At 53.3% G+C, this 70,119-nt stretch overlaps 2 protein-coding genes across 2 annotated transcripts; one reads left to right on the forward strand and one right to left on the reverse strand.

Moving 5' to 3' along the window:
* Positions 1-14,676: 14,676 nt before the first annotated feature.
* LOC134057267 (serine/threonine-protein kinase pim-1-like) lies at positions 14,677-33,981 on the forward strand. Its single transcript, XM_062514264.1, has 6 exons — positions 14,677-14,759; positions 31,468-32,101; positions 32,188-32,238; positions 32,434-32,800; positions 33,439-33,618; positions 33,875-33,981. The coding sequence occupies exons 1-6, from the start codon at positions 14,677-14,679 to the stop codon at positions 33,979-33,981; spliced, it is 1,422 nt and encodes a 473-aa protein (XP_062370248.1).
* Positions 33,982-56,279: 22,298 nt separating this feature from the next.
* Positions 56,280-58,773, reverse strand: LOC134057353 (olfactory receptor 14J1-like; the record flags this gene model as incomplete). The annotated part of the gene is made up of 1 exon (XM_062514342.1): positions 56,280-58,773. A coding segment is annotated over one exon (777 nt), but the record flags the coding sequence as incomplete, so codon positions are not given.
* Positions 58,774-70,119: the final 11,346 nt, after the last annotated feature.

The following is a 70,119-nucleotide window of genomic DNA, read 5'->3' on the forward strand; positions in this document are numbered from 1 at the left end:
ATGGCCCTCCCATTGCTCCCAGATTTCCTTCTCCACTTGTTCTCTGATAATTTCACATCAGTCTTAGTTGTGTTTTCATTTGTAATAGAATCACCCTTTCTAATGTCTTTTTCTAAAACTGTTTCTGAATGGAAATCCCTTGTGCATGGTGGACATATCTGATACTGGTTTGACATTGCACAGAGCTGAGGGAAGAATTCTGATGTTTATTAAATTATAACATTGATACACTTCTTATGTTGGCCTATGAAGAGAAGCGTTCCTGTGCCTCTGAGTCTCAGCAGTTCCTGAGCCCCAAAGGACACAAACCTGATGAGCTGTGGTGCCCACTGCACTGGTGGCTCTTGCACCTCCCTCCATAGGCACAGCAGAGCTCCCTTGTCCCACAAAGTCCCTGGCAATGCAGGCATGAAGGAAACAGGACAGGCTGTGGGGATCAGGGGCAGGGCACGGCCAGGGATTTGGGGTGGTTGTGAGCCCAGGGCAGGAGCCGGCCCTTGGCCTTGCTGAAGCTCATCCAATTGTCCTGGGCCCATGGCTCCAGCCTGGCCAGATCCCTGTGCAGAGCTTGCTGCCCTGCAGCACAGCCACACTCCCAGCCAGCTTGGGCTCCCCTGGACACTGACTCAGGGTGCCCTCCATGGCCTGGTCCACATCAGCAAGGAACACATTGAACTGCCCTGGCCCCAGTCCTGAGCCCTGGGGACACCCCTGCATGTGGCTCCATTGCCCAGCACTCCTTGGGCTGCACTTGTGTTTGCCATGGAGCTGGGCCTGCCTTGGCTTCTGTTTGCTGACCCCAAATGAACATCCCTCTGTGTCTGGGGCAGCTCCTTCTCCAAGGAAAGCAGCTGGGACTTGGTGCCAAGGAGCTGAAAGCTGCAGGCACAGCCTGGACTGGAGGAAGCTCAGATTTGCACTGGGCTGCTCTGAGTGCCAGGGCTTGGATGAGGGAAATGGTGGGGTGGGGGTAGGGACAGAGTGTGATTGATTGTCAGCCATAAAGGGTCTTGTTGTTCATATGTGTTCAGAATGCATGAGGAGGTGCTGGGGATCAATATCAGCTGGAGATTGGCAATATCCATCTATAACCTGGAAAAGAATAAAAGGGAAAACCATATATTCTTGCTCATTGTTTTTAAATGACATGTTACAAATTCAGTGAAAGCTTAGACAAGTTCTGCCTTATGCTCAGGTTTCTGGAAGTAGCTCTGATTCAAGTACCTGAACCCCAAATTGCCTTTGCTCACAAGTTCCTTCTAATGGCAAATTATGTCTAGTATAAAATGAATTATATATTTTGAATGGACTCAAGATTAACAGACAAGAGACTTTAAATCAAATACTTAGTGCAAAGGATAAACGAAAGAAGTACAGGTAGATACAAACGCAGTGCACAATAAAGTTACCTATATTACAGCCAGTGAAGAAATTGCAGAGATCAGGAGTCAATGTAACTTACCACTGAACTGATGAGGGAGTGCACATGGAGCCCTTTCACTCAGCTTCCAGAAAAGGAACCACAAAGATTCATCATTCAGACTTGGGAGTGAAGCCCTACCTGTTTCCAGGGACTATGCAGAAGAGTTTTGTATGGTGAAAGTTTTGTGTATATTTTATAGTTTTTTAAACTGAAGTGTGTGTCACTCAGAAATTCAAGGCTTATCTCCCTCCCTTCATTCTGCTCTCAAGGCAGGATGTTCATGGACAGCTGGGAATTCCACCTCCCTGGCACCAGAGATAACTCAGCACAGGACAGATGTCCAGCCTGGGTTATCTCAGCAATTGCTGAGAGGGGGAAGATGCCCTGAGTGATGGCCCAGCTGATGGACAGAACAGATGAGCTGTGCTGTGCCACAGGGGAAGTCCTGCTGCAGGAACCTCATGGAACCAGGGGGCCGTTGTGACATTGTGATGGCTCCTGGAACCAAGGAGAGAGACCATGGTGACACCAATGAACCTCCTGGAACCAGGGAGAGAGACCATGGTGACACCAATGAACCTCATGGAACCAAGGGGCCTTTGTGACACTGCAAGGCCTCAGGGAAACAAGGAGTTCAAAGGTCTCAAACATTCTTCCCAGGTTTCTTCCTTGGGGAAGGGGGAACCTCCTTGGTGGCACCTTGGGCTGGCACACACCTGAGGAGTGACTCTGTTTTTAATGGAGAAAGTTAGGAATTCTAGATTCTTCTAAAAAAAGTAAAGGAAAATCCTGTCTCTGTCTGAGTGCAGCCAGTTCTCCAAGCAAAGCAGATCCCAGATGAGGGAGGACAGACAGGATGGAGTTGGGGAATATGGAGCAAGGTTATCCACACCGGGTCAGACCTCAAGTCACAGCTCCTCTGAGCAGGTCAGACCTACTGAGGAGAGACCCTGGATCAATATCAGTCACAGAGTGCTGCAGTCAACTCTGCTCTAAACAGAGCAGTACTAAAAACCATTCATTCAAAATAGGAATGGATATTTCTTAAAAGCTCTTTGAAATATTTCTCCCTAAGTGGAATTGAAATCCTTCCTGATGAACTGCACCAGACCAGAGGGAAATCAATGCAGACCCGTGGTTTGTCAGGACTTGCTTGATCCAAATGAGCCCCGTGGTGCTTTTGGTGCTGAACCCATGAACCTCAGGGCCTGACAGGAGATTGCAGTTATCTTTCCAAGAGTGAGAGTCAGAAGAAAAACCCAAAGTGTCTCAAAGTATTAATGGGTTCCACTGAGGTCCATCCCTAACAGGATTCTCTTTGACTCCTTTCTAGGAGAGAATTGTGGGCCACGAATGTCCAAAAACATCTGAGAGACTGAGAGATGAAAGGACAAAGGAAAGCACCTCAAAAATTGAAGTACCTTAAAGATCCCATGAGCCCCACTGAGTGTTGTTACTGAGAAAGGCTCTCAAGAGACTAATTAAACCAGAGAATGGGAGGCCATGATTGCACAAAGCTCTCACAGACTCCAAGGCAAAAGCAAAACCCAAAGTCCATGGAAAAACCTGCAGTCCCTCGGAGCATGAAGGAGCCCCCAGGGCCATTCCTGACCAAGGCTCCCCAGGGACTGGTCCCAGCAGATCCCTGAGGCCACTGGCATGTGGGGGGATGCTGAGGGCAGGACAAGGGCTGACAGTGCCCAGCCTTGCTGGGGCTGTGCCAGGAGGCCCCAGGGGCTCAGGACAAGGTGTCTGCTCACAGCCCTTGGTGGCACAGACCCTGCTGTGCCCCAGGCCACCAAGACTTGGCTTCTCTTTGTCCCCTCCTGTCATCACTGCCTCCAATTTCCTGCTCTGACTGCAACCTGGGCACACTTTCTCAGTTGTGTCCCTCAGTGGGAACCATTAAAAGTAAAAGAAACTTTGGACTTTGATTGTGACTTGGAGCTCTTGAGAGGTTTCCTAACAAACCACAGCTCTGCCTTGATTTCCCTCTGGTCTGGTGCAGTTCATGAGGAAAGCTTCAACTTCAGTTATGGACAAATATTACAAGAAGAACTTCTAAGAAATGTAACCACATTCCTATTTTAAATGGTGTCCTTTTTATTACTGTTCTCTATAGAGCAGAGGTGATTGCAGCATTCAGTGACCGATACTGATCCAGGGTCACTCCTCAGGAGATCTGGCAAAGGGGTTTTCCTCTTTTCTTGAAGCAATCTTCTAATTTCCCCCACTGCAATCAGACACACTCCTCAGGTGTGTGCCAGCCCAAGGTGCCACCAAAACCACTGCAGAGCTGCCCTGGGCCAGCTGTGAGGGTGGATCATCATCCCAACCTGCACTGGGCACTGCCAGGGGCTGTGGCCATGGACACTGCACTGACCCCACTGCTGGGTTTGGGTGCCATGGAAACCATGAGAAGTTCAATTTACCTTGGAAACGCTGGGGAGGACTGGAACACACTGGGGAACACTGGGAATGCTGAGGGGGAATCTGGGTGGACTGGGATGGACTGTGGGCGTACACAGAGACACACTGGGACATAATGGGACATACTGGGACTGATACTGGGCAATACTGGAGCAAATTTTGAATACTTTGAGCAATTCTGGGGTATACTGGGACAAGCTGGGGACACTCTGAATAGTGTGGGGATGACGTGGGTGTACTATGGATGACACTGGGGAGAACTGGAAGAGAATACAAATGAACTCAGGTGTATTGGGAGGGCCTGGAGAGGTGCTGGGGTTGTATTGAACTGTACTGGGGATGAACTGGGCTGTACTGGGAGAGACTGGAGGGGTTCAATGGGCTGCTCCCACCCCCGCCCATCACTGCCGCCAACCAATCAGCGCCGGGGATCGGGGACTGGGGGCGGGGCCTGGTGACAGCGCCAGCTTTTCCTTTTTGCCTATAACTCCCATCATGCACCGCGGCCCGATAGAGCCCCATTGGAGCTGGGACTACAACGTCCATCATGCCCCGCGCTCCACAGAACTCCGCTATCTGCCCCCTCCCCCCATGTACCATAAGCGTCCCCCACACTCTCCAGGATCCCGAAGTGCCCCCTCACCATCCTCTCAGAAGCCCCCAAAAGCGGCTCCGGATTCCCTGATTGCTCCCAGCGCCACAGATTCCCGTTACAACCACTTCTGGGAATTAATCTCCTGTCACCTCTCGCGGCCCCATAGCCCCATACAACGCAGTTTCACGTTTAAAACACCCGCCGTGTTCCGCGCCCTACAGGGCCCCGTTAGACCTCCCTAAGCTCCCCCCAAATGCTCCCGAACCGTACACGTTCCCCCCTGAACACCTCAAGTCACAGCTCGGACTCAAAAGTGTCCCCCAGGAGCCTTCCCGGACCCCAAATGCCCCGTCCGAGACACTTCCGGGACTACAGCTCCCGTCATGCACCGCGCCCGACAGAGAGACATTGCAGCTGCGCCTTCAACCCCCGTGATGCTCCGCGGCTCCATTGAACAGTATTCTACCCGCGCCTACAACTCCCATCATGGCCCGCGCCCCAGAGAGCCCCGTTCGAGCCCCCCAAGTGCCCGCCCGGACCCCGAAGGGCTCCACATTCCCCTCCCTGACCTCCAAGTTTTCCCCCCTGGATCCCCAAGAGCTGCCCCGGACGCCGAGGTGTCCGTCAGAATCCCTCAGTGCCCTGCCCAGTGCCCACCCGGCTCCCTGAAGTGTCCTCCAGACCCTCAAGTTCTCTCGAAATTCCCTCCACAGACCCAAATCATCCCCAAATGTGCCCCAAAAAAGTTTCCATAGATCCCAAATTGGCATAAAAAGGATTACAAAAGGACTGATAAAAAGACTAGCATAAAGAAGGAGAAATCAACAGCCAATAATTTAAAGGATTTGTGTTGCTTCGATCCAATGACTTGTAACTTCTCTGGTTTCTAAAAAATTGATAGATTTTAATATAAAAGCTAAAATTAGATAATTAAAAATAATGTTTCTTTTTAGAAGTACAAAAATAAATTTATTTACTAAATTTAATTATTTTTCATTTATTAAATGAAAAACTGCTAATATTTCCTTTTATAAGGAAAATATATTTATAATTTTATTGCTTACTTTAATTGTAATTATAAGAATAAATTTATAGGGATTTTTTTTATTTTTCAGGATGTCAGTCCCGGGTGGGCAATGTCAGACATGGTGAGGTTGGGGTGAGGAGCAGGTTGTCCAAACAGGGTCAGCCCTGAAAGGGATCATTCTTCTCTGTGCCCAGACCTCCTAAGGAGACATTCAGCATCAACATCACTTGGGGAATGCTTCTGTCACCTCTTCTCGGAACTGAAAACCAAAAATAATATGCCCTTGAGTAAAACCAAAAATCATGAGGTGCACTTTGAAATCTCCCTCCTTAACAGAACTCCAAAGTGACTGCAAGGAGCTGCACAAGCCCTGGAGACTTGAAGACAATGGAAGGAAGACAAAGAGCTCCCAAGGCCTTTGTGTATTTTAATGATGCCCAGATTTGGGGATTTGGGGCTGACGGCAGGAGCCTGAGGCACTGAGAGAAGGTTGAAGAAGCTGCTGCAGGAGTCAGCAGCAAAACTGCAAGTGCCTTGGAGCATCAGTGGCCGCCATGAGTGAGGGCAGGGAGTGCCCAAGGCTCCCCAGGGCCTGGGGAGAGCAGATCCTTGAGGGCAGGATTGCAGGAGCCAAAGGCTGTGAGCAGGGAACTGCAATGCTGAGCAAGGCCTGGGCTGGCTGGAGGAAGCAGAAAGGCCAAGGCTGAGCCCAGGCCTGGGACAGCAGGGCCTGTCCCTCACGGGTGGCTCGGGGCTGTTGCTGGGGCAGTGGGATGGCAGGGGCAGCAAGGACAAATGGCATCAGCCTGCAAGCCCTGCCAGCCTCCTCAGGGAGGGCCGAGGCAGAAGCAAAGTGCGGCCCCTGCCAGGAAAGTTCCTTCTGTGGGGCCTGCAGAGGCCCTGCCCGAGCCCAGGGGACAAAGGCCTGGGTGCCTCTGGCCCTGCCAGCCCTGCCCAGCCCTCGGCCATCTCTCCTGCAGCCTGTGCCCCCTCTGTGTGCTGCATAGCGAGGAGGTTGTGGAGCTGAAGCCTTGGGGCTCCCTGGCAGTGAACAGAACTGGGGTTCCTTTTTCTCCCCAGCTCTGCCTTGAGGCACCGACCCTGTAGCTCCAGAGAAGTCATGGAGGAAAGATGTCACGGCAAACATGGCAATACAGAGTACTTTATTTTGTGTAACCGCGTATATAATACAGCTCTGGGACTATATAGTCTGAAATTTGCACTACAAATGCAAATACTGAGATGAAAGTGTTAGAGACAAAGGTTTTCCTGTTAACAAATACACAAAAATATATTACATGTGCCAGAAGAAAAAAAAATACACAGGACACAGAGTGGGCATTAATGAGTAACATTGTAAGAGCTAGAAAGGAGAATGAGAGTTTCTTGCTTCTGAAAGCATGAACAATGATTTTTCTCAGACCATCCTTGAGCTCCTGTTTCCTCGGGCTGTAGATGAGGGGGTTCAGAGCTGGAGGCACCACCGAGTACAGATCTGACAGGAACAGATCCAGGGATGAGAATGAGATTGAAGGGGTCTTTAGGTGAGCAAATGTCCCAGTGCTGAGGAACAGGGAGAGCACAGCCAGGTGAGGGAGGCATGTGGAAAAGGCTTAGTGCCGTCCCTGCTCAGAGGGGATCCTCAGCATGAAACCTGAAGATCCGCACATAGGAGAAAACACCACAGAAAACACCCAGATGCTAAACAGACAACAACAGCAAGAAGAACAAGTTCCCTGAGGTAGGAGTGTGAGCAGGAGAGTTTGAGGATCTGTGGGATTTCACAGAAGAACTGGCCCAGGGCATTGCCATGGCACAGGGGCAGGGAAAATGTATTGGCTGTGTGCAGCAGAGCATTGAGAAAGGCACTGGCCCAGGCAGCTGCTGCCATGCGGGCACAAGCTCTGCTGCCCAGGAGGGTCCCGTAGTGCAGGGGTTTGCAGATGGACACGTAGCGGTCGTAGCACATGATGGTCAGGAGGGAATACTCTGCTGAGATGAAGAAGGCAAAGAAAAACAGCTGAGCAGCACATGCAGAGTAGGAGATGTTGTTGGTGTGCCAGAGGGAATTGTGCATGGCTTTGGGGACAGTGGTGCAGATGGAGCCCAGGTCAGTGAGAGCCAGGTTGAGCAGGAAGAAGAACATGGGGGTGTGCAGGTGGTGGCCGCAGGCTACGGCGCTGATGATGAGGCCGTTGGCCAGGAGGGCAGCCAGGGAGATGCCCAGGAAGAGGCAGAAGTGCAGGAGCTGCAGCTGCCGCGTGTCTGCCAATGCCAGCAGGAGGAAGTGCCTGATGGAGCTGCTGTTGGACATTTCTGCACTCTGGGTATTGTGGGCTGTTCAAAGAAGTTATTGACAAGCTTGGAGCAGTATCTCTCATTCAATCCTATGGAATAATTTCTGGAATCCAGTCAAAACTACTTATCTTCCTATGGGGAAACCTCACTACACATTTTTATTTTTAAGTTTAGGTTTTTGCTGCTGAGTTACTGCATCATCTTCAGCATCTCTCTCAGTCTGAACACTAGGGAGCCCAGAGGGAAAACAGAGCTCCCTGTACCCCAGTGCAGTCAGACCTAACTGTCCCACACAGGTGCCATTTCCTGATTACACCTTCCTCTATTTCAGCGTGAACATAAGCATTCTTGAAAAATAAAGTGGACTTTTTGAAGACTCCAGTTCAATAATCATTTTCTCTGAATCATCCTGTCTTTCCTTGTGCATCTGGACATGGAGGGATATCCAGCTTTAGTCTGGCTCTCTGCTGCCTGGAGTTGTTCCTACTGGGAGCTGTTTGTCTCTATCCAAGGCTTGTCCCTGCCAGTGCTGCCAGAGCCCAGCCCAGCCCTGGGGGCTCAGCTCTGCCCTGCAGACCCCTCCCAGCACAGGGCACTGCCCAGGGGCATCTCCCTGGCAGCAGGGCCTGAAGGGCAGCTCAGATAAACTGAGATGCTGCAAGCCAAGGTGCTGCTGCTGCTGTCTGTAGGCAGAGCAGGCTGAGGAGGAGGCACTTTGTGAGGCAGATCTGAGGCACATCTGCTGATGCCCCGTGGGACAGTGCAGGTGTCCCAGGGACACAGACACACCTGACAGCCCCTTTGCCTTGCCTTGAGGAGAGAGCTGAGAGCAGCCCTGGCCATGCAGCAGCATCTCCAGAGCAGGAGGAATCTGCCCTGATGGGGGTGGCTCCTTCCACCTCCAACTTCTGCCCACAGTCCATGGGGAGCTGCCAGGCAGGCTGAGAGCTGTCCCTGGCAGGTGGCACATGCCCTGGGCTGGCCAAGAGCCTTGAGGGCTGCAGAACAGGCACTCCAGCTCTAGGTCATATTCCCCCAAGTGTTTTTCCAGGTGGAGGTTCAGATATGCAGCCCCAGGCCCTCTACAAACACAAGCTGCCCGCTGCCTCTTCACCTGCCTGGAGTCCTGCCTGCGTTCATGGCAGCAAAACCAGGCTGTTCCTGGCCACAGACCAGAGCTCTGCTCCTGCAGGATGCTCTTGCCAGCACTTTACAGGATTCTGCTCTGCACGCAGCACTTTTCCTTCCCCCTCTCAACAGGCTTTGGCACACAGAGCACAACCTGGCTGGCTCTGCCATCAGCACACCCCAATCACAGGTGGAGGAAGAAGAAGCAGGGGCTGTTTTGCAGCCATGCCCAAGAGAGACTGGAAGGGTGCCCTCCCTCTGGTCTCACTTGCTTGGCTTTCTGACTGGGTCTGGGGCAGGGGCTGTGATTCCTCATTTGTGGGGACCAGAACCGCACTCAGGATCCCAGCACTGCCTGACAGCGCTCTGGACACTGGCACGGTCACGCGTCCGAGTCTCGGGCACTGTGCTGCTGCTTCATTTGTCCTTTGGCACACCCAACGCTCCTTGAGAAGCCCTGATGGTCTCTGGTTCTGCCCTCTTCCTGACCTGGGCAGGGATGGAGCATTGCTGTGCTTTCAGGAAGCTGGTGTTGAAACCTTGCAGCACTCCAGTCTCCTTTGCCCTGTGTGGATGCTTGTCATGGAATCCGTCCCAGTTGGGTTCAGAGCATACTCAGGTGGAGTGGCTCTTCTAAAACCCAGGGCCTCCAAGAGTGCTCAGCAAGACCTTTAACTCCACAGTGTTGTGGAACTGGACCTTTAGCACAGAGATATTTCCAGCCTGATCTGTCCTTGTTCCTCTGCATCTCTGCACAAAACACAGCGTGGAAGAGAACGGCAGGAAGAGCCCATGTGTCCCAGGGCTCCGGATTTGCGGCGCTTGAGCTCCACAGAGATGCAGGCAAAGTGAAGAAGCCAAACTCTTTATTGATGGAGGGGGAAGCAAAGGGAGGAGCTGGAGGGGACAAAAGGGATGGGTACAGTGTGAGGGCTGGAGTGAGGGAGCAGTGAAAAGGGAGAGATAGTGGAGGGACGATGAGAGGATGGGCAGTGTCTGAAGGCTGGAGGGAGAGAGCTATGTACAAGCAGGGAGAGGGCTGAAGCCACATGAACTTCAACAGGCTCAGCTGTGCCTGGAGCTCCAGCTGGTCTCTTCTGGTCTCAAGGTTGCCTCATCTTCCATGGCATCTGGAGAGCTTAAAGGGATGCTGGTTCTTCTGAGCCAGCAGATGAGCATGGTTCTGCAGCTCTTCAATTGAGTGTATCTTGAATTCCTACATTTGTCTGTGAAGGGCTGTCGTCTATCATCAGGGCTTGAAAGACTGGAAGACAGAGGAAAGGAGCCATGGTCAGAGCCCGGATCTGTGGGAATCCAAGGAGACCTTCCTGCTAGGGCCATCCCACCTAGCTTATTCCATGGCCAATACAGAGGAGGGGCCAAGGGGATCAGCTGCAAGGTGTTGGCCACGAATACTCCCACCCATGTCCCTGAAATCTCTGTGTGCTCCATCCACGCCACCGTTCATCCACACAGGGAGTGAAACCCTCCACAGCCGGGCCAGGGATTGCAGCTCCCTGCCCAGGGATTGCAGCTCCCCCCACCAGCCCCTCTGACAGCCCGCTGCCCTCACTCACCCTCCCTGAGCGCCTGGGGCTCTTCCTTCTGCCCCCTCAAGCTCTGCCTGGCGAGCCCTGGGAACACAGAGCCTGTCACTGCCCCAGTGGCACAGCTCCCTGCCAGCGGCGCTGCCAGCCCTGTGGCCACTGGCCCTCCTGGCCCGGCAGGGCTCAGCCCGGGCCCTCGCCACCTCCTGACACCCAAGGAAGGGCACGGCTGGAGAGGGCGGCAGCAGCCCCGAGGGCAGCCGGGGCTCCACGGCGCCGGGCCCGGATGGCGCTGCCGGGGCAGCAGCCGGGGCCGGGGCCGAGCCGTGGTGGGTGGGGAGGGACCCCAGGCTCACCGATGAACCTGATGGCCGCCTCTCGCAGGGGCTCCTGGGGGCTCTTCAGGTACGGCAGGGCCAGGCGCAGGTGCTGGGCCGCTCGGCTCCTGTCCTCTGCCAGCTGGGGAGAGCGGCGGCAGGCAGGGAAGGGTCGGGGCGGGCTCTGCCCCTTTGGCAGGCGCTGCCCTGAGGCGCCCGGCCCCGGCCTCCCCTGCCCGCCCAGCCCTGAGGCGCGGCCGGCAGCCGCTGGCGCCGGGCTCTGCAGGGGCAGAGGGCCGGGTGCTGCCCGGGGAGCCGCGGTGCCCACCCGCCCCGCGGCCCCGCTGGGCCGGGGCTCCGTCGGCACCCGGCTCGGGGCCACGGGAGCCTGGAGCAGAGCCCGTGCGGCCCCTGGGTGCAGCACTGGGCACGGCCACAGCTGCCAGCCCCACACAGCGAGCACCGCGCTCAGGGGGCTTCTCCAGCCTGAGCCTGGGGCTTCCAGGCCGTCCTTACCAGGCACTCGGCCAACTTCCACAGCTGCTCCTTCTTCAGCAGCTGCTCCAGATTCCTCTTCTTCAGGAATTTGGTCGCACAATGCAGCGTTGCCCGAGAGGCCTGGAGAGCAGCAAAGATGTGGAGATGGCAGCGCAGTTCAGGGCACAGGACCCGTGTCCCTGTGCCAAGGCCTGGAGGAGGCTGCAGCCCGGGAGGTGCCAGGGCAGGAGGCAGCCGAGCCCCCTCCCAGGGATGCACCAGCAGCCCACGAGTCCTCACCTCTGCCACACGCCGATTTTCATCATGACAGTGCAATAAAAGTGGGAGTAGGCTCTGGCACACAGTTGACTTAAGGGGCTTTTTTCCCTCGTCTACTACCAATTCCATCACCTTGCAGAATAGGTCTAGGGAGAGCAGCTGCACGTGGCTGTTGTCCTGGAGGAAAGGAAAAAACCTCAGCACCAACTACTGCAGCCCCTGAACAACAGCCCAAATAATCCACAGGGCACCAAGTTTCTGGGCAGCAGCCAGTGCCCGTGGCTGAGGACACTGAGCCTTACGTTGTCAAAGAGGGCCAGGAGTGCCTGGGCCAGCTTCAGGGCGGTGGTGCTGGATATCAGGATGTCTTTGTCCTGGAGCACATTGGTGAACACGTGGAGGCTCATGCCAACCACCTCTCCATCTGCATCACCCAGCAGCTCCAAAAGGCTTTGAGACAGGCTACACATTTTTAGGGCCTGTGTGGAACACAAGGTTGTGCTGTGAAGCCAAAAACGACAGCACCACCAACACTGCCCTGGCACTGCAACCCCAACTGCAGGGCCCAGAGGCCAAAGGCCTGTCCCAAAGAACTCAGGGAGGTGAGGCAGGAGAGCTGGGAGCATCTGCCTCAGCTCCTGAAGCCCAGCCAGCCCAAGGGGCTGCTTTCCCCAGCACAGCTTCAGCCGCTGTCCCCTTCTCACCATCGAGGGATCCTTGCTGAGCACCACAAGGCCTCGGAGCGCCAGGCGACGCCTCTCCCTGCACTTGCTCTGCACATGCCTTGACATGATCTCAAGGATGCTGTCAGCACAGTGAGTCAAATCCAAGCAGTCCAGGACCTGGAAGGCACAGGGCAGTGACAGGGGACCCAGCCAGCAGGAGCCCAGATCCGCACAGGGCTGGGGCCAGACAGCAGCACAGGGCACGGGCACCGTCCCAGGCAGCTGTGGCGATGACCACAGAGAGCTGGGAGGCAGCTCAGAGAGGCAGCGCTGGCCATCGGGCTCACCTCCACAAGGAATGCCAGGAAAGACAGATCCCAGCGTGGCTCTTCTCTGCTGAGCCAGCCAAGCAGGCGGCGTGCAATCCCAGAACACACGGAGAGGGAGGCACGGCGCATCTGCCTGATGGGGGAAAAGGCACCAAGACACTGAGGTGGGCAGGCAAACCTCTCTCAGGACTGAGTCACAGAGATCCAGTCTTTGCCCAGCATCCCTGGAGCGGATGTGGGCATTTTGGGAGGCTGCTCCTTCTGGGCACCTCCTCTCCCAGCCTTTTCCAGTCTGCTTGGCTGTCCCTTGGTGACAAATCCCTCTGGCCCATGAGCACAGGGACTGTGTGGGGCACCCCGGGCACAGAGCACAAATGTCGGGGACAGAGGGGAGATGGGGGTCTCACCTGGCCAGCAGACCCACGGCATAGTGCTGGGTGTCAGCACAGAGCAGCGTGTCCCAGCCACGCTTGCGCTCCATGGCCATCACCTCAGGGTCATAGTGCAGACAGAAGAGCAGAGCCTTCATGGCCTGCACCGCAAACCTGTGTGCAGAGCAAAGTCCAGGTCACCCTGGGAGCACTGGTGCTGGCCACAAGGGCATGGGAAGGACAGGGGGACTGGGACCTGTTGGGCTGGCTGGGAAGGCGATGTTCCTCCCGGCACGCTGTCCAGAAGTTATCAACTTCCTCTGGCATCTGCTGTGTGGTGATGACAACGTGGAAGAGCAGAGCCACAAACAGGCGGGAGGAATAAAGGATCATTGCCTTCTGGCACTGAGGCACAATTAGCCAGATCACCAGAGTAGCCTGCAAAAGAAGCAGCCCGAGACAGCGCTCAGTGCTGAGCTGTCCATGGGGCAGGGCCCGAGGGGAGACGCAGGGGGAGCAGCGGGCCCAGTGCCCCCTGAGCCTGTCCCTAGCCCAGGTTTCAGCCCAGTGCCTGAGGCACGGAGAGGATGGAGAGCTGCTGGAGAGGCGAGTGGAGAGCGAGCAGAGGCCAGTTCCAGAAACTCACAGCCAGGGCAAACACGTCTTTGTTGTCTCCATCAGAGGTGCTCATGCTGTGCAGAGGCCAATCCTCCATCACACAGAGCAGTGTGGGCAGCACCTTCTCCACTGTTGGTCCTGACGAGCCTATGGCTCTCCACATCCTTGCAGCAGCTCTGTGGGATCACAGCTCTGTGTCAGGGGGTCTCAGTCACAGGACCATGCCCTGTACAGCTGTGGGGCCCAGGTGACAGAGCCCCAATGCCCTGAGGGGGAGGGAGGGAGCATGGCAGCAGGCTGAGGAAACAGAGGGGCCTGAGGGTCCTGGAGCTCTGTGCCTGTCTGGCAGACCCCACTGGACAGGCTGTACAGGGCCATGGGCCCTAAAGGCTGTTGAGCCCTGAGCTCTCAAGGCACGTGGACCCTGTACCTGTCACACGTTGGGGCACAGCGCAGGAGGGTCAGCACCACGTCAGCAGGGTGTTCTCCAGCCAGCCTCCAAATGTCAGTGCGCAGCCTGACACCCACAGTGGCATGGGACACGAGACTCTGGTGGATGCTTTTCACCATGGCTGGCACCTGGAGGGGGTGGGGAAGACTTGGAGCACTGTCCATGGGAGACACTCCCCAGCTTCCCCTAAGAAGTGCTTCCCTCCCCGCCACACTGTGCTGGCCTCAAAGACTGAGGGGGCCCAGTGACCATGGCGTGAGTGGGCATGCACTCCTGTGAGGCCTCAAGCCCTGGCCTCAGGCTGCTTACGTTTGGCTGGGAAGAAACACAGGGCTCCTTGAAATAGTCCCCAATGAGTTCCTGACTCAGAGTGGGAGTGGTGTCAGTATTTGTGATGCCCTCTGTCTCCGAAGTGTCGGCCATGTCCTCAGTCTCTGCCATGTCAGCCTTTGCCCTGCCATCATTCATTGCAGTGTCAGAGCCCTCTGAGCACTCAGGTGAATTTGGGCTGACATCTGGCTCTGCCTGGAGCTCGGTCAGCCTGGAGTCAGGCTCAGCTGTGCCCTCTGTAGCTGTGGTTCTGGTCTTCCTACGTCGAATGCATAGGAACTTCTGGAACCTCTGCAGGAGAACAAAGGACAGGGAAGAGAGGCAAGTTCAATGCAATGCTCCAAGCGCTGTGCTGGGCTGAGCAGTGACAGCAGGCCCAGCCCAGGTGGGGATGGCTGCAGGTACCTTCAGTGTTGTGCGGAAGCGGCCGCGGGTGGGTTCCTGCTCTTGTGTCCGGTCCGTGGCTGCACCTGGGTAAGAGCGAGTGCAGACAGAGCTGAGGGGCTGCGGGAGAGGCCAGAGGACACAGCCCAGCCCTGCGCTCCCCAGGCAGGGACAGCCCCGGGATGCCCCAGGGGATGGAGCACGGCTGCTGCGGGGTGTCTGCCCAGCCCCTCTTCTGTCCTGTCCCTGGCCATGTCCACAGTGGGTGGGATGGGATGGGGTGGGATGGGATGGGATGGGATGGGATGGGATGGGATGGGATGGGATGGGATGGGATGGGATGGGATGGGATGGGATGGGATGGGATGGGATGGGATGGGATGGGATGGGATGGGATGGGGCCCAGCAGGCAGCAGCCATTAGCCCTGTGGCCCAGCTGTGCCACTCACCATCCTGCATTGGCTGGAACTGCTCCAGCTCCTCAGGTGGTTGTTCTGGGGATACTCCAGGGCCTTTCTCTTTTTTCCCTCTGCAAACATTGAACAGGCTGAGAAATCTGCCCGCCATGTCAGAGTCTGGCCTCAAGGGCACCTTCTAGAGAGATGCCTTGGGAAAGCTGTGAGGCAACAAGTCGTGCAGTTGTGCCTTGAAGACACCCACGACAGAGTTGCCTCAGGAAGGCTGCAGGACAGCAAGTCCTGCACTCTGCTCTTGAGGGCTCCTGACACAAGGACAGGAGACTCCTCGTAAGCAATTCTGGTCACCAAGTCCCGCGGTCCGGCCGCGAGTGCACCTGCAAAAGAGAAGCCTCGGGAAGGCCACGGGCCACCAAGTCCCACGGCCTTGCCACGAGGTCACCTGCAGGAATAACGCCTCAGAAAAGCTCCGGGTCAGACACGAACGAGTGCGCTGTGTGGGGGCTCCTCACAGCACCGCTCCGGCGCGTCCTGTCCCGTCGCCTGCTCCGAGCGCTGTGGTGTGGCTGTGTCACTGCCAGCTCCTATGTCAGCACAGGTCACAAAGGGTCCTTTGACACCGTGTCCCATTCCATGCCATGGTGACCGTGCTGCTCTGTGTCATAAAGGCCCTTGCACACACTGTCACCTGCCCTGGGGACACCCTCAGCCCACCCAAAGTGGCCCAGGTTGGAAGAAATCCCTCGCCCCAAGTTTTAAGGCAGCCTGACATGATGTTTATGAGCAGCTCTAACCACCAGCAAACACTGCCCTGCTCTGCGGGCTCAGGGCAGCAGAAGGAGCCCCCAGGGCTGCTGACACAGCCGTAGCTGGAAGGGCACGGGGCCTTCCAGAGAAGCTGGCACAGCCTCCTTGGGGCACGTCCCAACTGCTGGCCATCCTAAACCTGGGGGTCCAAAAGGTCCCTCTTGTTCAGCTCTTGTGGCCTAAAGCTTCAGCTGCTTTAGCTCCTGGGGCTAAGCTGCTCATGCTGAATGTGACAACTCAGAGAGAAGAATACAGTTCATCCAAATCCTTCTGGGACACTGAGAGGGGAGGCTGTGCAAACAGGAGCATGGTTTGCTGTCACCTCTTTGCCCTTCATGCCCTTCAGCACTTTGAAAGCTCAGCCAAGAGCTTTGTCCAAGGGTGCAATGAAGCAGCTGTTCCTGCTCCCAGCTCTGGCTCTTTCCTGTCTCTGACCTTGACTGGTTTTGTCCCTCTTGCTGTGCCCTCTGTTCCCCCTGTGCTCAGTGGCTGCTCCCCAGGACTGTGGAACTGGCACAGATCAAGGGCTCCAGCCCCTCCTTTCTCTGCCCTTGCAGCTGCCTGGTCACAGCAGCCTTTTCCATCTGGAAGCTCCCCATGGAGAGGCAGTCCCCACCTCTGTTCCCTGCACGACCTCCAGGAGCCCAGGGCTGCCATCTCCAGTCCCTGCTGGCACTGAGGGCTCCCAGGTGCCCCAGGCTGCTGTGACACCACTGCACACGGGAGGGAACAGTGCCGGGGCTGTGCTCAAAGTCAGGTCCATGTGCTGCTGCTGCTGCTGCTGCTGCTGCTGTGGGTGTCGTTTGTCCAGCCGTGCCCCAGAGTCAGGGATCAGATGCAGGCACTGCTGCTGCTCCCTCGGGATCAGCCACAGTTTGGGTGTTGCTGTCAGTGCCAGCAGAAGCGGTGGCTGGAGCAGAGGGTGCTGACAGTGCCCCAAGCCCCGGGGCCAGAGGGGTCCCTGGGCTGGGGCTGGGAGCTGGGAGGGAGCTGCCCTTTGTTCTCCCTCTGCCCCACACAGAGCTGGGCCGGGCACAAGGGGGGCAGCCCAGCAAACAGGGAGCCTGCGAGTCCCTTCCAGCCCTGTCTGCTCAGAGCTTGGGCCTTGGAGCTGCAGGTGGACAAAGGCAGCTGCTCCTGGTCCCTCGCTGTGTCCCCGTGCTCAGCAGTGCTGCTCCATCAGTCTGTGCCCAGCAAGGGGGAAAAGCCTCAGCCCTGCAGGGCCAGGAGCTGCCGGGCTCTGCCTGAGCAGCTCAGCCAGCGGGAAGGAGCTGCTCCACACGGGAACCAGGAGCAAAGGACTGCAGCACCTCGTTCTTGGGCAGAGCCCCGATTCTCTGGGGGAATAGCAGAGCTGTTCTCATGCACTGCTGTGCCAGAGCTGCAGGTGCTGTGCCTGCAAACACAGGGCTTGAGATCTGCACAAGAATTCTGCAACTCGTGACTGGATCAGGATGTCACCAGTGCTAAACTCCAGTTTAGTCCAAAGCAACCACTTTACACCTCTGCTGCTCTCTGCTACATTTTTTCTTCAGAGTATCCAGACAAAAGTAAACAGAGGAGGAGCCTACATTTTCATTGTTTATCCGAAATGCATCTCATTTTGCTGTACATTCCTTTCTTAGGATGTGTTCTCTGTTTAAAAAAAGAATAAAGGGAAAAAATGAACAAACAAATAGTGAAGAAGAGGAGAAAAAACCACAATGTGTAGTAAAAAAATCTTCTGTAACTTTGGATTAATTGGTAACTGATCATTTTAAAAGACAACTAAATTATTTGCTTTGTGAAAGTTCTGATGACATGGATCCATCTTACTGACCTCACATAATTTTTAAATGATTTTGGGATTTGATTGTAATATTAAGACATCTTAAATTGTGGTTGAAGAAAGAGGAAATTGAAAAATGGATTGTGTATGATTGTGTCTTGAGGGTAAAAAAACCTTGCAGTTTGAAACTTCACCCTAAAGTATTGAAAATTAAAGTTATAACTCCAAATGGATTGGGTGACAGCAGCTTTTCCTATAGGATGTGCAGCATCAGAAAGACTTCATCAGTGAGGTTGTGGGTGCTTTTATCTTTGTCCTGTGCCACTCTGGGATGTCATGAAACGGGACTTCACCTGTGACCAGCCACACTCTCCCTCTGACACTGCAGATCCTTGGACCTTGTGTCCCCAAAGCAGAGCTGGGAAAAAAATCCCCTGGCCACTGATTTACAAGGTGAGCTGTGCCAAAGTAAGAGCTCTGTGGGAAATCTCTGCCCATCCCTATCCTTTAAATATATCCATACAAGGGGGTGTGCATGGATGTGTCTGGTATCGAAAGGAAGGGGTGTGCAAGCAACGTGACTGACTTTTTCCCTCTCCGTGTTTACTCCATACCCATGGGTAAAAAGGCATTATGGAAACCCTGCAACAGTCAGACCCTTCTGTCCATGGGTACAGAGACATCCCAGAGCCCCTGGCACAGACAGACCCTTCTGTGCATGGATACAGAGACATCCCAGAGCCCCTGGCACAGACAGACCTTTCTGTCCATGGATACAGAGACATCCCAGAGCCCCTGGCACAGTCAGACCCTTCTGTCCAGGGATACAGAGACATCCCAGAGCCCCTGGCACAGTCAGACCCTTCTGTCCCTGGGAGCACAATGGGGGTGGATGGGCAGTGAGTCCTGGACAGGAGCCAGACCTTTGTCCAGCCCTGCCAGGCCCTGCCAAGGCTCAGTGCTGGCTCCTCTGGAATGGGAAAGCCCTTCAGCCTTGTCCCTGCCCAGAGGGGCAGTGCTGGCCTGGCAGCACAGGCTGTTTTCCCCACAGGCTGCATGAGATGAGAACACAACACTTGCAAACACTGAGTGCAAGCCACAGCTCTGGGTGCTCCCCATGCACCTCAGCCCTGGTTCCACTGTCTGCCCCAAGCTTCAGGGCATGCAGTGGGAGCCCGGCTGGGCTCTGCCCAGGGGCCATCCTGCAGTGACAGCTCCAAACAGGGAGCATTCAGGTGCCACAGACAGCCAAGGCAGGGGTGGAGGGGAGCTGGTCCAGCCCAGACTGCACTGCTGTGTGCTGTGCTCTGGGGCTGGGGCTCCCTGCACAGGGGACTGCACTGCTGTGCCAGAGGACACAAGCTTCAGCTTCAGCCTAACTGAGCTGGGTGGGTGGGCTGGGAAGAGTGGGGAGGCTCAAGGGGATGCACAGAGTTCATCCTGCGGGAAGGACGAGGAGAAGGGAGTGGCAACTCAGCAGTGAGGAGAGCTGAGAGCAGGAGAGCAGCTCTGAAGGACACTAAAATCTCACTGGACCTCTGAGACATTGCTGCTCTTCAGCCAGTGAAAGAATGAGTCCCTAATCCTGGAACTCAGTCTTCCTCGTGCTGAGGGGCGTCAAGGAAGGCAACAATGTGATGGAGACTGTGATGGGCTGGGAATTCACTGGGGGAAAGGAGGGAGCACTTGTGAATTAAAAGGCAGGTGGGGGAGAGAACTGTTCAGAGAAGGACTGAGCTACAGCTTGAGCAGGCTGAAAAATATCATTTGGGGTCATCCCAGATTGATTTCTTTTCAGAAGTTATTGAACAAATTTACTTTTTGGAGGATGTCATGTTTTCCCTTGGAGGTGTACACTCTGCAAACTTGAGCTGCGTTGCTGAAATGCTCAAGCAAGTCTCTGCTGCAGGTCACTCCATTTCTCCTTTGGCTGATGCCAGCCTGGTGCTGAGCTGCAGCAGAGCCCTGGCAGAGCCCAGAGCAGCCTCAGCATCCACAGGGCCCGGCTGCAAGGAGAGAAACCAGAAATTGCCCGTCAGCTGAAGGCTCCTGTGCCCCTTGTCCCAGCTGCCACGGTGCCCAGGCCATGCTGGCCGTGCCCAGAGCAGTGCCCATCACTGCTGCCTTGGGCAGCAGAGCAGGAGGGCAGGACATGTGCCCAGCCTGCAGCCAGCCATGGCACATCCACCTCCTCAGCAGCTGCCACAGCAGGATGCTCCTGTGCTCGCTGCCATCTCCCAAAAGCTCTCATCCCACCGTGACAAGAAGTTGGGGACCCACCTCATGCCATCGCTGCTGGAAGAAAAGCTGGTCCCAAGGGATGTCCTCAGCCTTCTCCAAGGGCACGGCCCATCCACGCCGCAGCTGGTCCCGAGCACTTCCTGATCCACACTGGAGCCCACCTGGAACACTTCTTTTAGAGAAAGAATCAACAAATTAATGAAAATAGATTACAGTCCAGAAGGGGAGAAAAGAAAAATGGTAAAAAATCTCATCTCTGTCAGGGGCTTGAGGAAGGCCCAACCCTAGATGCCAGGGAAAAACCCACCCACGGGTGAGAGAAGCCCATGCTTTCTCCCTTTTCCCCTGCACTGGCCCCAAAAGTCATGGTGATCCCAAAGCAAGCAAGGGCAGTGGAGCAGCCCAAGCCCTTCCTTGCCTGCCAAGGAAAGCAGCCATGCCCAGTTCTGGAGTCCCACCTCACTCCCACCATGGGGCTTTGTTTGTGTCGTGCTGGCTGCCCCAGCCCGGGGCACGGTGGGTGCTGGGGGCTGTTGGCAGGGCCAGGAGCTGACTCCCATTTCGTACCCACCCCAGCCCATCCTCCTGGCCCTGCCAAAAAGCAGCTTGGCAGATGACAGAAGAATCAGTTTTATCCTCCCCAGCAAAGGGGGAACCTTTGCTTCCTGGCCAGGCTGTGCAATGCCCAAATCTGGGAGCATCCCCCTGGGTCTGGACTCATCTGTAAATTCGCCGTGGAGCCTGGCTTTGAAGAAGGTGCCAGAATCCAAGTCCATCTTCAGCTTGCCAGTGGCCAGGTGGAGGAAGAGGTTGTCATCCTTGATGTCATCCTCACTGTCTCCAGCAGCAGCAGCCCCACCTGCTACAGCTTCTCCAGGGGCTCCTTCTCCTTCCCTGGGGTGAGACCAGGCTCTCAGTGTTCTGCCCAGGGCCCAACTGTCAGTGAACCAGGACAAGCCAGAGCAGCTCAGATGGTGGCCACCAGTGCTGGGCAGAGCAGCTCAAGGTCTGTGTGTTCCCACCTGATGACCCCTGTACAGTGACACAGGCAGGACAAAAAAGTCTGGGCTTCTTTGCTTCTGATTGCCAAGGCCTGTGTGCAACTGGAACTTACCAGAGCCCTGCATCCAAGTGTGCCTGTGGCTCTCTCCCTTCTTCTATGGCAGGTGAATTTGCTGCATCCAAGGGTCACAAAACAGGTCTTCTAATGAGGGCCTTTCCATGTGGAGCATGGATAAGCACCATCTGATCAGATCTTGGCACTCTGGACAGAGAAAGCAGAAACCACCGGTCAGTTGGAGGAGGCTCCAGTCTGCTTTGCCCCACTGTTCTCATGCTCAGGCTGTGCTGCATGTGCTGAGAGCTGGGCCTAAACCTTCTCTCCTGGTTTGAAAGACACGTGTTTGCTACGGAAAACAGAAGCTTCCCTTTGGAATGAAAAAAACCAAATGTGATTCTTCCGATTATTATAATTTTGGAATTAAGAGAGCTCTCAGGCAAAGATATGGGGGTAGGAATAACAGTTCTTTACTTGTATATCTAACACGACAAACAAGAACAACAACAGCTATGAAATTACCCACAAACAGAACAGTAACTCAGTCCCAGTGTTTTTTGGCTGCAGGCACCTTTTCCCTGAGCTGCAGTTCCCGGTGCTGGGGGCGGGCGGGTCCCGCAGAGCTGCAGGAGGGCTGGGGGTGATGGCAGAGATGTCCCAGGGGGAGAGAGAGATGGAGAGAGCTCTCCGCTCACGGTGTGGGTCCCAGTGCTCAGCAGAGTGCTGGATGGTGGTAGTTCACAGTGAGAAGGCAGCAGGGCAGGGTCCGATGGTGGTTTCCCGACGCTGGGATGGCGGAGATGGAGGAGAGGCGGCGATCGTCCTTCTCGTCCGAACTCCGCGGGAGAAATGGGCCAAGGCCCAGCCTTCCTCTTCCTCTTCTGGCTGTTTGAATCTCGCGGGGTTTGTCTCTTCCCTCCCGTCCCCTCCCCCTTGTCACCAGGGCCCAGTCAACAGGTATCTTAGCATGACAATGGGGAAAATTCCACAGAGGGAAAAGGGAAAGAAACCAACCCCCAACATTATCCACCCCGAATTTTCCCCTACCATCATGCCAAATCAAATTAAAATCTTCAAATTATAGACATCCATACATTTACAGATATAGGCACAGTATTGTAGGTAGTTCACCCTAAAACAAGGTCTCCTTGGGGTATGCATCGGGTCTCTCCATCCCTTTGCATCACTGACCAGGTACAACCTGGCCCTTGAGCAAAAACCACCCCACGAATTGGATTGGCTTTGCTGGAGGCAGAGTTCACCCAAACAGTTTTTCCTAGCATACCTCTCATATGCACCACTGGAACCTTGTCCCCATCTGGTGTTCTCAAGGGCTCAGACTGGGCAGGGCCTGCTCGATTAGTGGAACCTCGGGTGTTCGCTAACCATGTGGCCTTTGGTAGATTAATCTCCCAGTTCTTGAAAGTCCCCCCACCCAGTGCCTTCAAGGTGGTTTTAAGCAGCCCATTGCACCGTTCCACTTTCCCAGCCGCTGGTGCGTGATAAGGAATGTGGTACACCCACTCGATGCCGTGTTCTCTGGCCCAGGTGTTTATGAGGCTGTTCTTGAAATGAGTCCCATTGTCTGACTCAATTCTCTCAGGGGTACCATGTCTCCAAAGGACTTGTTTTTCCAGGCCCAGGATGGTGTTGCGGGCAGTGGCATGAGGCACAGGGTAGGTCTCCAACCATCCAGTGGTGGCTTCCACCATGGTCAGCACGTAGCGCTTGCCTTGGCGTGTCTGAGGCAGTGTGATGTAGTCAATCTGCCAGGCCTCCCCATACTTCTATTTGGACCACTGCCCCCCATACCAGAGGGGCTTCACTCGCTTGGCTTGCTTGATGGCAGCACACGTCTCACAGTCATGGATAACCTGGGAAATGCTGTCCATGGTGAGATCCACCCCTCGGTCTCGTGCCCACTTATAGGTAGCATCTCTGCCTTGGTGACCTGAGGCATCGTGGGCCCATCGAGCCAGGAACAACTCTCCCTTGTGTTGCCAGTCTAAGTCTATCTGTGACACCTCTATCCTTGCAGCCTGATCTACTTGCTCATTGTGTTGGTGCTCCTCATTAGCCCGACTCTTGGGGACATGGGCATCTACATGACGGACCTTTACGGGTAGCTTCTCTACCCGACTGGCAATGTCTTTCCACTCATCAGCAGCCCAGATTGGTTTTTCCCTACCTTGCCAGTTAGCTTTTTTCCATCTTTCCAGCCAGCCCCACAGAGCATTGGCTACCATCCATGAATCAGTGTAAAGGTAGAGCTTTGGCCACTTCTCTCTTTCAGCAATGTCCAGGGCCAGCTGAACGGCTTTGAGTTCAGCAAGTTGACTTGATCCACCTTCTCCTTCAGTAGCTTGTGCAACTTGTCCTGTGGGGCTCCATACGGCTGCTTTCCACTTCCGGTTCATCCCCACGATGCGACAGGAACCGTCAGTGAAAAGAGCGTAGCGAGTTTCATCTGCTGGCAGTTGGTTGTATGGCGGGGCTTCATCAGCCCGGGTCACTTGTTCTTGCTCCTCTTCATTGGCAAGACCAAAATTTTCACCTTCTGGCCAGTTTGTAATTATTTCCAAAATCCCAGGGCGATTTGGGTTTCCGATACGGGCGCGCTGCGTGATGAGGGCAATCCACTTGCTCCATGTGGCATCGGTGGCGTGGTGGGTAGAGGGGACCTTCCCTTTAAACATCCACCCCAGCACTGGTAGTCGGGGTGCCAGGAGGAGCTGTGCTTCTGTGCCAATCACCTCTGAGGCAGCTTGAACTCCTTCAGAAGCAGCCAAGATCTCCTTCTCTGTTGGGGTGTAGTTGGCTTCAGACCCTCTGGAACTTCGGCTCTGGAATCCCAGAGGTTGGCCTCGGGTCTCACCAGGTACCTTCTGCCAAAGGCTCCAGGACAAGCCCTTGTTCCCGGCTGCAGAGTAGAGCACATTCTTCACCTCTGGTCCCGTCCTGACTGGGCCGAGGGCTACAGCATGAGCGATCTCCTGCTTGATGTGGGCAAAGGCTTGCTGCTGCTCAGGGCCCCAGTGGAATTCGTTCTTCTTCCGGGTGACCAGGTAGAGAGGGCTGACGATCTGGCTCTACTCAGGAATGTGCATTCTCCAAAAGCCTATGGCACCTAGGAAAGCTTGTGTTTCCTTCTTGTTGGTTGGTGGAGACATCGCGGTGATCTTATTGATGACCTCAGTGGGGATTTGGTGCCGCCCGTCCTGCCACTTTACTCCCAGGAACTGGATCTCTCGGGCAGGACCTTTGACTTTGCTCCTCTTGATGGCAAAACTGGCTCCCAGCAGAATCTGGATGATCTTCTCTCCTTTCTCAAATACTTCCATTGCCGTGTTCCCCCACACAATGATGTCATGGATGTATTGCAGATGTTCTGGAGCTTCACCCTTTTCCAGTGCAGCCTGGATCAGTCCATGGCAGATGGTGGGGCTGTGTTTCCACCCCTGGGGCAGTCGGTTCCAGGTGTACTGCACGCCCCTCCAGGTGAAAGCAAACTGAGGCCTGCACTCTGCTGCCAGAGGAATGGAGAAAAATGCATTGGCAATGTCAATGGTGGCGTACCACTTTGCTGCCTTGGACTCCAGCTCATACTGGAGTTCCAGCATGTCCGGCACGGCAGCGCTCAGCGGTGGAGTCACTTCATTCAATGCACGATAGTCCACAGTCAATCTCCATTCTCCGTCAGACTTGCGCACAGGCCAGATGGGGCTGTTGAATGGTGAGTGGGTTTTACTGACCACCCCTTGGCCCTCCAGCTCACGGATCATCTTGTGGAAGGGGATCACGGCATCTCCATTTGTCCTGTACTGCCGGTGGTGCACTGTCGAGGTGGCAATTGGCACTTGCTGCTCCTTCACCTTCAGGAGTCCCACTGCAGATGGGCTCTCTGACAGTCCAAGCAAGGTGTTCAATTGTTGAATGTTTTCTGCCTCTACAGCAGCTATTCCAAAAGCCCACCTGAGTCCCTTTGGCTCTTTGTAATAGCCATTCCTGAGGAAGTCTATGCCTGGAACACACGGTGCCTCTGGGCCAGTCACAACTGGATGCTTCTGCCACTCTTTCCCAGTCAGGCTCACCTCAGCCTCCAGCAAAGTCAATTCCTGTGATCCCCCTGTCACCCCAGCAATAGAAACAGGCTCTTCTCCCACATGTTCTGATGGTATTAGGGTGCACTGTGAACCAGTGTCAGCTAATGCCCTATGTTTTTGTGGCTGTGATGTGCCAGGCCATCGGATCCACACCGTCCAAAAGACCCAGTTTTCCCGTGCCTCTCCCTGGCTAGAGGCAGGGCCCCTCTAGCACTGGTTATTATTTCCTTCCTGGGCATACATGTTGGAGGTTCCCTCAAGGGGATCGGACGAATCATCCTCCCTTCTGTAATACCCTGCATCTTGGTTATGGGAAGTTGAGGCTACCTTCACTTTAGTGCAGCTCCTTTGGTTAGTGTTTCCCTCCCTGAGTTGACGCACCCGCGCTGCCAGGGCAGAAGTGGGTTTCCCATCCCACCTCCTCATGTCTTCCCCATGGTCACGCAGAAAGAACCACAGGTCAGCTCGTGGGGTGTATCCTCTCTCCCTAGCTGGGGGACATTGGGTTCTAACTCTGGCATCTGTGACTCGCACTGGTGCTGCATTGACCTTCCTCATCTCCCCCCTCACCCCTCTTATCTCCTCCTTGAACTCCTCTCTGAGTCCCCTAATCACGGCAGAGACCTGAGCCTGCATTGGGCCGTTCATTATACTCTCAAAATTTCTGAGCTTATCGGCAACAGAACCCACTGTCTCGTGGTTGGTGTCAGCGTTAATGGCTGCAATGAATGTGGTGTATTGAGATGGCCCCAGGTGTGCCAGATTCCACAACATCTGCCCTGTGCACCTGACCTTGTCGGGGTCATTGTCATGTTGTCCACCCCTCCCAAAGTGTACTTCCAGTATTGCCACTTCTCTCAGCTGTTGGATCCCCTCCTCAGCGGTTTTCCAGCGCATTCTATGGTGGTGCTCCTGCATTGTCTCTCTATGGACAAACCTCTCTCTTACACTCATTAAAAGCCGCTCCCAGAGGGAAAGGGGGCCTCGTTCCCTTCAAATATGTGATCCACACCTGAGTCCTGGGTTAGGGGTCCCAAATTCCTTGCCTCAGTACCATCCAGCTGCACACCTGTACCCATAAGGTCCCAGACCCGCAGGAACCACGTTGTAAAAGCCTCACGGCCCCTTCGTACAACATCTTTACACAGATTACAGAGACTCTCGTATGACAGGGACTCCATGACGATCTCAACCTCTGGCTCCCCTGATGGTTGTGAGGGCCCTGCTTTCTGATCCTTATTATCCAGGTGCTTTGTTTTCACCTTAGACTTTCTATTTTCCACAGGGGCAACTGCTGCTGGCTGTGAGTGCCCTTGCAGTTCAGCTGGAACCTGGTGAGATGTAACATTTGTGGGTTCCACTGCTGCACCATCAGGTTCTCCCTCTTTAAGGCAGAGGGAGAGTTTTTGAAGAGCTGGGGAAAGGTACTCCTTCAGCATTTGGCCCATCTCCTTCACTAGAAACCCCACCCACTCTGGATGGTTCCTTTCTGAGGTGAGCTCTGGGGCAGAGTCAGGCTCAGGGGCAACATCCTTAGTCTCTGGGGCAGGGGCAGGGTCAGGGTCAGGCTCTGGGGTAGAATCCCTATTTCTTGGGGGACGTATCAGGGTTGTCATCCAAGTCAATCTCCCCTCATCTCGGAATGTTAAATAGAACAGGTTTACAAGGCCTATTAGCAATGTCAGCCACTGTATGATATCATTACTGCTTAGAAGAGATTTGAACCCCTCAAAAGCTGGTGGAGCAGACCCAAAAAACTGTGTAAGGGGTTGGGACAAAATTTTCCCTGGTGTCATATCCTCACAGTATGTACCATTATTAAAGTAGCCCCAAAAACATACAATTAGAGTGTGATAGCTCCGAATCCATGTGCCCACCTTCCAGAGGAAGTTAAAAATCCATGAATTTCTCACGTTATCAGCCCACAAAAGGAACTGGATAATAGTTACAGCAGCCTGAGTTATAGGACCCATGTTCAGGTAAGGGATTGCAAATGGGAGAGATAAAGCTGTGGCCACATGAAGCCTAACCACGGTAAGCTGGACAACATGATGCCACCTAACACAAAAATGAGGTAACTCAAGAACTGTTATTCCTTTTTCACCCTTTCCTCTCAATGCCCTCGGGCCCCACATTGCGTGGCCTAAATCTGTCCTGGTTTGAAAGACAGGTGTTTGCCAAGGAAAGCAGAAGCTTCCCTTTGGAATGAAAAAAAAATGTGATCCTTCCTTCCTTCTGATTATTATAATTTAGGAATTAAGAGAGCTCTCAGGCAAAGATATGGGGGTAGGAATAACAGTTCTTTACTAGTATATCTAACAAGACAAACAAGAACAACAACAGCTATGAAATTACCCACAAACAGAACAGTAACTCAGTCCCAGTGTTTTTTGGCTGCAGGCACCTTTTCCCTGAGCTGCAGTTCCCGGTGCTGGGGGCGGGCGGGTCCCGCAGAGCTGCAGGAGGGCTGGGGGTGATGGCAGCGCTGTCCCAGGGGGAGAGAGAGATGGAGAGAGAGCCCTCTGATCACAGTGTGGGTCCCAGTGCTCAGCAGAGTGCTGGATGGTGGGAGTTCACAGCGAGAAGACAGCCGGGCAGGGTCCGATGGTGGTTTCCCGATGCTGGGATGGCAGGGATGGGATAGAGGTGGCGATCGTCCTTCTCGTCCGAACTCCGTGGGGAAAATGGGGCTGAGGCCCAGCCTTCTGCTTCCTCTTCTGGCTGTTTGAATCTCACGGGGTTTCCCTCTTCTCTCCCCTCCCCCCTCCCCCTTGTCACCAGGGCCCAGTCAACAGGTATCTTAGCATGACCATGGGGAAAATTCCACAGAGGGAAAAAGGGAGAGAACCAACCCCCAACATGTATCTTTTTTCAGCATCTTTAAAGCCAAGGGAATACAAACTAACAGGCCTTGTAGGACCACCAGGGCCTCATTGCCATATGTGTACTGACAGCCCTGAGATGGAGAACCCCCATTCCACCTGAAAAGAATCTGTAGAGTAAATAGGGCCCAGGGCTTGATAAGCTGTTACTTCAGATATCAGCAATTGCAGTGCTTCCTCCTGAGAAAGAGCCCAATCCCATTTCACCCCTTCCCTCAGCAAGTCATGAAGAGGCCTGGCAGTTTTTGAAAAATCAGGAATGGGTTTTCTCCAGAACACTAATAATGTCTAAATTTTATGGCTGCTGGCAGGAAAATGTGACTGTGAACCTGGTGTCTGCTGAGAAGGGGTTGTATAGGGAGGAAAGGGAATGGGCCCAGAGTCAGTGGAACTGTGCTGGTCGCTTGGGTTCTCAAGAACTCTGTCTACTGTGTCTACAGGGGTTATAGCTGCAATGGTGTTTTGAAGGAGAATTGCTGTAGATTAATTGACTCTGGAAGACCACAAATCAAGGGGGTCATAATTTCAGGCATTACAGGTAATTGCATAGGTGATTCATAGACAACAGTTAATTTTCTTTCATGTATCATTTGCAAGCAGGCAGCTTTGTGAATGTTTGCTAGAAGTTGGTTGGGAGTCCCAGTTAAAGGACAGGATTTCTCCTTTCCAAGGGGTTAAATCCCCCTGCCCAACAGGATGCGTGCTGGGTTAGGGACCATGGGTTACATCTGTGTCCTGTTGTAAAGAAAACCCCATGTCCCCAGTAGCCACCAGCTTCTTGTTCTGATAATTTAATCTGATCTTCCCCAGTGAGTGACGCTCAGAATACATATTAAGTGTCAGATTGATGGGAGAACATATTCAATCAATCACATTTTCTAAATTATACCAATTATTTTGTGCCCATTCTTCCTCTCCTTGAGGGGGTCTGGCACTTCAAAGAGCTAATAAAGAAAAAAATGCAGTTTTATTTGTTGCACTGGAATTTTCAGTCATTTTTTTCAAGGGGCAAGTAAAAACCACTACAGGGAGGTATATCACTTATGTTACACACTCACACACACACACACAGCTTTTCTCTGTGTTCCCCTTCACTTCTCTGTGTGGGTGAAGAGACCAAAGCTGCTTGGGAGGCACTACCTTCAGTACAAAACTCTGGTTGTCTCTTCGCTACACCAAGCAGTCAAAAACACAATAAAAACCAACAAAACAGTCCCGTCTTTCCACCAAGAGATCTTTAGTGAAATTCTGCAGACAGAGCCCTCAAACGAGTGTGGGGGTGTTTTTCACCTAGGTGTGTGCAGTTTGCTTTCTAGACAAGCTCACCCCTTTGGAGGTGGCCAGCTAGGTGTGGCTGGAGCAAGACGTCCTTCCCCTATTACAGACTGCACACAACCTGCCCCCCTTCTGTCTGTCAGAATCCTGTCCGTGATGCCAATTTAATATCGTGATCTGCCAGTACCGGTGGGGGATCGTGATGGCTCGTTTTGATCTCGAGGTATAAAAGACACAGCGGGGGGACAATAGTATGTTCCAATATAGCATTTTATTTGATGCTAACAATTCAGTTATCTGATAGAGGGGGCAGTTTAAGGAAACAAAGAGATAGAGAAAAGAGGGGAAATGAGAAGAAGGGAAATAGCTACCAACGATGGGACGGAGTCCTCGTGGTTTTCAGCCAATAGATGGGTCTTCCTTCCATGGGGAGATCTCAAGAGGCTTCTCCAAAGAGTCACCTTTTTATAGTCTTTTCTCAAAGTGAGTGATGTCTGGCCAAGAGGGAGGCAGATTTATCGACCATTGTGTGCTCAGAGAAGCAGGTGCCGACATGTCAGGGCTATTGTCTGCTGGAGAGCGCTGTACCATGAGGGATCAGCACAGCATGCACAGCACACCTGCAAACAGTTATTTGGTAAACATCTACCTCGGCCAGGCCAGAAGTCCTGTTCCAAGCCAACCAGGCCAGAAAACTCCTGTGTGGAGCGAGTGGGGTTCACCGGGGTCTTCTTGTGACGGTCGTGAGGCAAATGAGGGAAACTTCAGACTGTCTCTTCCAGGAGTGTGTCTGTTTGCAGTGGGGAAAGTTAGGAGTTTCAGAGTACTTAAAAAAAAAAAGGAAAAGCATCTCTTTGCCTCAGTGCAGCCAGTTTTCCAAGCAAAGCAGGTCCCAGGTGAGCAAGGACAGACGGGATGGAGTTGGGGAATGTGGAGCAAGGTTGTCCACACTGGGTCAGACCTCAAGGCACAGCTTCTCTGAGCAGACCAGACCTCCTGAGGAGAGACCCTGGATCAACATCAGTCATTGAGTGCTGCAATCACCTCTGCTCTAAAAGGAGCAGTAATAAAATACACCCTTTAAAATTGGAATGGATATTTCTCCTGAAGTGCAGCAGAAAACCTTCCTGATGAACTGCACCAGACCAGAGGGAAATCAAGGCAGAGCCGTGGTTTGTCAGGAGTTCCTTGGTCCCAATGAGCCCCGTGGCGCATTTGGTGCTGAGCCCTTGAACCTCAGGGCCTAGGAGGAGATTGCGCAAACCCTTCCAGGAGTCCAAGTCAGAAGAACCTTTCAGCTGCTGCACATGCCTGTGCCTTGGGCTGGCCCAGGCACCTTCTGGGGGATGTGTTGCACCTCAGCCCTGCTCTAGGAGAGAAATTCCTTTCTCCTTGTTTCCAGTCTGGGCCTCCACAACTGCCCTTGGCATTAATTGTTTCTTTCTCTGGATATTCTCTGTCAAAAAATCCATCACCTCTGAAACTGCCTGTCAATCCCTCCCTGGGCTCTCCTCTGCTGTCCTCACTCTCCAGCCCACTGAGCACTGAACTCCTTTGTCCACTCCTTTGACCACTATCAAATGGTCACATGCTTGAGGCCATGGGCCCCTGGACAAGAAGGACGGTTCCTTTCTATAGGAGAGAAACCTCAGAACCCAAGGTTTTGAAGGAAGATGAGAGACAGTCACCAGAGGCCAAGGCAAGCCAGACCTGTTTGTCTTGGCAGCATTTGTCTGGGAGATATCCTTGGATAGACCAAATCTGGGAGGCCAAATGCCAATTTTGTCCATGGGCATCAGGACGAGAAATTCTTTTCTGGAGGAAGGAAAGTAGGGAGCCCCAGTGTTTCAAAGGCAGATAAGAGCTGGCCCTCAGGAAACCAAAGTAACCTACATAGTCCTGGCAGCTTCTGTCTGGGAGCTACCCTTGCATATATACAGAATTTTGGAGGCACAATTCCAGTCTTGGCCATGAATGCCTGTGCTTGAAAGATGTTTTTTCCATGGGAAGAAAATGTTCAGGGACTGCTGCCGGGGTACGCAGGGCTTGGCACGGGCCGAGAAGGCAACAGAAAAACAGACATGGGGACAAACGGCCCCAGGGCTTCAGTTGCAGCAGCAGCAGCAGCAGCAGTGACAGAAGCGATTTTGTCGACCCTCTGGCTCTCCTCTCCCTCTCCCGCAGTCCCACAGCCTCTCTTGGTCTCTCTTTCCCTGGGTCCCCCTCCTCTCCCAGTCTCCATCTCCCAGTTCCGAGCCGGGCCATGCCCTCGGGCTGCCCTGGCCCCAGGCGGGGCTTTCCCATCCCTTTCCCCATCCCCATCCATCCCGGCACGGTCTCACCTCCACCCGGCTCTGGCTGTACTGGCGGTGGTGCTGCTGGATGGACATCAGTGCGTGGAGCGGCGTCGCCTCCCTTTGGCTCCGCCTGTCCCGACACCGGCCCCGGACCCGGCCCCGGCCCCAACATGGGCCCCGACCCCAACCCCGGCCCCTGGCCCTGGCCCCAAGGTGTGCCCTGGCCACGGTCCTGGTCTTGGTCCTGGCTCCTCCCGGGCCCGTGGAGCACACACACGGCACGGCTGCTCCTGCTGCCTGTGTTGCGGTTTCCCAGGCCCGAGCTCCACCGCTCGGCAGCGCGGTCGCTGGCCCTGAGCCTCTGCTGTCCCGTTCCAAAGAGCGAACACCTGGGGCTGCCCGGCCCGGGGCGGCTGAGGGGTGCTCAGGGCTCATGTCTGGCCCCGGGCCGAGCGCTGACAGCCGCGTCTCGCTGGCAGGGGAGGCGCAGCACGGCACGAAGGAGCGGTACCAGCTCGGTTTTCTGCTGGGGTGTGGAAGCTTTGGCAGCGTTTGGGCGGTGACTCAGCTCTCGGACAGTGCCCCAGTAAGTGGTGGGATCAGTGGCAGGCAGAAGAGGAGGAGGAGGGAGGACGAGGAGGAGCTCAGCCTGCTGCTGCCCTTGGCATGCAGGTGGCCATCAAAAGGGTGCCATGGAACCACGTCCAGCACTGGGGCAAGCTGGTGAGTGAGCGGGGACCAGCGGGAGAAGCCGGGGCGTGCCAGGATGGGATGAGTCGAGACCTGGAAGGGTGGAAGCCACCAGGAGCCTGGAGGGAGAGTGGGTGTGGGGCCAGCAGAGCATCCCGTGCTGAGGGAGAGCTTCCCGAGTCCTGGCACAGCATCAGCCCCGCTGACGGCATCGTGGTCCTCCTGCAGCCCGATGGCACCAGCGCACCACTGGAGATCGTGCTGCTGGACAAGGTGTCCACAGGCTTCCCTGGAGTTCTCCAGCTGCTGGAGTGGCTTGAGTTCCCCAATGACATCCTGATGGTGCTGGAGCACCCGGAGTGGTGTCAGGACCTCCGTCATTTCATTTGGTCACAGGGGTTCCTGTCAGAGGAGGTGGCACAGGAGCTGTTCAGCCAGGTGCTGGAGGCCGTGCAGTACTGCACCAGCTGTGGGGTCCTGCACAGGGACATCAAACCGGAGAACATCCTGCTTGACCTGGCCACCGGGCAGGCAAAATTGATTGACTTTGGCTGTGGCACCTACCTGCAGGACACAGCCTACACTCACTTTGCAGGTGAGCCCACACAGGGCTGTGTTCCCGGTCCCGGCATCTCCTGGCCCAACATCTCAGGGCCCAGCCTGGCTGTGGTAGCAGGGACTCTCCTTTTTGCTGCCAGTCATGGCACTGAGTCTTCATCTGAGTTGCTTTTGACTGGGGTGGGTGGGGGGCCAGCTTCCAGCCCTGCTGGCAGCTTTTGCCAGCCACTGTGTCCAGGACTGGGGCTGGGGCAGCCAGCCTGACAAAAACACCCGTGGGTGGGGGTAGTGGGTTGTGGGGGGTCCAAACCTGTGCAGCAGCTGTTTTGGTGGGCAGGTGAGAAAGGGCTTGCACTACTGTGCTCACATTGCTTGCCTTGTCCTCATAATGTCTTTTGGGGCAATGCAGGCAGGGAGGATGAAGACATGGATTTTCCCCACCACGGAGTGGGTTTTTCCTTGTCATGGTCAGGCCTTGCCAGGGCTTCTGCTGCACTCTTCCAGCACCAGTGGCTCCTTTTCCAACCCCAAGTTTGTAAACAAGTCCCAGGTGCTGGCCAGAGGCAAGGGGTCACACCATGTGCCACTGGTGCAGCCCTAGCATGCCCAAGGATTCTGGGGCCAGGCTCTGGGAGCAGCAGCATCCCCCTGATGAACTCCATCTGTATTCCATAGGAACACCGTCCTACAGCCCCCCAGAATGGACCCACTTTGGCTGGTACTATGGCAAGCCAGCTACCCTCTGGTCCCTGGGCATCCTGCTGCACCAGATGGTCTGTGGGGAGCACCCTTTCAGGAGAGGCCAGAACATCAGCTGGAACCATCAGCTCTCGCTGCCACAACAGGTCTCTCAAGGTGAATCCTCATCTCTGGGCACGGGGGGAATACCAGTGCTGGGAGACAGCAGTGGGCTCGTCAGCATCCCGCTCTGGCTGCTGCTGAGGAGGTGGCACATGTCCTGCTCTCCTGCTCTCCTCCAAAACAAAGAACTGATGGGAAGGTTTAGGCCCAGCTCTGAGCACATGCAGCACAGCCTGAGCATGAGAACAGTGGGGCAAAGCAGACTGGAGCCTCCTCCAACTGACCGGTGGTTTCTGCTTTCTCTGTCCAGAGTGCCAAGATCTGATCAGATGGTGCTTATCCATGCTCCACATGGAAAGGCCCTCATCAGAAGACCTGTTTTGTGACCCTTGGATGCAGCAAATTCACCTGCCATAGAAGAAGGGAGAGAGCCACAGGCACACTTGGATGCAGGGCTCTGGTAAGTTCCAGCTCCACACAGGCCTTGGCAATCAGAAGCAAAGAAGCCCAGACTTTTTTGTCCTGCCTGTGTCACTGCACAGGGGTTATCAGGTGGGAACACACAGCCCTTGAGCTGCTCTGCCCAGCACTGGTGGCCACCATCTGAGCTGCTTTGGCTTGTCCTGGTTCACTGACAGCTGGGCCCTGGGCAGAACACTGAGAGCCTGGTCTCACCCCAGGGAAGGAGAAGGAGCCCCTGGAGAAGCTGTAGCAGGTGGGGCTGCTGCTGCTGGAGACAGTGAGGATGACATCAAGGATGGCAACCTCTTCCTCCACCTGGCCACTGGCAAGCTGAAGATGGACTTGGATTCTGGCACCTTCTTCAAAGCCTGGCTCCACGGTGAATTTACAGATGAGTCCAGACCCAGGGGGATGCTCCCAGATTTGGGCATTGCACAGCCTGGCCAGGAAGCAAAGGTTCCCCCTTTGCTGGGGAGGATAAAACTGATTCTTCTGTCACCTGCCAAGCTGCTTTTTGGCACAGCTGGGGGGATGGGCTGGGGTGGGTACGAAATGGGAGTCAGCTCCTGGCCCTGCCAACAGCCCCCAGCACCCACCGTGCCCCGGGCTGGGGCAGCCAGCACGACACAAACAAAGCCCCATGGTGGGAGTGAGGTGGGACTCCAGAACTGGGCATGGCTGCTTTCCTTGGCAGGCAAGGAAGGGCTTGGGCTGCTCCACTGCCCTTACTTGCTTTGGGATCACCATGACTTTTGGGGCCAGTGCAGGGGAAAAGGGAGAAAGCATGGGCTTCTCTCACCCGTGGGTGGGTTTTTCCCTGGCATCTAGGGTTGGGCCTTCCTCAAGCCCCTGACAGAGATTAGATATTTTACCATTTTTCTTTTCTCCCCTTCTGGACAGTAATCTATTTTCATTAATTTGTTGATTCTTTCTCTAAAGGAAGTGTTCCAGGTGGGCTCCAGTGTGGATCAGGAAGTGCTCGGGACCAGCTGCGGCGTGGATGGGCCGTGCCCTTGGAGAAGGCTGAGGACATCCCTTGGGACCAGCTTTTCTTCCAGCAGCGATGGCATGAGGTGGGTCCCCATCTTCTTGGCACGGTGGGATGAGAGCTTTTGGGAGATGGCAGCGAGCACAGGAGCATCCTGCTGTGGCAGCTGCTGAGGAGGTGGATGTGCCATGGCTGGCTGCAGGCTGGGCACATGTCCTGCCCTCCTGCTCTGCTGCCCAAGGCAGCAGTGATGGGCACTGCTCTGGGCACGGCCAGCATGGCCTGGGCACCGTGACAGCTGGGACAAGGGGCACAGGAGCCTTCAGCTGATGGGCAATTTCTGGTTTCTCTCCTTGCAGCCGGGCCCTGTGGATGCTGAGGCTGCTCTGGGCTCTGCCAGGTCTCTGCTGCAGCTCAGCACCAGGCTGGCATCAGCCAAAGGAGAAATGGAGCGACCTGCAGCAGAGACTTGCTTGAGCATTTCAGCAACGCAGCTCAAGTTTGCAGAGTGTACACCTCCAAGGGAAAACATGACATCCTCCAAAAAGTAAATTTGTTCAATAACTTCTGAAAAGAAATCAATCTGGGATGACCCCAAATGATATTTTTCAGCCTGCTCAAGCTGTAGCTCAGTCCTTCTCTGAACAGTTCTCTCCCCCACCTGCCTTTTAATTCACAAGTGCTCCCTCCTTTCCCCCAGTGAATTCCCAGCCCATCACAGTCTCCATCACCTTGTTGCCTTCCTTGACGCCCCTCAGCACGAGGAAGACTGAGTTCCAGGATTAGGGACTCATTCTTTCACTGGCTGAAGAGCAGCAATGTCTCAGAGGTCCAGTGAGATTTTAGTGTCCTTCAGAGCTGCTCTCCTGCTCTCAGCTCTCCTCACTGCTGAGTTGCCACTCCCTTCTCCTCGTCCTTCCCGCAGGATGAACTCTGTGCATCCCCTTGAGCCTCCCCACTCTTCCCAGCCCACCCACCCAGCTCAGTTAGGCTGAAGCTGAAGCTTGTGTCCTCTGGCACAGCAGTGCAGTCCCCTGTGCAGGGAGCCCCAGCCCCAGAGCACAGCACACAGCAGTGCAGTCTGGGCTGGACCAGCTCCCCTCCACCCCTGCCTTGGCTGTCTGTGGCACCTGAATGCTCCCTGTTTGGAGCTGTCACTGCAGGATGGCCCCAGGGCAGAGCCCAGCCGGGCTCCCACTGCATCCCCTGAAGCTTGGGGCAGACAGTGGAACCAGGGCTGAGGTGCATGGGGAGCACCCAGAGCTGTGGCTTGCACTCAGTGTTTGCAAGTGTTGTGTTCTCATCTCGTGCAGCCTGTGGGGAAAACAGCCTGTGCTGCCAGGCCAGCACTGCCCCTCTGGGCAGGGACAAGGCTGAAGGGCTTTCCCATTCCAGAGGAGCCAGCACTGAGCCTTGGCAGGGCCTGGCAGGGCTGGACACAGGTCTGGCTCCTGTCCAGGACTCACTGCCCACCCACCCCCATTGTGCTCCCAGGGACAGAAGGGTCTGACTGTGCCAGGGGCTCTGGGATGTCTCTGTATCCCTGGACAGAAGGGTCTGACTGTGCCATGGGCTCTGGGATGTCTCTGTATCCATGGACAGAAGGGTCTGACTGTGCCAGGGGCTCTGGGATGTCTCTGTATCCATGGACAGAAGGGTCTGTCTGTGCCAGGGGCTCTGGGATGTCTCTGTATCCATGCACAGAAGGGTCTGACTGTGCCAGGGGCTCTGGGATGTCTCTGTATCCATGCACAGAAGGGTCTGACTGCGCCAGGTGCTCTGGGATGTCTCTGTATCAATGGACAGAAGGGTCTGTCTGTGCCAGGGGCTCTGGGATGTCTCTGTACCCATGGACAGAAGGGTCTGACTGTTGCAGGGTTTCCATAATGTCTTTTTACCCATGGGTATGGAGTAAACACGGAGAGGGAAAAAGTCAGTCACGTTGCTTGCACACCCCTTCCTTTCTATACCAGACACATCCATGCACACCCCCTTGTATGGATATATTTAAAGGATAGGGATGGGCAGAGATTTCCCACAGAGCTCTTACTTTGGCACAGCTCACCTTGTAAATCAGTGGCCAGGGGATTTTTTTCCCAGCTCTGCTTTGGGGACACAAGGTCCAAGGATCTGCAGTGTCAGAGGGAGAGTGTGGCTGGTGGCAGGTGAAGCCCCATTTCATGACATCCCAGAGTGGCACAGGACAAAGATAAAAGCACCCACAACCTCACTGATGAAGTCTTTCTGATGCTGCACATCCTATAGGAAAAGCTGCTGTCACCCAATCCATTTGGAGTTATAACTTTAATTTTCAATACTTTAGGGTGAAGTTTCAAACTGCAAGGTTTTTTACCCTCAAGACACAATCATACACAATCCATTTTTCAATTTCCTCTTTCTTCAACCACAATTTAAGATGTCTTAATATTACAATCAAATCCCAAAATCATTTAAAAAATTATGTGAGGTCAGTAAGATGGATCCATGTCATCAGAACTTTCACAAAGCAAATAATTTAGTTGTCTTTTAAAATGATCAGTTACCAATTAATCCAAAGTTACAGAAGATTTTTTTACTACACATTGTGGTTTTTTCTCCTCTTCTTCACTATTTGTTTGTTCATTTTTTCCCTTTATTCTTTTTTTAAACAGAGAACACATCCTAAGAAAGGAATGTACAGCAAAATGAGATGCATTTCGGATAAACAATGAAAATGTAGGCTCCTCCTCTGTTTACTTTTGTCTGGATACTCTGAAGAAAAAATGTAGCAGAGAGCAGCAGAGGTGTAAAGTGGTTGCTTTGGACTAAACTGGAGTTTAGCACTGGTGACATCCTGATCCAGTCACGAGTTGCAGAATTCTTGTGCAGATCTCAAGCCCTGTGTTTGCAGGCACAGCACCTGCAGCTCTGACACAGCAGTGCATGAGAACAGCTCTGCTATTCCCCCAGAGAATCGGGGCTCTGCCCAAGAACGAGGTGCTGCAGTCCTTTGCTCCTGGTTCCCGTGTGGAGCAGCTCCTTCCCGCTGGCTGAGCTGCTCAGGCAGAGCCCGGCAGCTCCTGGCCCTGCAGGGCTGAGGCTTTTCCCCCTTGCTGGGCACAGACTGATGGAGCAGCACTGCTGAGCACGGGGACACAGCGAGGGACCAGGAGCAGCTGCCTTTGTCCACCTGCAGCTCCAAGGCCCAAGCTCTGAGCAGACAGGGCTGGAAGGGACTTGCAGGCTCCCTGTTTGCTGGGCTGCCCCCCTTGTGCCCGGCCCAGCTCTGTGTGGGGCAGAGGGAGAACAAGGGGCAGCTCCCTCCCAGCTCCCAGCCCCAGCCCAGGGACCCCTCTGGCCCCGGGGCTTGGGGCACTGTCAGCACCCTCTGCTCCAGCCACCGCTTCTGCTGGCACTGACAGCAACACCCAAACTGTGGCTGATCCCGAGGGAGCAGCAGCAGTGCCTGCATCTGATCCCTGACTCTGGGGCACGGCTGGACAAATGACACCCACAGCAGCAGCAGCAGCAGCAGCAGCAGCAGCACATGGACCTGACTTTGAGCACAGCCCCTGGCACTGTTCCCTCCCGTGTGCAGTGGTGTCACAGCAGCCTGGGGCACCTGGGAGCCCTCAGTGCCAGCAGGGACTGGAGATGGCAGCCCTGGGCTCCTGGAGGTTGTGCAGGGAACAGAGGTGGGGACTGCCTCTCCATGTGGAGCTTCCAGATGGAAAAGGCTGCTGTGACCAGGCAGCTGCAAGGGCAGAGAAAGGAGGGGCTGGAGCCCTTGATTTGTGCCAGTTCCACAGTCCTGGGGAGCAGCCACTGAGCACAGGGGCAACAGAGGGCACAGCAAGAGGGACAAAACCAGTCAAGGTCAGAGACAGGAAAGAGCCAGAGCTGGGAGCAGGAACAGCTGCTTCATTGCACCCTTGGACAAAGCGCTTGGCTGAGCTTCCCAAGTGCTGAAGGGCATGAAGGGCAGAGAGGTGACAGCAAACCATGCTCCTGTTTGCACAGCCTCCCCTCTCAGTGTCCCAGAAGGATTTGGATGAACTGTATTCTTCTCTCTGAGTTGTCACATTCAGCATGAGCAGCTTAGCCCCAGGAGCTAAAGCAGCTGAAGCTTTAGGCCACAAGAGCTGAACAAGAGGGACCTTTTGGACCCCCAGGTTTAGGATGGCCAGCAGTTGGGATGTGCCCCAAGGAGGCTGTGCCAGCTTCTCTGGAAGGCCCCGTGCCCTTCCAGCTACGGCTGTGTCAGCAGCCCTGGGGGCTCCTTCTGCTGCCCTGAGCCCGCAGAGCAGGGCAGTGTTTGCTGGTGGTTAGAGCTGCTCATAAACATCCTGTCAGGCAGCCTTAAACACTTGGGGCGAGGGATTTCTTCCAACCTGGGCCACTTTGGGTGGGCTGAGGGTGTCCCCAGGGCAGGTGGCAGTGTGTGCAAGGGCCTTTATGACACAGAGCAGCACGGTCACCACGGCATGGAATGGGACACGGTGTCAAAGGACCCTTTGTGACCTGTGCTGACATAGGAGCTGGCAGTGACACAGCCACACCACAGTGCTCGGAGCAGGCGACGGGACAGGACGCGCCGGAGCGGTGCTGTGAGGAGCCCCCACACAGCGCACTCGTTCGTGTCTGACCCGGAGCTTTTCTGAGGCGTTATTCCTGCAGGTGACCTCGTGGCAAGGCCGTGGGACTTGGTGGCCCGCGGCCTTCCCGAGGCTTCTCTTTTGCAGGTGCACTCACGGCCGGACCGCGGGACTTGGTGACCAGAATTGCTTACGAGGAGTCTCCTGTCCTTGTGGCAGGAGCCCTCAAGAGCAGAGTGCAGGACTTGCTGTCCTGCAGCCTTCCTGAGGCATCTCTGTCGTGGGTGTCTTCAAGGCACAACTGCACGACTTGTTGCCTCACAGCTTTCCCAAGGCATCTCTCTAGAAGGTGACCCTGAGGCCAGACTCTGACATGGCAGGCAGATTTCTCAGCCTGTTCAATGTTTGCAGAGGGAAAAAAGAGAAAGGCCCTGGAGTATCTCCAGAACAACCACCTGAAGAGCTGGAGCAGTTCCAGCCAATGCAGGATGGTGAGTGGCACAGCTGGGCCACAGGGCTAATGGCTTCTGCCAGCTGGGCCCCATCCCATCCCATCCCATCCCATCCCATCCCATCCCATCCCATCCCATCCCATCCCATCCCATCCCATCCCATCCCATCCCATCCCATCCCATCCCATCCCATCCCATCCCACCCACTGTGGACATGGCCAGGGACAGGACAGAAGAGGGGCTGGGCAGACACCCCGCAGCAGCCGTGCTCCATCCCCTGGGGCATCCCAGGGCTGTCCCTGCCTGGGGAGCGCAGGGCAGGGCTGTGTTCTCTGGCCTCTCCCACAGCCCCTCAGCTCTGGCTGCACTCGCTCTTACCCAGGAGCAGCCATGGACCGGACACAAGAGCAGGAACCCACCCGCGGCCGCTGCCGCACAACACTGAAGGTACCTGCAGCCATCCCTACCTGGGCTGGGCCTGCTGTCACTGCTCAGCCCAGCACAGCGCTTGGAGCATTGCATGGAACTTGCCTCTCTTCCCTGTCCTTTGTTCTCCTGCAGAGGTTCCAGAAGTTCCTACGCATTCGACGTAGGAAGACCAGAACCACAGCTACAGAGGGCACAGCTGAGCCTGACTCCAGGCTGACCGAGCTCCAGGCAGAGCCAGATGTCAGCCCAAATTCACCTGAGTGCTCAGAGGGCTCTGACACTGCAATGAATGATGGCAGGGCAAAGGCTGACATGGCAGAGACTGAGGACATGGCCGGCACTGCAGAGACTGAGGGCATCACAAATACTGACACCACTGCCACTCTGAGTCAGGAACTCATTGGGGACTATTTCAAGGAGCCCTGTGTTTCTTCCCAGCCAAACGTAAGCAGCCTGAGGCCAGGGCTTGAGGCCTCACAGGAGTGCATGCCCACTCACGCCATGGTCACTGGGCCCCCTCAGTCTTTGAGGCCAACACAGTGTGGCGGGGAGGGAAGCACTTCTTAGGGGAAGCTGGGGAGTGTCTCCCATGGACAGTGCTCCAAGTCTTCCCCACCTCCTCCAGGTGCCAGCCATGGTGAAAAGCATTCACCAGAATCTCGTGTCCCATGCCACTGTGGGTGTCAGGCTGCGCACTGACATTTGGAGGCTGGCTGGAGAACACCCTGCTGACGTGGTGCTGACCCTCCTGCGCTGTGCCCCAACGTGTGACAGGTACAGGGTCCACGTGCCTTGAGAGCTCAGGGCTCAACAGCCTTTAGGGCCCATGGCCCTGTACAGCCTGTCCAGTGGGGTCTGCCAGACAGGCACAGAGCTCCAGGAGCCTCAGGCCCCTCTGTTTCCTCAGCCTGCTGCCATGCTCCCTCCCTCCCCCTCAGGGCATTGGGGCTCTGTCACCTGGGCCCCACAGCTGTACAGGGCATGGTCCTGTGCCTGAGACCCCCTGACACAGAGCTGTGATCCCACAGAGCTGCTGCAAGGATGTGGAGAGCCATAGGCTCGTCAGGACCAACAGTGGAGAAGGTGCTGCCCACACTGCTCTGTGTGATGGAGGATTGGCCTCTGCACAGCATGAGCACCTCTGATGGAGACAACAAAGACGTGTTTGCCCTGGCTGTGAGTTTCTGGAACTGGCCTCTGATCGCTCTCCACTCGCCTCTCCAGCAGCTCTCCATCCTCTCCGTGCCTCAGGCACTGGGCTGAAACTTGGGCTAGGGACAGGCTCAGGGGGCACTGGGCCCGCTGCTCCCCCTGCGTCTCCCCTCGGGCCCTGCCCCATGGACAGCTCAGCCCTGAGCGCTGTCTCGGGCTGCTTCTTTTGCAGGCTACTCTGGTGATCTGGCTAATTGTGCCTCAGTGCCAGAAGGCAATGATCCTTTATTCCTCCCGCCTGTTTGTGGCTCTGCTCTTCCACGTTGTCATCACCACACAGCAGATGCCAGAGGAAGTTGATAACTTCTGGACAGCGTGCCAGGAGGAACATCGCCTTCCCAGCCAGCCCAACAGGTCCTAGCCCTCCTGTCCTTCCCATGCCCTTGTGGCCAGCACCAGTGCTCCCAGGGTGACCTGGACTTTGCTCTGCACACAGGTTTGCGGTGCAGGCCATGAAGGCTCTGCTCTTCTGTCTGCACTATGACCCTGAGGTGATGGCCATGGAGCGCAAGCGTGGCTGGGACACGCTGCTCTGCGCTGACACCCAGCACTATGCCGTGGGTCTGCTGGCCAGGTGAGACCCCCATTTCCCCTCTGTCCCCAACATTTGTGCTCTGTGCCCGGGGTGGCCCACACAGTCCCTGTGCTCATGGGCCAGAGGGATTTGTCACCAAGGGACAGCCAAGCAGACTGGAAAAGGCTGGGAGAGGAGGTGCCCAGAAGGAGCAGCCTCCCAAAATGCCCACATCAGCTCCAGGGATGCTGGGCAAAGACTGGACCTCTGTGACTCAGTCCTGAGAGAGGTTTGCCTGCCCACCTCAGTGTCTTGGTGCCTTTTCCCCCATCAGGCAGATGCGCCGTGCCTCCCTCTCCGTGTGTTCTGGGATTGCACGCCGCCTGCTTGGCTGGCTCAGCAGGGAAGAGCCACGCTGGGATCTGCCTTTCCTGGCATTCCTTGTGGAGGTGAGCCCGATGGCCAGCGCTGCCTCTCTGAGCTGCCTCCCAGCTCTCTGTGGTCATCGCCACAGCTGCCTGGGACGGTGCCCGTGCCCTGTGCTGCTGTCTGGGCCCAGCCCTGTGCGGATCTGGGCTCCTGCTGGCTGGGTCCCCTGTCACTGCCCTGTGCCTTCCAGGTCCTGGACTGCTTGGATTTGACTCACTGTGCTGACAGCATCCTTGAGCTCATGTCAAGGCATGTGCAGAGCAAGTGCAGGGAGAGGCGTCGCCTGGCGCTCCGAGGCCTTGTGGTGCTCAGCAAGGATCCCTCGATGGTGAGAAGGGGACAGCGGCTGAAGCTGCGCTGGGGAAAGCAGCCCCTTGGGCTGGCTGGGCTTCAGGAGCTGAGGCAGATGCTCCCAGCTCTCCTGCCTCACCTCCCTGAGTTCTTTGGGACAGGCCTTTGGCCTCTGGGCCCTGCAGTTGGGGTTGCAGTGCCAGGGCAGTGTTGGTGGTGCTGTCGTTTTTGGCTTCACAGCACAACCTTGTGTTCCACACAGGCCCTAAAAATGTGTAGCCTGTCTCAAAGGCTTTTGGAGCTGCTGGGTGATGCAGATGGAGAGGTGGTTGGCATGAGCCTCCACGTGTTCACCAATGTGCTCCAGGACAAAGAGATCCTGATATCCAGCACCACCGCCCTGAAGCTGGCCCAGGCACTCCTGGCCCTCTTTGACAACGTAAGGCTCAGTGTCCTCAGCCACGGGCACTGGCTGCTGCCCAGAAACTGGGTGCCCTGTGGATTATTTGGGCTGTTGTTCAGGGGCTGCAGTAGTTGGTGCTGAGGTTTTTTCCTTTCCTCCAGGACAACAGCCACGTGCAGCTGCTCTCCCTTGACCTCTTCTGCAAGGTGATGGAATTGGTAGTAGACGAGGGAAAAAAGCCCCTTAAGTCAACTGTGTGCCAGAGCCTACTCCCACTTTTATTCCACTGTCATGATGAAAATCGGCGTGTGGCAGAGGTGAGGACTCGTGGGCTTCTGGTGCATCCCTGGGAGGGGGCTCGGCTGCCTCCTGCCCTGGCACCTCCCGGGCTGCAGCCTCCTCCAGGCCTTGGCACAGGGACACGGGTCCTGTGCCCTGAACTGCGCTGCCATCTCCACATCTCTGCTGCTCTCCAGGCCTCTCGGGCAACGCTGCATTGTGCAAACATATTCCTGAAGAGGAGGAATCTGGAGCAGCTGCTGAAGAAGGAGCAGCTGTGGAAGTTGGCCGAGTGCCTGGTAAGGACGGCCTGGAAGCCCCAGGCTCAGGCTGGAGAAGCCCCCTGAGCGCGGTGCTCGCAGTGTGGGGCTGGCAGCTGTGGCCGTGCCCAGTGCTGCACCCAGGGGCCGCACGGGCTCTGCTCCAGGCTCCCGTGGCCCCGAGCCGGGTGCCGACGGAGCCCCGGCCCAGAGGGGCCGCGGGGCGGGTGGGCACCGCGGCTCCCCGGGCAGCACCCGGCCCTCTGCCCCTGCAGAGCCCAGCGCCAGCGGCTGCCGGCCGCGCCTCAGGGCTGGGCGGGCAGGGGAGGCCGGGGCCGGGCGCCTCAGGGCAGCGCCTGCCAAAGGGGCAGAGCCCGCCCCGACCCTTCCCTGCCTGCCGCCGCTCTCCCCAGCTGGCAGAGGACAGGAGCCGAGCGGCCCAGCACCTGCGCCAGGCCCTGCCGTACCTGCAGAGCCCCCAGGAGCCCCTGCGAGAGGCGGCCATCAGGTTCATCGGTGAGCCCGGGGTCCATCCCCACCCACCACGGCTCGGCCCCTGCCCCGGCTGCTGCCCCGGCGGCGCCATCCGGGCCCGGCGCCGTGGAGCCCTGGCTGCCCTCGGGGCTGCTGCCGCCCTCTCCCAGCCGTGCCCTTCCTTGGGTGTCAGGAGGTGGCGAAGGCCAGGGCTGAGCCCTGCCGGGCCAGGAGGGCCAGTGGCCACAGGGCTGGCAGCGCCGCTGGCAGGGAGCTGTGCCGCTGGGGCAGTGACAGGCTCTGTGTTCCCAGGGCTCGCCGGGCAGTACTTGAGGGGGCAGAAGGAAGAGCCCCAGGCGCTCAGGGAGGGTGAGTGAGGGCAGCGGGCTGTCAGCGGGGCTGGTGGGGGGAGCTGCAATCCCTGGGCAGGGAGCTGCAATCCCTGGCCCGGCTGTGGAGGGTTTCACTCCCTGTGTGGATGAACGGTGGCGTGGATGGAGCACACAGAGATTTCAGGGACATGGGTGGGGGTATTTGTGGCCAACACCTTGCAGCTGATCCCCTTGGCCCCTCCTCTGTATTGGCCATGGAATAAGCTAGCTGGGATGGCCCTAGCAGGAAGGTCACCTTGGATTCCCACAGATCCGTGCTCTGACCATGGCTCCTTTCCTCTCTCTTCCAGTCTTTCAAGCCCTGATGACAGACGACAGCCCGTCCCAGACAAACGTAGGAATTCAAGATACACTCAATTGAAGAGCTGCAGAACCATGCTCATCTGCTGGCTCAGAAGAACCAGCATCCCTTTAAGCTCTCCAGATGCCATGGAAGATGAGGCAACCTTGAGACCAGAAGAGACCAGCTGGAGCTCCAGGCACAGCTGAGCCTGTTGAAGTTCATGTGGCTTCAGCCCTCTCCCTGCTTGTACATAGCTTTCTCCCTCCAGCCTTCAGACACTGCCCATCCTCTCATCTTCCCTCCACTATCTCTCCCTTTTCACTGCTCCCTCCCTCCAGCCCTCACACTGTTCCTATCCCTTTTATCTCTTATATCTCATTCCACCCTTTTCACTGCTCCCTCCCTCCAGCCCTCACACTGTACCCATCCCTTTTGTCCCCTCCATCTCTTCCCTTTGCTTTGACCCCCATCAATAAAGAGTTTGGCTTCTTCACTTTGCCTGCATCTCTGTGGAGCTCAAGCGCCGCAAATCCGGAGCCCTGGGACACATGGGCTCTTCCTGCCGTTCTCTTCCACGCTGTGTTTTGTGCAGAGATGCAGAGGAACAAGGACAGATCAGGCTGGAAATATCTCTGTGCTAAAGGTCCAGTTCCACAACACTGTGGAGTTAAAGGTCTTGCTGAGCACTCTTGGAGGCCCTGGGTTTTAGAAGAGCCACTCCACCTGAGTATGCTCTGAACCCAACTGGGAGGGATTCCATGACAAGCATCCACAGAGGGCAAAGGAGACTGGAATGTTGCAAGGTTTCAACAACAGCTTCCTGAAAGCACAGCAATGCTCCATCCCTGCCCAGGTCAGGAAGAGGGCAGAACCAGAGACCATCAGGGCTTCTCAAGGAGCGTTGGGTGTGCCAAAGGACAAATGAAGCAGCAGCACAGTGCCCGAGACTCGGACGCGTGACCGTGCCAGTGTCCAGAGCGCTGTCAGGCAGTGCTGGGAACCTGAGTGCGGTTCTGGTCCCCACAAATGAGGAATCACAGCCCCTGCCCCAGACCCAGTCAGAAAGCCAAGCAAGTGAGACCAGAGGGAGGGCACCCTTCCAGTCTCTCTTGGGCATGGCTGCAAAACAGCCCCTGCTTCTTCTTCCTCCACCTGTGATTGGGGTGTGCTGATGGCAGAGCCAGCCAGGTTGTGCTCTGTGTGCCAAAGCCTGTTGAGAGGGGGAAGGAAAAGTGCTGCATGCAGAGCAGAATCCTGTAAAGTGCTGGCAAGAGCATCCTGCAGGAGCAGGGCTCTGGTCTCTGGCCAGGAACAGCCTGGTTTTGCTGCCATGAACGCAGGCAGGACTCCAGGCAGGTGAAGAGGCAGCGGGCAGCTTGTGTTTGTAGAGGGCCTGGGGCTGCATATGTGAACCTCCACCTGGAAATACACTTGGGACCATATGACCTAGAGCTGGAGTGCCTGTTCTGCAGCCCTCAGGGCTCTTGGCCAGCCCAGGGCATGTGCCACCAGCTAGGGACAGCTCTCAGCCTGCCTGGCAGCTCCCCATGGACTGTGGGCAGAAGTTGGAGGTGGAAGGAGCCACCCCCAGCAGGGCAGATTCCTCCTGCTCTGGAGATGCTGCTGCATGGCCAGGGCTGCTCTCAGCTCTCTCCTCAAGGCAAGGCAAAGGGGCTGTCAGGTGTGTCTGTGTCCCTGAGACTCCTGCAGTGTCCCACGGGGCATCAGCAGATGTGCCTCAGCTCTGCCTCACAAAGTGCCTCCTCCTCAGCCTGCTCTGCCTACAGACAGCAGCAGCAGCACCTTGGCTTGCAGCATCTCAGTTTGTCTGAGCTGCCCTTCAGGCCCTGCTGCCAGGGAGATGCCCCTGGGCAGTGCCCTGTGCTGGGAGGGGTCTGCAGGGCAGAGCTGAGCCTCCAGGGCTGGGCTGGGCTCTGGCAGCACTGGCAGGGACAAGTTTTGGATAGAGACCAACAGCTCCCAGTAGGAACAACTCCAGGCAGCAGAGAGCCAGACTAAAGCTGGATATCCCTCCATGTCCAGATGCACAAGGAAAGAGAGGATGTTTCAGAGAAAATGATTATTTAACTGGAGTCTTCAAAGAGTCCACTTTATTTCTAAAGAATGCTTATGTTCACGCTGAAATAGAGGAAGGTGTAATCAGGAAATGGCACCTGTGTGGGACATTTAAGTCTGACTGCACTGGGGTACAGGGAGCTCTGTTTTCCCTCTGGGCTCCCTAGTGTTCAGACTGAGAGTGATGCTGAAGATGATGCAGTAACTCAGCAGCAAAAACCTAAACTTAAAAATGTGTAGTGAGGTTTCCCCATAGGAAGATAAGTAGTTTTGACTGGATTCCAGAAATTATACTAGAGGATTGAATGAGAGATATTGCCCCAAGCTTGTCAATAACTTCTTTGAACAGTCCACAATGCCCAGAGTGCAGAAATGTCCAACAGCAGCTCCATCAGGCACTTCCTCCTGCTGGCATTGGCAGACACGCGGCAGCTGCAGCTCCTGCACTTCTGCCTCTTCCTGGGCATCTCCCTGGCTGCCCTCCTGGCCAACGGCCTCATCATCAGCGCCGTAGCCTGCGGCCACCACCTGCACACCCCCATGTTCTTCTTCCTGCTCAACCTGGCCCTCACTGACCTGGGCTCCATCTGCACCACTGTCCCCAAAGCCATGCACAATTCCCTCTGGCACACCAACAACATCTCCTACTCTGCATGTGCTGCTCAGCTGTTGCTCTTTTTCTTCTTTCTTGGAACAGAATTTTCCCTCCTGACCATCATGTGCTACGACCGCTACGTGTCCATCTGCAAACCCCTGCACTACGGGACCCTCCTGGGCAGCAGAGCTTGTGCCCGCATGGCAGCAGCTGCCTGGGCCAGTGCCTTTCTCAATGCTCTGCTGCACACAGCCAATACATTTTCCCTGCCCCTGTGCCATGGCAATGCCCTGGGCCAGTTCTTCTGTGAAATCCCCCAGATCCTCAAACTCTCCTGCTCACACTCCTACCTCAGGGAACTTGTTCTTCTTGCTGTTGTTGTCTGTTTAGCATCTGGGTGTTTTCTGTGGTGTTTTCTCCTATGTGCAGATCTTCAGGTTTCATGCTGAGGATCCCCTCTGAGCAGGGACGGCACAAAGCCTTTTCCACATGCCTCCCTCACCTGGCTGTGCTCTCCCTATTCCTCAGCACTGGGACATTTGCTCACCTAAAGACCCCTTCAATCTCATTCTCATCCCTGGATCTGTTCCTGTCAGATCTGTACTCGGTGGTGCCTCCAGCTCTGAACCCCCTCATCTACAGCCCGAGGAAACAGGAGCTCAAGGATGGTCTGAGAAAAATCATTGTTCATGCTTTCAGAAGCAAGAAACTCTCATTCTCCTTTCTAGCTCTTACAATGTTACTCATTAATGCCCACTCTGTGTCCTGTGTATTTTTTTTTCTTCTGGCACATGTAATATATTTTTGTGTATTTGTTAACAGGAAAGCCTTTGTCTCTAACACTTTCATCTCAGTATTTGCATTTGTAGTGCAAATTTCAGACTATATAGTCCCAGAGCTGTATTATATACGCGGTTACACAAAATAAAGTACTCTGTATTGCCATGTATGCCGTGACATCTTTCCTCCATGACTTCTCTGGAGCTACAGGGTCGGTGCCTCAAGGCAGAGCTGGGGAGAAAAAGGAACCCCAGTGCTGTTCACTGCCAGGGAGCCCCAAGGCTTCAGCTCCACAACCTCCTCGCTATGCAGCACACAGAGGGGGCACAGGGTGCAGGAGAGATGGCCGAGGGCTGGGCAGGGCTGGCAGGGCCAGAGGCACCCAGGCCTTTGTCCCCTGGGCTCGGGCAGGGCCTCTGCAGGCCCCACAGAAGGAACTTTCCTGGCAGGGGCCGCACTTTGCTTCTGCCTCGGCCCTCCCTGAGGAGGCTGGCAGGGCTTGCAGGCTGATGCCATTTGTCCTTGCTGCCCCTGCCATCCCACTGCCCCAGCAACAGCCCCGAGCCACCCGTGAGGGACAGGCCCTGCTGTCCCAGGCCTGGGCTCAGCCTTGGCCTTTCTGCTTCCTCCAGCCAGCCCAGGCCTTGCTCAGCATTGCAGTTCCCTGCTCACAGCCTTTGGCTCCTGCAATCCTGCCCTCAAGGATCTGCTCTCCCCAGGCCCTGGGGAGCCTTGGGCACTCCCTGCCCTCACTCATGGCGCCCACTGATGCTCCAAGGCACTTGCAGTTTTGCTGCTGACTCCTGCAGCAGCTTCTTCAACCTTCTCTCAGTGCCTCAGGCTCCTGCAGTCAGCCCCAAATCCCCAAATCTGGGCATCATTAAAATACACAAAGGCCTTGGGAGCTCTTTGTCTTCCTTCCATTGTCTTCAAGTCTCAAGGGCTTGTGCAGCTGCTTGCAGTCACTTTGGAGTTCTGTTAAGGAGGGAGATTTCAAAGTGCACCTCATGATTTTTGGTTTTACTCAAGGGCATATTATTTTTGGTTTTCAGTTCCGAGAAGAGGTGACAGAAGCATTCCCCAAGTGATGTTGATGCTGAATGTCTCCTTAGGAGATCTGGGCACAGAGAAGAATGATCCCTTTCAGGGCTGACCCTGTTTGGACAACCCGCTCCTCACCCCCAACCTCACCATGTCTGACATTGCCCACCTGAGACTGACATCCTGAAAAATAAAAAAAAAATCCCTATAAATGTATTCTTATAATTACAATTAATGTAAACAATAAAATTATAAATATATTTTCCTTATAAAAGGAAATATTAGCAGTTTTTCATTTAATAAATGGAAAATAATTAAATTTAGTAAATAAATTTATTTTTCTATTTCTAAAAAGAAACATTATTTTTAATTATCTAATTATAGTTTTTATATTAAAACCTATCAATTTTTTAGAAACCAGAGAAGTTACTAGTCATTGGTGCGAAGCAACACAAATCCTATAAATTATTGGCTGTTGATTTCTCCTTCTTTATGCTAGTCTATTTATCAGTCCTTTTGTAATCCTTTTTAAGACAGTTTGGGATCTATGGAAACTTTTCTGGGGCACAGTTGGGGATGATTTGGGTCTGTGGAGGGAATTCAGAGAGAACTTGAGGGTCTGCAGGACACTTCAGGGAGCCGGGTGGGCACTGGGCAGGGCACTGAGGGATTCTGACGGACACCTCGGCGTCCGGGGCAGCTCTTGGGGGTCCAGGGGGAAAACTTGGAGGTCAGGGAGGGGAATGTGGAGCCCTTCGGGGTCCGGGCGGGCACTTGGGGGGCTCGAACGGGGCTCTCTGGGGCGCGGGCCATGATGGGAGTTGTAGGCGCGGGTAGAATACTGTTCAATGGAGCCGCGGAGCATCACGGGAGTTGAAGGCGCAGCTGCAATGTCTCTCTGTGGGGCGCGGTGCATGATGGGAGCTGTAGTCCGGAAGTGTCTCGGACTGGGCATTTGGGGTCCGGGAAGGCTCCTGGGGGACACTTTTGAGTCCGAGCTGTGACTTGAGGTGTTCAGGGGGGAACGTGTACGGTTCGGGAGCATTTGGGGGGAGCTTGGGGAGGTCTAACGGGGCCCTTTAGGGCCAGGACCACGGTGAGTGTTTTAAACGTGCAACTGCGTTTTATGGGGCTATGGGGCCGCGGGAGGTGACAGGAGATTAATTCCCAGAAGTGGTTGTAACGGGAATCTGTGGCGCTGGGAGCAATCAGGGAATCCGGAGCCGCTTTTGGGGACTTCTGAGAGGATGGTGAGGGGGCACTTCGGGATCCTGGAGAGTGTGGGGGACGCTTATGGGACATGGGGGAAGGGGGCAGATAGCGGAGTTCTGTGGAGCGCGGGGCATGATGGACGTTGTAGTCCCAGCTCCAATGGGGCTCTATCGGGCCGCGGTGCATGATGGGAGTTAGAGGCAAAAAGGAAAATATGGCGCCTTCACAGGCCCCGCCCCCACTCCCCGATTCCCGGCGCTGATTGGCTGCAGGCAGTAATGGGCGGGGACAGGAGCAGCCCATTGAACCCCTCCAGTCCCTCCCAGTACAGCCCAGTTCATCTCCAGTACAGTTCAATACAACCCCAGCGCCTCTCCAGGCCCTCCCAATACACCTGAGTTCATTCCTACTCTCTTCCAGTTCTCCCCAGTGTCATCCATAGTACACCCCAGTGTCCCCCGTCATCCCCACACTGTTCAGAGTGTCTCCAGTTTGTCCCAGTATACCCCATTATCACTCAAAGTATTCATAAATTGCACCAGTATTGCCCAGTGTCAGTCCCAGTATGTCCCAGTATGTCCCTGTGTGTCTCTGTGTAAGCCCCCAGTCCATCCCAGTCCACCCAGTTTCCCCCTCAGCATTCCCAGTGTTCCCCAGTATGTCCCAGTCCTCCCCACTGTTTCCAAAGAAAATTGAAGTTCTCATGGTTTCCATGGCACCCAAACCCAGCAGTGGGGTCAGTGCAGTGTCCATGGCCACAGCCCCTGGCAGTGCCCAGTGCAGGTTGGGATGATGATCCACCCTCACAGCTGGCCCAGGACAGCTCTGCAGTGGTTTTGGTGGCACCTTGGGCTGGCACACACCTGAGGAGTGTGTCTGATTGCAGTGGGGGAAATTAGAAGATTGCTTCAAGAAAAAAGGGAAAACTCCTCTTTTCCAGACCTCCTGAGGAGTGACCCTGGATCAGTATCGGGCACTGAATGCTGCAATCACCTCTGCTCTCTAGAGGACAGTAGAAAAAGACAGCACTTAAAACAGGAATGTGCATTTCTTAGAAGCTCTGTGAAATCTTTCTCCATAAGTGGAGTTGAAACTTTCCTCATGAACTGCAGCAGACCAGAGGGAAATCAAGGCAGAGCTGTGGTTTGTTAGGAAACCTCTCAAGAACTCCAAGTCAGAATCGAACTCCAAAGTTTCTTAAAAGTTTTAATGGGTCCCACTGAAGGACACAACTGAGAAAGTGTGCCCAGGTTGCAGTCAGAGCAGGAAATTGGAGGCAGAGATGACAGGAGGGGACAAAGAGAAGCCAAGTCTTGGTGGCCTGGGGCACAGCAGGCTCTGTGCCAGCAAGGGCTGTGAGCAGACACCTTGTCCTGAGCCACTGGGGCCTCCTGGCACAGCCCCAGCAAGGCTGGGCACTGTCAGCCCTTGTCCTGCCCTCAGCATCCCCCCACATGCCAGTGGCCTCAGGGATCTGCTGGGACCAGTCCCTGGGGAGCCTTGGTCAGGAATGGCCCTGAGGGCTCCTTCATGCTCCCAGGGACTGCAGGTTTTTCCATGGACTTGGGGTTTTCCTTTTGCCTTGGAGTCTCTGAGAGCTTTGTGCAATCATGGCCCCCCATTCTCTGCTTTAATTAGTCTCTTGAGAGGCTTTCTCAGTAACAACACTCAGTGGGGCTCATGGGATCTTTAAGGTACTTCAATTTTTGAGGTACTTTCCTTTGTCCTTTGTTCTTTAAGTCTGGGAGGTTTTTGTGCAATCATGGCCTCCAGTTCTCTCCTCCAGGGAGTCCAAGAGGATCCTGTTGGGGATGGACCTCAGTGGAACCCATTAATGCTTTGAGACACTTTGGGTTTTTCTTCTGACTCTCACTCTTTGAAAGATAACTGCAATCTCCTCTCAGGCCCTGAGGTTCAAGGGCTCAGCACCAAAAGCACCACGGAGATCATTGGGATCAAGTAAGTCCTGACAAACCACGGCTCTGCCTTGATTTCCCTCTGGTCTGGTGCAGTTCATCAGGAAGGTTTTCAAATCCACTTAGGGAGAAATATTTCAAAGAATTTCTAAGAAATATCCATTCCTATTTTGAATGAATGGTTTTTAATACTGCTCTGTTTAGAGCAGAGTTGACTGCAGCACTCTGTGACTGATATTGATCCAGGGTCTCTCCTCAGGAGCTCTGGCCTGCTCAGAGGAGCTGTGACTTGAGGTCTGACCCCATGTGGACAACCTTGCTCCATATTCCCCAACTCCATCCTGTCTGTCCTCCCTCATCTGGGACCTGCTTTGCTTGCAGAACTGGCTGCACTGAGACAGAGACAGGATTTTCCTTTAATTTTTTAGAAGAATCTAGAATTCCTAACTTTCACCATTAAAAACAGAGTCACTCCTCAGGTGTGTGCCAGACCAAGGTGCCACCAAGGAGGTTCCCCCTTCCTCAAGGCAGAACCCAGGAAAGAATGTTTGAGACCTTTGAACTCCTTGGTTCCCTGAGGCCTTGCAGTGTCACAAAGGCCCCTTGGTTCCATGAGGTTCATTGGTGTCACCATGGTCTCTTTCCCTGGTTCCAGGAGGTTCATTGGTGTCACCATGGTCTCTCTCCTTGGTTCCAGGAGCCATCACAATGTCACAACGGCCCCCTGGTTCCATGAGGTTCCTGCAGCAGGACTTCCCCTGTGGCACAGCACAGCTCATCTGTTCTGTCCATCAGCTGGGCCATCACTCAGGGCATCTTCCCCCTCTCAGCAATTGCTGACATAACCCAGGCTGGACATCTGTCCTGTGCTGAGTTATCTCTGGTGCCAGGGAGGTGGAATTCCCAGCTGACCATGAACATCCTGCCTTGAGAGCAGAATGAAGGGAGGGAGATAAGCCTTGAATTTCTGAGTGACACACACTTCAGTTTAAAAAACTATAAAATATACACAAAATTTCACCATACAAAACTCTATTGCATAGTCCCTGGAAACAGGTAGGGCTTCACTCCCAAGTCTGAATGATGAATCTTTGTGGTTCCTTTTCTGGAAGCTGAGTGAAAGGGCTCCATGTGCACTCCCTCATCAGTTCAGTGGTAAGTTACATTGACTCCTGATCTCTGCTATTTCTTCACTGGCTGTAATATAGGTAACTTTATTGTGCACAGTCTATGTAGTTCTGTTTATCCTGCGCACTACGTATGTTACTTAAAGCATCTTGTCTGTTGTTCTTGAGTCCATTCAAAATAAATATTTCATTTTATACTAGACATAATTTGCCATTCTAAAGAACTTGTGAGCAAAGGGAGTTTGGGGTTCAGGTATCCTGAAACAGAGCTACTTCCAGAAACCTGAGCATAAGGCAGGAGTTGTCTAAGTTTTCACTAAAGTTTTAACATATTTCATTTAAAACAATGAACAAGAAATTTTTTCCCATTTATTCTTTTCCTGTTTATAGATTGATCTGACCAGTCTCCAGTTTATATTCATCCCCAGCATCACCTCACGCACTCTGAACAGATATGAAAATCAAGACCCTTTATGGCTGACAATCAATCACACTCTGTCCCTACCCCCACCCCACCATTTCCCTCATCCAAGCCCTGGCACTCAGAGCAGCCCAGTGCAAATCTGAGCTTCCTCCAGTCCAGGCTGTGCCTGCAGCTTTCAGCTCCTTGGCACCAAGTCCCAGCTGCTTTCCTTGGAGAAGGAGCTGCCCCAGACACAGAGGGATGTTCATTTGGGGTCAGCAAACAGAAGCCAAGGCAGGCCCAGCTCCATGGCAAACACAAGTGCAGCCCAAGGAGTGCTGGGCAATGGAGCCACATGCAGGGGTGTCCCCAGGGCTCAGGACTGGGGCCAGGGCAGTTCAATGTGTTCCTTGCTGATGTGGACCAGGGCATGGAGGGCACCCTGAGTCAGTGTCCAGGGGAGCCCAAGCTGGCTGGGAGTGTGGCTGTGCTGCAGGGCAGCAAGCTCTGCACAGGGATCTGGCCAGGCTGGAGCCATGGGCCCAGGACAATTGGATGAGCTTCAGCAAGGCCAAGGGCCGGCTCCTGCCCTGGGCTCACAACCACCCCAAATCCCTGGCCGTGCCCTGCCCCTGATCCCCACAGCCTGTCCTGTTTCCTTCATCCCTGCATTGCCAGGGACTTTGTGGGACAAGGGAGCTCTGCTGTGCCTGTGGAGGGAGGTGCAAGAGCCACCAGTGCAGTGGGCACCAGAGCTCATCAGGTTTGTGTCCTTTGGGGGTCAGGAACTGCTGAGACTCAGAGGGACAGGAAGGTTTATCTTCATATGCCAACATAAGAAGTGTATCAATGTTATAATTTAATAATCATCAGAATTCTTCCCTCAGCTCTGTGCAATGTCAAACCAGTATCAGATATGTCTGCCATGCACAAGGGATTTCCATTCAGAAACAATTTTAGAAAAAGACATTAGAAAGGGTGATTCTATTACAAATGAAAACACAACTAAGACTGATGTGAAATTATCAGAGAAGAAGTGGAGAAGGAAATCTGGGAGCAATGGGAGGGCCATAGAACCATCTGGTCTAGTGAAGAGACATCCTTAGACATGGCCATTTAAACAGGAGTCTTGGAAACACCCAAATGGAGAGGGACATGAAATAATACACAGCATAGTAGTAACATAGAGGGAAACAGCAGGATTTCTTTTCCAACCATCAGTACATATCCAGGAAATTTCTGTTCTCTCCTGGTGGGAAAATTTTGACGTTTCCTCAAGTACTCAAATGCCCCAAATTATGACATGTGCTCACGCACCTCGCAAGCTGCAGGTCCCCAGCATCACCAGGACTGCTCCTGTCCCATAAAAATCTGCTGTGGCCCATTCCAAAATTGGGATTAACATGGAAAATATTTTATCAAGTCTGCAGAAACTGGGTCAGACCTTAGTGGTTCAAGTCTGGATCTGGTCTGAAACTGGAAATCCCAAAAGACAGAGACAGAGCATCATTTCAGAACCTGTCTGAGCCCATGGGAACAAGAGTTTTCCACATGTCCTGTCTGATCTCCCCTCTTTCCCCCTTTCCACCCATTGTCTTTTGTCTCCCCCCTGGCCCCCCGGTGAAGATCCTGGCTCTGTGTTCTCCATCAGCTCCTGGCTGGCACTGCCAGGCTGGGATGAGGAGCCCCTCAGCCTTCCCTGCTCCGGGCTGGACAAGCCCAGCTCCCTCAGCCTCTGCTCACAGCCAAAGGGCTCCAGCCCCACCTTGGAGGCCCTTCCCTCACCCTGCTCCAGCTGCCAGACATCTTTCCTGCCCTGGGCAACCCAAACCAGGCCCCAGTGCCCTGGATAATCCACGTCCTTGATGTCCTGGTCCCACAGCCCTGGGTGCTCCTGCCCTGCCTCGCTGCCAGGGCACACGGCTGCCTCCTGCCCAGCTCCTGCCCACCAGGAGTTTTCTGACAGGGCCTGGTGGATACAGGGAGGGCTGGGGATGTTGTCTACTTGAACTTTAGCCTTTGACAGCATATCCCATAGCATTCCCTGGAAAAGCTGAAGCCTGTGGCTTGGAGCGGTTCACCCGTCCCTGGGCTAAGAACTGGATGGACATCGGGGCCCAGAGAGTGGTGGGGAATGGTGCCACATGCAGCGTGTGTGCAGTGGTGTCCTGCAGGGATCAGTGTGGGCCCAGTCCTGTTTAACATCTTTATTGATGATGTGGAGAAGGGAGCACAGTGCACCATCAGCAAATGTGCAGATGGCACCAAGCTGGGTGTGAGTGTGGATGTGCTGGAGGGTAGGAGAGCTCTGCAGAGGGACCTGGACAGGCTGGATCCAGGGCCCAAATCCAACAGGGTGAGGTTCAACAAGACCAAGAGCTGGGTCCTGCACCTTGACCACAAGAACCCCTGCAGTGCTCCAGGCTGGGGACAGAGTGGCTGGAGAGGGGCCAGGCAGAAAGGGACCTGGGGGCAGTGATGGACAGCAGGGTGGACATGAGCCAGCAGTGTGCCCAGGTGGGCAATGGCACCTGGCCTGTGTTATAAGTGAGTTACAGGAATTGATAGAAATAAATTTGATTAGATTCAGTATAATTTATTTAATAAGTGGTAGTAAGTAAAAGAGTGTTGGGTGATTGGGGAATTTTTGTTTTATTAATGGTTCATGATTTTTTATTTGATAGTTTTGATTTATATATTTTTTAATTTTTTGTGTCATGTATCTTTTTTCTTGTGTTTTGTGTATATGTGGTGTTTTGTTAGGGTTTTTTTTTGTTTTCTAGTCGTTGTGAAGATGAAGGCTTTTTATTATTTTGGTGTTTTGATGAATTTTTATATATTTCTTATATAATTTTTAGGATTTTTAATTTTTTTTTTTATTATATTGGATGGTTGTAGTTAGATTTCATGTTTGTAGTTAGGTTTTATATATGTAGTTAGATTTTGGGAAATGTATATTTTGGGCTTTTTGGTTGTTGTTAATTAGGTTTGGTGAATAAATATTGACTGTACTTCGTTTTATTGTTTTTATTTTGTTTATTGAACTGTTGTAATTTCTGATGATCTAGAATTCGAGTTTTAGTTAAGATTGGGGGTTTTTTGTTGGTTTATATTTAGTTTGGGTGAGTATTAAATGGGTAGTTTTTAGGTGGATTTTTATAATAGTAATTATTTTGTTAAGAATATATGGTTTAAATGATAATTTAAAATTAGTAATATTATTAGTTTGGTAAGAGATGATAAGAGGGTGGGGTATGGTTATGGGGAATGGTTAAACTATGATTTATATTAATTTTGTTGGGTTTTTTTGGGATTTGTTTTTTTGAATTTTTTTGTAGTTTTGTTATGGTATTTTGTGTAATTTTGGTATGATTTGTATATATATATATAGTTGGGTTTTTTTAAGAGTAGTGTAAAGTTTTTTTTGTTGTTGTAAAAATAGTAATGGATGAGGAATGGTGTGGCCATCAGGAGCCGAGCTGCTGTGCCACCCCTGACCTGCCCCCACCTCTGCACACAGATATTGCTGCTGCAGCTCTAGAGAAGGGAGCAGAAGGAATCTTCAAAGAAAGGAGATCTCCAGAAAAAAAAAATAAAAAATGGGAGATCCTTTAGTTAATTTAAAGCTACAGAGAGCAGAGCCTGTCCTGGACAGAGTCTGGGGTGAGAGCAAAGCAGGAGAGACAAAAATATATCACAAATATGGGCATGATTTTGTGCACAAATTATTAGACTAAAAAGTAAAAACTTCTGGCAATGAAGGAAAAGGAAGAATTCTCAAAAATTATTTATTTTACAAGTGACTAGGAGAAAATGGCAACTCACAGAAATTGGCAAAGTTCACTGTTTGTGAAACCTTCCAGTCATCAGTGTCCGCAGTGCAGCCTTGAGCTCCTGGTTCCTCAGGCTGTAGATGAGGGGGTTCAGGGCTGGAGGCACCACTGAGTACAGAACTGACAGGGCCAGATCCAGGGATGGGGAGGAGATGGAGGGGGGCTTCAGGTAGGCAAAAACCCCAGTGCTAATAAACAGGGAAACCACGGCCAGGTGAGGGAGGCAGGTGGAAAAGGCTTTGTGCCGTCCCTGCTCAGAGGGGATCCTCAGCACAGCCCTGAAGATCTGCACATAGGAGAAAACAATGAACACAAAACAACCAAATACCAAACAGACACTAACAGCAAGAAGCCCAAGTTCCCTGAGGTTGGAGTGTGAGCAGGAGAGTTTGAGGATCTGGGGGATTTCACAAAAGAACTGGCCCAGGGCATTGCCATGGCACAGGGGCAGGGAAAATGTATTGGCTGTGTGCAGCAGAGCATTGAGAAAGGCACTGGCCCAGGCAGCTGCTGCCATGTGGGCACAAGCTCTGCTGCCCAGGAGGGTCCCGTAGTGCAGGGGTTTGCAGATGGACACGTAGCGGTCGTAGCTCATGATGGTCAGGAGGGACAACTCTGCTGAGATGAAGAACAAAAAGAAAAACACCTGAGCAGCACATGCAGAGTAGGAGATGTTGTTGGTGTGCCAGAGGGAATTGTGCATGGCTTTGGGGACAGTGGTGCAGATGGAGCCCAGGTCAGTGAGGGCCAGGTTGAGCAGGAAGAAGAACATGGGGGTGTGCAGGTGGTGGCCGCAGGCTACGGCGCTGATGATGAGGCCGTTGGCCAGGAGGGCAGCCAGGGAGATGCCCAGGAAGAGGCAGAAGTGCAGGAGCTGCAGCTGCCGCGTGTCTGCCAATGCCAGCAGGAGGAAGTGCCTGATGGAGCTGCTGTTGGACATTTGCTGTGTCTTGGCATGGGGATCTGTAAGAACAGTAATCATGGAATAGTTTGGTTTGGAGATGACTTGAAATATCCCAGCCCAGCTTGGTGTCACTTTCCCCCCACTGCCTGCCCAGGGCTCTGCTGCCTGGAGCTCTCCCTGCCAGCTGCTGCTTCCCTGTGCCCAGGGCTGGGCCCTGCCAGTGCTGCCAGAGCCCAGCCCAGCCCTGGGGGCTCAGCTCTGCCCTGCAGACCCCTCCCAGCACAGGGCACTGCCAGGGCCAGCTCTGCCTCTGCAGGCTCTGATGGCAAAGTCAGAGCAACCCTGAGGAGACTGGAAAAGGTACACTGATGCTGCCTGTAAGGGGCCCTGTGCTGATTTCTTTCTTTGCCTGGTTTATTCAGACCTGAGAGAAATTGTTCTTATTGTGACCTGAGAGAAATTGTTCTTATTGTTCTCAACCTGAACAGACATATGAATATCAATGTTCAATTTTCCATCCAGGCAACCCTGAGCAGTAGATTATAAAATCAGGATTTTCCCTTTTATGCAGCCCCTGACTTGCTGTGCTCCCTGTATAATCTATTTGGAAATGTTCTGTAGTTAAATGTCGTGCTGGGATCAGTCCTGATCAATGCACCATCCTCACCACACAAGGAGAACACTTCCAAGTCTCACCAGCTGTCTCCCTCCACCCAGACCTTGTCCCCCAGTGCTGGCAGCAGCTCCCAGGGCTGGCTGAGAGCTGTCCCTGGCAGGCAGCAGAGTCCCTGCCCAGCACAGCACCCTGGGCTGCAGGACCCTGCTCTGCAGGACAGCCCTGGGCACCCCTGGCTGCTCTACAGGAGAGAGAATCAGAGAATGTACTCACAGAGTCTGTAGGCATTGGGATGTTCCAGCTTTAGGAGATCACTGCAGGAGCTGCAGCTGCATTGTCCTGCAGCCAGAGGCTTCCTGTGTCCAGGGCTGGGAGTGATTCTGCCCCAGGCACTTGGGAGCATCTTCCCAGCCCTGACTGATTGAAGCTCTCTGTGCCTCTGTGCTGTGCCCAGGGTGGCTGCAGGCAGTGCCCTCAGCCCTGCTGGGCTGGGAGAAGAGCTGCAAATCAGCAGAAAGGTCTTTTTGAAGCTTTTCATGGTTGCCAAGAGCTGCCTCTGTGTCCTTGGAGCCCAGCCCAGCTCTCTAGCAGAGACACAGCACAAGGACTTTAATGACCCTCTTGAGGCTTGGATGCTGTTTACATCAGACACGGTGCCCCATACTGTGCTTAAAATCTTCACAAAAACTCAAAGTCATATTCAAACTGCAAAGTTTCTTCAAGTTTTAATAGATTCCAGTAAGGAACACAACTGAGTAAGTGTCCCAGGTTCCAGGTACAGCAGAACACTGGTGGCAGTGATGACAGGTGGGGACAAACAAGGGAAAGGTGTCCCTGATGCCGAGCAAACCTGGATGTGTTTCTGGAATGCCAAGGGCCTAGGGCTGAGCCCCAGCCCCTGGCAAGGCAGATCCTGTCCCTCCCTCCTTGCTCAGGGCTCTTCCCGGGGCACTGGGCTCTGGGGATGTGCAATGCCAAGGGCAGCACCATGGGGCGGCCCCTGCCAGGCTGCTGAGCAGGGACAAGGAGGCAATGAGGCCCCAGCACAGCAAGGCTCACTTGTCCCCTGCTGGCCAAGGGCCCAGGGCCAGCAGCCATGGCCAAAGTGCTGCAGCACTTGGCTCTGGCAGGGCCTTTCAGCTGCTGCCCATCCCTGTGCCCTCTGCAGCCCAGGCTGTCCTACGGTGTCCATGCCCTGCCCCTCTGTCCCTGCAGGCTGTCCTCATCCCCCGGCTGCCCCACCTGGCTGGCCCCTTCCTTTGCTGACAGCTCTGCGTCCTGCCTGCCTCTGCCTGCACACACAAAGCCTTGGGCTGCTCCAGACTCCTTCTGGATGCCAGGTTTCACTACAGCCCTGCCCTGGGAGAGAAATTTCTTTAACCTTGGGTCCAGTCTGAACCATCCCAGCTGCTCTTGGCATCAATTCTTTCTTTTCTTCTCAGGCTGTTTTCAACTATGTCCAAAGGATCCCCTATCTATGAAACCTCCCTTCAATCCCTCCCTGGGCTCTCTTCTGTCCCCAATCTCCACTCCACTGAACACAGAGCTCCTTTGTCCTTATACATTGGTCATGTTCTTGCAGCCTCCAAACCCAAACTTCTGAGATTCACAGAATTCACAGAATTCAGCGATTTCACAGATTGACTAGTTTGGAAGAGACCTTCAAGAACATCAAGTCCAACCCATGCCCTAACACCTCAACTTAACTATGGCCCAAATTGCCACATCCAGTCTTTGTTTTAACACATCCATGGATGGTGACTCCACCACCTCACTGGGCAGATCATTCCAGTACTTTTATCACTCTTTCCTTGAAAAACTTTTTTCCTCATATCCAACCCAATTGTTCCCTTTAAACAATTTGACACTGTGTCCTCTCATTCCATTTATTGCTGCCTACTGATCTCTGGACCATCTCCAAGGTGTTGGCAAATGAAAACATTCTGCTCATAGTCTGAGGAAATCACCAGACAACAAGGCAGCCAGACCTGTCTGTCCTGGCTACTTTTGTCTGGGCCCAGTTCTTGGACAAATGCAATTTTGGAGGTGGAATCCCAGATTTGGGCATTGGCAGCTTGGTAAGGAGGGCAGTTCTTTCCCACTGGAAGGAAAGCACTGAGTCCCAGTGTGTGGTGGTAGATGGGAGACAGCCCTCAGGAGGCCAAGGCCAGCCTGAGCTGTCTGTCCTGGCAGATTTTGGCTGGGAGCAACCCTTGTATATGGAGAACTTTTTACAATGAGGTCCAATTCCACCCTTGCGCACCTGGAAAGGTGGATGGCTCTTTTGCTTAGAAAGGAAAGCCCAGAGCCCCAGTGTTCCAGGGGCTGATGAGAGGCAGCTCTCAACATGCCAGGATCAGCCAGACCTGCCAGGTGGCCCCCAGGAGGCCAAGGCCAGCCAGAGATCTTCCATGTCCCCTTGGTTCCATGGGACCCCACAGTGTCACAATGGTCTCCATGATTCCATGGGGCCTTGCAATGCCACAATGTTCTCCATGGATCCACGGTGCCCTGCAGGATCACAGTGCCCCATTTGGCTGCACGAGGCCCTGTAATGCAACAATGGCCTCTTGGTTCCACACAGCCCTGCTGCTTCACACCGGCCCCTTGGCACCATGCAGCCCAGCAGTGCCACAGTGATGAACTTGGTGCCACGGGGTCCCAAAGGTGTCACCACCATCTCCATAGGAAGGAAACAGCTGACCCCCCGTGTTGCAGGGGCAGATGTGGGGCAGTCACCAGAGGCCAAGGACAGCCAGACCTGTTGCTATTTGCAGATTCTGTCTGGGAGTAATCCCCAGATATACGGAATTTTAGAGGTGGAATACCAATTTCAGACATGGAAATCTGGAGGACAAGGACAGTTCTTTTCTGTAGGAAGGAAAGCACAGAACACCAGTGTTTCAGGAGCAGATGAAAGGCAGCCACCAGAGACCAAGGGCAGCCAGAGCTCTCTGTTCTGGCAGCTTTCACTTGGGAGCAATCCTTGAATGTACGGAGTTTTGGAGCTGGAATCCCAATTTTGGACATGGGCGTGTGGTCGAGATGGATGTTTTCTTCCATAGGAAAGAAAAGTGCAAAGCCCAGGTGCTTTGGAAGAAGATGAGAGGTGGCCACCCTTAGGCCAAGCCAGCCAGACCTGTCTCTCCTGGCACCTTTCATCTGGTGGATATTCTCGGACACAGGGATTTTCGGAGATTGAATCTAAATTTTGGTTGTGCCTGAATGGAAGAAGAGTTCTTTTCCTTAGGAAAGAAAAAATGGAGGCAAAGTGTTTCAAAAGGCAGATGAGAGCCAGCCCTCAGGAAGCCAAGGCCAGCCAGACCTGTCAGTCATGGCAGCTTTTGTCTGGGAGCTGTTCTTGGAGATAGGGAATTGTGGAGGTGGATTCCCAAATTTTGGCCATGGGTGCCTGGAGGTGAAAGTTGCTTTTTTCCTGTAGGAAAGGAAGACACATGTAGCTACAAGGTCTTTTAGAGCTAAAGAGTCCAATAGAGAATTAACACCTGTATCATTGATGCTTTTAACCCAATAACTAAATTCCCATGTCCCTTAGGGTGACACTGACTGACCAACCAGAAACTGCTACCTGAAACCCATGAAGAAGAAGGAAGAAGAAGGAAGATGAAAACTGAAAGAGACAACACCAAAAATCCTCCATTTTGTCTCATACCTATTGCTGTATTATAAAACCCTCCAATTTAAAACCCATCACCATGGGAAAGCACACACTTCTATTTCACTACACACTCGTCATTTGAACTTCATCACTCCTGTCTAGAAGCCGTCTCCAAGGAAGGCCTCAGGTCAAAAGCAGTGCTCTCCAGTGGGTCAGTGCCTGCCAGCACAGAAACCTCAAAACCCCAGGTTTCTGGGATCCAACAGTGCCTCTCTTTTTATTCTCTACAAACCAGGACTACACAATTCACCTAACACATGTTCATTTCCTAACCCTGCTTGTCCCAGCTTTGTATTAAAATTAGCTCCACACCTCTGTGGGACTGAGCACTGCTCCTTGTTGGTCACTCTGGTGGTCGTATGAGGGTCCTTGGGATGAAGTAAACAGTCTTCCTCTCCATTGAACTTTTCACCTTGTCTGCTTGTGCATACTCTTTTTTAGCCCATTGGTCATCTTCTGGACTTTGATACCAGTTTTCCTGCTTCAGGGCTCTGCAAAACCCCTTTGTCCTGTGATCCTTGCATCCTGTTTGTGCATTCTAGCTCTTTATCTCATCTTGTAACTTTGCTCTCCTCCTGTTCTTGTACGCACAGTAAATGTTTAGGAATTCCATATGCTTTTGTCAGCCCCCTTTTACTCAAAGCATTTCTTGATGCTCGATTCTTAATTCTCAATTCCTCGGACTCAGACCCCATATTCTAGAAAATTAATAAATTCTTTTACTTAATAATATTGATACCTTTTCCTTTTTCCAGTTTACCTCCACAGCTCGCTCTTCTCAGCGTGTATCCCTCATTGCACCTCCATGTATTGCCACTAAGGAAGTCAGTGCTGCTCTCCACTTTAACATCCTCCAATTCCAAACAAGTATTGCAATACACAGCACCAGACTCACATCTGCTAATGTCAGTATGACAATGAGATGGTGGTGAAGTGTGTTCAAAATCCCAGCTGTAGTTGGTGACCATCCAAAGAGCGCATTCCACTGTGATGATTTGTGTCCTGGTTTACTCTTTGTAACACTTTGCTTATCTCTTTTATTACACTGTAACTAGAATCCTTTGCCCATTTTCTGAATCTCGTTCAGGATTTTTGTCAAGTTCTGGCGTTTCATTACTAATGAAATGAACCTTCCTAACGCAATGTTCATTCCAATGGGTCTAGGTGATAATTTATGATATATTGTCTAGTTAGATCTCATCAGCTGGTGGGATGTGACTGGTGCCAAGTATCAAAAGGCATACCTGACATTCCTGATAAAATTTCAAATATAAATATTAGAATGGTTCTTAGTAGGTAAGATTCCATTGTTATCATCAATTTCCACAGAAGCACAAGCGGTTCTTAACCATGCACAGCCTTGACCAATATATACAAGTACAGTCTTTTGACTAGATTTCTGCAAGTTAAATTACTGAATGTTCTCAACTGCAATGTACTCATTTTGCTTGAGTAAGTTTAAGTTTCAGTTCATTGTCACCTGGTATGACTTTCCAAGGGGCTTCTGTAGCCTTTTTCACTAGGGAATGGTGAATCCAGGCACTCTGTTCCTTGATCTTTACTGCAGGGAAGGCAGGAAGGAGCACCTGGAATGGACCCTCCCACTGTGGCTCCAGAGTTCTCTCTGTAAGAGAATTAACATACACATCATCTCCAGGCTGTGTGTCCTGCACTGCTCCGTCTGTCCCTCTGCTCTGAGTTCCAGCCACATTTCTCAATTTCTCTGAGTTTCTTACTTAAGGCTACCATACAGGCAATCAGCTTTTCTTCCCCCACTTCAGTGGACAATCCCTTTTGCACTCGATATGGTCTCCCATAAAGCATTTCAAAGGAACTTAGTTTTTCTTTGTCTCCTGGCTTGGTTGAGATCCCCATCAATGCCAGTGGGAGAGCTTGAGGCCAGGGTAAATTAGCTTCTTGTCCCAGCCTCACAACTTGCTGCTTAATTTAATGATTCATTTTCTCTACTTGGCCACTTGACTGGGGACCATATGGGGTATGGATCTCCCAGTCTATGCCCCGGTGACGACTGATTAGGTGCATTATTTTTGAAATCAAATGTGGCCCTCTATCTGAAGATACCGTAGCTGGAACTCCAAAGTGTGCTCTTATCTCTTGTAACAATACCCTGGTTACCTCCCAGGCTTTGGCAGTTCTGGTGGGTAAAGCCTCTGGGCACCCTGAAAAGGAATCCGTAAACACCAGCAAATATCCCTACCCCCCTTTTCTGTGGTGTTCTGGAAAGTCAATTTGCCACTGTTGTCCAGGCCCATGGCTGTGGAGACACTGAGAGGCATTCCTACTTAGGGGGACACCAAAAGCTTTTGTCACAGCAAATTCCAATGTACCCCTGTTCTGTTCCCTTGTTCTCCCCGTGTCCCTTCCCTGTCCCTCAGTCTTTCAGTCACTCCCACCCTGTTTCCCCGTTGGCTCCCATGCCCTAACCCCACCTTTGTGCCCCCCTCCCCATGTCCCCTGGTAATTGGTCTCTGATGCTCCCCCGACCCCAAATACCCATGGACTTGAACCTGGACCCTCACCACAAGCTTTGCCTCTGCCTTTGCCTCTGACCCTGGACTATCCACGTGTGTGGCTGAAATAAACATCTCTGTGGAACCCATACAAAGGCCCTTCCTGCTTTTTCACCTGCAGTCATCGTAACAGCTCTCCAGGACACTCCAACACATGGCTTTTTCCAATTTGGCCAAGTTCTGGTTTGGGTGTATTCCTGGGTTTGGTCTGGAGGCAAATGCCACACTGCCAGGTTACCTGAATGACAGTAGAGTACAAATTTCTGGGAGTACTTTTTTCAATCAGATAGTTATACAGGGCATCTAGTCCCCAGTGAGTTTTCTGGTGTTCCTCCCTTAATAATGACCAGAACAGATGAGAAGGGATGACCATCGTCCCTTCTGCAATAACAGTGCATCCCTCTTGGTTACATGTTCCTCCTTGATCCCTAATTAGTTTTCTATGCTTTCTGATAGATACTGGCTTACCTTCAAGGGAGACCTGTCCATCTGGAATTAAAACTCCCTCAATGCTCATCTCACTTTTGCTGCTTCTTTTGCCTCTCTGTCCAGCAGCTCATTTCCTTTCTCCAGTTCTGAGCTCACCTTCTGGTGTGCCTTAATGTGCATGATTGCTACCTGCTCAGGTAGCTGAACTGCTTCCAGTAGCAGAAAGAATTTCCTGCACATGTTAGATGTTTTTCCCTCATGAATTCAACAGTCCCCTTTCTTTCCAGATGGCTCCATGTGCATGTACAACTCCAAATGCATACTCTGTGTCTGTATAAATGTTTGTTTTCTTTCCATTCATGATCTCCTGGGTGCGTGTTGGAATGATTATCTCAGCTTTTTGTGCAGAGGTATCTATTGGCAAGGGTCCACATTCTGTTACCTCTTTACAGGTGGTAAGTGCATACCCAGCATGTCGCTGTCCACTGATGACGTGGCTGCTCCCATCAGTGAACCAGGTTTCTGCATCATCCCAAGGGGTGTCCTTCAGATCTGGGCAGCTTGAGGAGGAGGCTTCGATAGTCTCCAGGCAGTCGTGGTGTACTGGCTCCCCTTGATTTCCACTAAGGAAAGAAGCTGGGTTGGTAATGTTAGTCACAATTATCTCTGCATCATCTTGTTCTACCATGGTGACTTGGTGTTTCAGGAACCTTTGTGGGGAGAGCCAGTGCCTGCCCTTTACTTCCAGCACTGCACACACTGTGTGAGACACCAATGCAGTCATTTTCTGGCACAAGGTGACTTTGCATGCCTCTTGAATATTCAGCACCACTGCTGCAATGGCTCTGAGCCTTCCCAGCCATACCTTGGCTGCTGTGTGTAGTTGCTTGGAGAAGTGAGCAGCTGCTCTCCAGTACAGACCCAGGTCCTGGGCCAGTATCCCCAGGGCAATTCCCTGCTTCTCATGGAGAAACAAAAACAATGGTTTACTCACATCTGGGAATCCGAGAGCTGGAGCTGACATGAGAGCATTCTTCAGCTGGTGAAAGGCCAGGGTGGCCTCTTTTGTGCACTGGAGTTCTCTGTCCCCATTTGTAATGAGCGCATACAGAGCTTTCACACGTACGCCGTAGTCATAAATCCATAATCAGCACCACCCTGTCATTCCTAACAATGTCCACACTTCCTTTACTGTCTGAGGTTTCAGGGTTTGGCAGATTGCTCCCTTGTGATCTTGCCCTAGAGTCCATTGTCCCACACTAATTTCATAACCCAGGTAAATTACCTTTTGCTTCCCTACCTGGGCCTTTTTCTTTGATACCCTGTATCCCTCAACTCCTAGAAAGTTTAGGACGCTCACCATCCAAGGAATACAAGCCTCTTTCATCCTTGTGGCTATGAGGAGTTCGTCCATTTACTGCAGTGGTTTTCCTTTTACTGGGGGAGCCTCCCAGGATTCCAGATCTTTGGCAATTTTTTTCTCCAAACAATGGAGGAGAATTTTTAAATCCCTGAGTCAACACCATCCATGTTATCTGGGATTTGCACTCCCTTTTAGGGTTTTCCCATTCTAATACAAAGATTTCTGTCTGTGCTCATGGAGAGGGAGGCAAAGGAAGGCATCTTTAAAGTCTAAAATGGTAAAACAAAATCAGCTCTGGTGTTAAGCACATTAGGAAAGCCTATGGGTTTGCTCCCACAGGATAGAGATCTGCAGATATTTTGTTCACAGCTCTTAGATGCTGTACTGTCTGATATGGCCCATCAGGTTTTCGGACTGGTAAGATGGGAGTGTTGAACTCAGAGGGACGTTCTTTTGTAACAACCTTAATTGCAAAAAGTTTTCAACTATCGGGGTAATTCCTTACCTGTCCTCTCTTTTCAAGGGGTACTCCTTAATTCTTGCTGGTTGTTTTCCTTCCTTAAGTTAAATTCCTATAGGAGTTGCATTTTTCACCCTCCCTGTTACCTTAGAAGCCCACACATCAGGGAACACTTGATTTATCATTTCTTCACTAATTTCTCCCTCCATTTGAATGGCTACTAAGATTAAACTTATTGCCTCTATGTACTGTTCATCATTTACCTCCAAAACAATCTCCTAATTTTTAAATTTAATGGTCACGTGTAATTGTTCTAACAAGTCTCTCCCCAGAAGATGTCCCAGGGAATTGGGCAGATATAGAAATTTATGAATGCCCCATTGCTTTCCTAGCCTATACTTTAATGATTTGCCAAAATATGCTTTTTCAGGTTGGCCAGTTGCTCCTATTACTGTAACATAATCCTTTCCCCACAGGTTCCAGAGTTTTATTCAGACCCTAATACGCTGCCTCCGTGTCAACCAGAAATTCCACCTCTTTCCCCTTTCCCCCCAGCTTCAATTTTATAACCAGTGGATCTCCTGGGTTTAGATCTACCACTCCTCCTCAGTCTTCTTTCACATGTGCAATCACTTTTCCCTTTTCCTGGTTCTCCCTTTTCCTGAAAGCCACCCCAACTTCATTCTGGACATTGATATTCCCAGTGACCATATTTCTTGCAGATCACACACTGGTCCCAGCCCAGCCAGGACAGGCCTTGTCTAGGTGGTCCCTGTCTGCCTCTTCCTCTCTCCCTCTCACTTAGAGCAGCTACAAACTTGCTCATTGCTTCTTTATATCCTTCTGCCCACTTTCTAAAGACTCTCCACACCTCATGCACAGAGTCTCTAAGTTCCTCCCATCTCCTCCCCCAAAGCTTTTCAAGTTTATGTCTTAGGTCACCCATAGACTGCGCCAGGAATAAATTGACCAGCTGCTGTATCCCTGTGTCAGACCCAGGGTCCAGTGATGTGTGGTGGCACATTGCATCCCTTAATCGATCGAGGAATTTGGATGGTGACTCAGAGGCCCTCTCCTTAATTTCATAGAACTCTGACCAATTTATAGGTTTGGGAATGCCATTTCCATACCCTTTGGGATCCATTTCTGATAGCTTTCCAACTTTCTCAATTCTGCTGATTGGTTTGGGTCCCACTGTGGATTTTGGAGGGAGAAATAATCTTTCATATCTAATTGTTGTGTTTTATAATAATCTTCTGCCAAATCCCCTGCCATTTTTATAAATTATTGACTTTCAGTCTTGGTCAGTGCATCCAATAATAAGTGCATATCACTCCAGTATGCATTGTGTTCTTTTATTATATATCACAGACATTTAGACATCTTAGCTGGATGGCTGCAGTAAGTTTTAGCAACCTTTTCTCATGCCTTCAGGTCGATGGTGGAGAAGGGAACTTTAAGCAATACCGTTCCTCCCTCTGGTCCCACTGCCTCTCACAGAGGTGCCTGTCATATGTGTGTCTGTTGTCTACTCTGGTGAGCGATTCGAGGGGATGAATGGGCTGGGGCTGATGGTACTTCTGAATCTGCATCCTCATCCTCATCCCTTTCCTGTCTTATGAGGGGAGTCATGAGAAAATCATCAGCCAGATCTTGTTCCTGGGCCACAGTCTGGAAAACCTCATCCAATTTTGTACATCTTTGCCCTGGACTGCAGGCTGAACAACACTGCTTTCCTCTCTTAGTCTTATTCTCCTTCTCTAGGACCAATACCAGAGGCTCAGATGGAGCCCTGAGCCCACACATCCCTCTGCCATTTGGGGTGACTTTGAAGGGACAAAAAATATCAGCACATGACACCTCTGTCCACTTCCCTTCCCTCCTAAGAAATAGCATGAGCTGTAATAGTGTGTTATAGTCCAAAGTTCCACTGGGTGGCCACTTCTCTCCATCATCTAATTTTTATCAAGGACACCAGTCCTTGCAGAATCTAATAAGGTCTCTCTTGTTTTCTGAGCCCCAATGTCCAGCAATGTCTTTCTAGTGTGCAATAATACACCCTGTGCAATAAGTCCACCCAGTGGACTGGCTTTAAGAATGTCTTTATTTTGTCCAGTTCCCATTATCTCCTCCTTCTTGTCCTGTCCA

This window comes from Cinclus cinclus, unplaced genomic scaffold (assembly GCF_963662255.1).
Source record: "Cinclus cinclus unplaced genomic scaffold, bCinCin1.1 SCAFFOLD_32, whole genome shotgun sequence".
Lineage (NCBI taxonomy): Eukaryota > Metazoa > Chordata > Aves > Passeriformes > Cinclidae > Cinclus > Cinclus cinclus.

Coding starts and splice junctions, on each gene's coding strand:
- LOC134057267 (XM_062514264.1), top strand. CDS start 14,677: ATGGCTGCAGGTACCTTCAGTGTTGTGCGGAAGCGGCCGCGGGTGGGT. Junction 32,102..32,187: donor AGCTCTCGGACAGTGCCCCA/GTAAGTGGTGGG, acceptor CTTGGCATGCAG/GTGGCCATCAAAAGGGTGCC. Junction 32,239..32,433: donor TCCAGCACTGGGGCAAGCTG/GTGAGTGAGCGG, acceptor GTCCTCCTGCAG/CCCGATGGCACCAGCGCACC.